General features: G+C 39.5%; 1 protein-coding gene, 1 long non-coding RNA gene and 2 pseudogenes across 2 annotated transcripts; all 4 read right to left on the reverse strand.

Annotated features, from left to right (window-relative positions):
• Window positions 1–14,851: 14,851 nt before the first annotated feature.
• On the reverse strand, window positions 14,852–16,249 carry LOC124414430 (annotated as a pseudogene).
• Window positions 16,250–44,824: 28,575 nt separating this feature from the next.
• LOC124414856 lies at window positions 44,825–45,482 on the reverse strand. Its single transcript, XR_006930081.1, has 3 exons — window positions 45,381–45,482; window positions 45,176–45,256; window positions 44,825–44,904 (listed from the first exon to the last, which is right to left on the reverse strand). It is a non-coding gene; the product is annotated as an uncharacterized LOC124414856 (long non-coding RNA).
• Window positions 45,483–58,017: 12,535 nt separating this feature from the next.
• On the reverse strand, window positions 58,018–58,870 carry LOC124414431. The gene is made up of 2 exons (XM_046895376.1): window positions 58,783–58,870; window positions 58,018–58,559 (listed from the first exon to the last, which is right to left on the reverse strand). The coding sequence occupies exons 1-2, from the start codon at window positions 58,868–58,870 to the stop codon at window positions 58,018–58,020; spliced, it is 630 nt and encodes a 209-aa protein (XP_046751332.1).
• A 1,792-nt stretch (window positions 58,871–60,662) lies between these two features.
• On the reverse strand, window positions 60,663–65,483 carry LOC124414432 (annotated as a pseudogene).
• Between the last annotated feature and the right edge of the window lie 6,606 nt (window positions 65,484–72,089).

Below are 72,089 nucleotides of genomic sequence, written 5' to 3' on the forward strand. Positions count from 1 at the left end.
TGCCATTCTCATCAGAAGTCCAAAGTCATTCAGGTTCTATTTCGTGAAAAAGACAATTTAACTACGAATTGAGTTTTTGAAACCTAAGAAAGTGCTATTTCGAACACCAACGAGCAAAGATGAAATTTTGCCAAGTTGTGTTTCAGGTCAGCGATGAGGTTGGAGCGGACTCGGTCAAGGATAGCGTCTAAAGTCAACCAACAGCTGAGGTAGTGTACAGTAAGAGCCTCGAGATCTGCGGTGTCGGGTAACTATCGTTCTTGGAACGCAAAACATGATTATATCAGAGTACAGCTCCGTCAAAGATGGGCTCAAATGCTAAAGCGTGGTTGAACTTGGTGTCATAGAATTATATGAACTATTCCAATATACGAGTTAATTTTTTATTTTGTCAAGGTACAAATAGTTCCAAATAATAATAATAATAATATTCACAAAATACAGTTATAGAGGTAAATCTTTCATTAATAATTTGTTCTCGATGATCGTAAATCATATTGATATAATTAAAGAATAGAATTTCCATCGTTTTTTTTCTTGACGATATTGGTTTTACAGCTTAGATCCACAGCTTGTACCAGTAGCCTCATGGAAGCTTGCCCATACTATCTGGGAATACAATAGGCTTGTCGCAAGCTCACAATCAGTACAATTTCCTTCTACCGTAACGTATAGACCAAATGCGTTTTCACGTAATGTTAGGTTTTTGATATTTGATTTTAGACGTCTCGTAAACTTTTCTGAGCTCCCGAAAACTTTTTGTACCTGTTGTTAACTCGCTTGGAATTTTAGTTAGCCTTTTAGAAACCTATTATATATTTTGTAAGCCTTTCGTAAGCCTTTTTAGAACTTTCGTGAACTTCTGAAAACGTTTTATATATTTTGTCAACCTTTTTGAAAACTTTTGAAAACATTCTTTTTACAACTTTTGGAAATTGTCGGAGATGAATCCAGAAGCGACGGATGCTGTTTAATAAATAATTCCTGCTTTGCGCAGTTCTTCGATAATGGACATTATTTCGTTGTTGTGACTCGGATTTCCCGCCGCCTGAGATGCTAGGAGTAGACGAAGACGCTCCACTAACTCGTTTGGATCGTTCCAGAAAACGTATTCCGTTTGAACACCTTGTCGAGTGATCACAGCTTGCGGAAGTAAACCTTCACCCTTTCGCTGGGGTGGTGAGAAATTATCCAACAATTCGGCAACGAGATCCTTAAATTTGTAACTGTTATCGCTTCGAATAGCTCCATCAGATGAGTAATACTTTTTATGTGCGTTCGTTTTGAGGATTATGTTTCCATAATTGTCCCGATCTCCGTCGCTCAAATACGACCTGTCCGGTTTCTTTCCGAACAAAAGTTTCAGCAAACCCTTAGTTTTTGGGTAGAGTGTATCACCAATACGAATGTGATCACTCTCAAAAATCATCAACGAATCATCAACCATTAGTCCGTTTGAGAGATTGCGTACACCGTACACGTTGTCCAATTCACTTTCCCTCGTCTCATCTCTCACCATTCCAAAATACTCATTCTCCGTTTCATCAACAGGTGTTTCTACGATTGTTTCATCTCCTGCCGAAGCAAAGGAATCGTCTATTACTGAGACCGTTTCAGTTTTCGTTTCATTTTTCATCTGCTTAATTTCTTCTTTAATTTCTTTCAGTTCTTGTTTCACAGGTTTCGTCTCTTTTGTAACATTCACCAGTTCTCGCAACGGAGTCACTACAGGTTTGAAAACGTCCCTCAATCTCTGAGCCGTAGATTCCTTGCCCGACTTGAGCAATCTGTGTTTTCGACGGATCGCTGTACTCGCTTGAGCGATCTGATGTAGGAGTTCTTTTTGCCTTGAAATTTCGGAGCTCTGCATGTTAACGCAATTGAGTCTGCAACGCTACTGCGTCTCGCCTTTTGAAAACGCAAGATTTTATTACTTTTCCAGACTGATGAAAGCATCGAATCCTTTATCGTGTTTGGTTGAGCTCATTGCTTTTACCGATCACTAGAAACCCGTACTTACATTCGAACATGCGTAGCACACATCTTCAAACTGTGTGCGAGTAAGACACATTGGTGCTCACACGATCTTTGTATACACGTCTCTAGTGTTACAAACGTGAATATCACAGTTTTGTCTGATATAAAAAGGTATGAAAAGTTTTCAAAAGTTTACAAAAGTTCGCGATAGGCTTACAAAAGTTATAAAAAAGAGTTTTATACCGTTCTCAGGAGGTTGAAAAAGCTTCAAAAAGGCTTAAAAAGTTTAAAAAGTTTTCAGAACCTCACAAAAGTTCTGAAAAGGTTGCCGGAAGGTTGGTAAAAGCTATAAAAAGTTTTCAAAAGTTCACAAAACTTTCAAAAATGATTACCAAAGGTTTACAAAAGGTTTAATAGGTTTCCAAAACGCTGACAAGAGTTTCAAGAGGGTTAACAAAAGGTGTAACAAGATTTCAGAAGTTTACAAAAATTTCAAAAAGGTTCACGAATGGCTTACAAAAGTTGTGAAAAATGTTTTCAAGTTTCAAATTGTTTTCAAAAGGTTAAAAAAGCTTCAAAAAAGGCTTAAAAAAGGTATAAAAAGTTTTCAGAAGGCGACAAAAGTTCCAAAAAGGTTCACGAAAGGTTTACTAAAGGTGTAATAGGTTTCCAAAAGGCTGACAAAAATTCCAAGAGGATTAACAAAGGGTATGACAAGTTTTCAGAAGTCTACAAAAGTTCAAAAAAGGTTCACGAAAGGCTTGCGAAAGTTTTATCTTATACACTACATATAGATATACAATCCTATTTTTCACCGAAATTACTATGTTTAGTTCATATGCAGTTCTTGTAGCCCCACGGCAGCGTATCGTTTGTGTTTCGAAATACGATACGCTTATCGTCGTTCCAGCTCAGTGCTACTTTTTTCTGTTCAATGGTATAGACCTGATGCTTCTGACTCTGTATCAGACTCTGATGTTGGACTAAATTTTCGTGTTCCAAAGCAGACTTCAAGTTATCATCGAAAGTTATAGATTTTAACAGGGATCCTTTGACACCCTTGGCTCGTTTTTCATCCTTATCCTCCCCCATCACTCTAAATGAATACAACTTCGCTCTCGAGCCAATAAATTCCGCCATTATTTTTCCGTTACACTCATCTTTCATCAAACCCAGAACTTTTTTGTTAACCAACGGTATTCCGTAGACGTTGTCAGGTGGATAATCGGAGGTATCAAATTTATCCAAGTCCTGTTTGATGCATTCGTAAGTGTTGGGGACGGTGAAGTGATATATCAAACTATTCGCGTCAGTGTACATTAATTTTGCCTAATGTCCAAATTTCGTTTTAATATACTTGTAGTGAAAATCGTAGGTCTTCTCAAGATCTAGAATGGAGAAGCCTGCATACAATGGTTTGTTGAGTTTGACTGTCGTTCTACACAATTCAACTATTATCATATCTTTATCAAAGATTGTACAACTGTGGAAATTTGGTTTGGCCATAGTAGCTCTAGCACCGTATCTTCCATCCCATTTCGTCATCAGTCTGACATTTCTATACTTCCTAACATTTTCCATTGTCTTACCGAAAACTGCGTTGTTCATCAGTTTATGCAAGTTTTTTTTCAAATTCGGTGTTTGATTTTTTGCGTAAGTCTGTATTTAAGTCTATGTACTCTTTGAGCCACGGTGTTTGTCTGAACTTTAGAACTCTATGAATTATAGCTAGTTTCAAACCTGATTCTAAGCATTCTTTCAAGACGCGGTAATGAACAACGTAGTTTTGCTTGGAAAGTAGCGTGGTCGTCAATTTCGGCTGCTTACTTTCTGAGATGGGAGGTATGTAGTGTTCCGGACACAGTGGTAAATCTTCTTGCATGTCATGCAGTTCCTCAGGATATTCCAAATCTACCTCGAATATGTAGTCACACTCTGTCTCGTCTGTGATGGCAAAAACATCGAATTGTCTGAAATCTAATATCCATTCGGAAGAACTGCATGGCAGAGCAAAGCTCATAGCCGCACCGTACAAGTTGTTAACGTCGAAGTACATGAGATAAGATTCTTCGAGCGTTGGATCGAAAGCAGCTCCCATGTGTGTTTATTGTTAGCCTTTGCATACCGATTACAGCATTGGGACACACCACCTCGAATACCTTTTTCTATAAACATAAGCATATCGATGTCAGTGAGAAGCTTGAATTCGATACCGGTACATTTCAACATTGCGTCAAATGAAAGACCGGGCGCTGTAAAATAATGTAACGGGTCCAGGTTGTACGTTGCATAACAATTTTGTCAAAAGTTTTTCAAAAACGTCAACCAACAGAAAAACATCAGTTTGCAAATATAAGTCCGAATATTCCCCCAACGTCTTAAGGTCAAAAGCTTGCCAAACTTCACACGCGTGTGCGTAATCGTTATCCGAAATATCTTGGTTGTTTAATTTTGAATAAAATCTCTCTTTAGGTGGTAACTTTACGTCCTCGAGCTTCTCCCAACCATCCATGTACTCGTACGGAAAAACACCTTTTCTGGTTAATAATTCGAATTTTTTAGAGTTGGTGCAAAATTTATGAGTAATTGCTTTTTTGATTATCATTCAAATACGTTGCCAATTTTTCGAGGCTGCTGGGCATGAAACGGAACGGATCTATGAATCTGAACTTTATATCTGTCCCCTTGACATGTTTTGTGAATGAAATGTACTTTTCTTTGTTCACGGATAGAAGCTGAATAGTACCCTGGAAAGTTGTGGTCAATGCTTTAATCAGAAATTCGGTTTCCACTACCAAGAGATGAATTACGGGCTTATCAGACTTATTCTGACTCAAGTGAATCGGTACTTTATCACTTTTTCCCCACCATCATGGTCTAAACCATAAACATTGATGGAAAGTCCGTTGAGTTTTTCAAATTTTGCAATGGTATTTTTGTCTAGAGACATAGGAAAGTTTATACCATCATACCTGAGCTGAAATGTGGGTACAAGCTGGTTACATTGGGATTGTTGTTGTTGGCTGGGAACAGACCTGCGGTGACCGACCAAAGAAAGCAATACGAGTCGTTATTTCGGATGTTTACCACAGCCTTCTTATCTCTGATGTGCTTCGGTAACGGGGTGTAGGTATACAGACCACCTCGAAGTCGCGTATACTTGTTAATGTTGACGGCAAGATTGATAATTTCAAGTAACGACCAGCTTGAATCCTTTTCCTGGAAATCTTCCACCTTTGTTAACAAGCGGTTTGTTACATTTTATATGAACCATTCGTTAATATCCGTTGTCTGAAGGATGATTTCGTTTCTCGTATTGAAGAATTTGTTCTCTTCTACTGTGTGATCATCCTTTTTTACTTCGAACTTACAAGCCAGGATAGCGTTTATTTTTAGGCTCCCCGTTTTCCGCAACGCATTTTTCAGTCTTGTCACAGCAAGTAATTTTGCGTCTTCTAGAAACCTCTCCACGTCTTTATGTTTTGTGAGCTTGCGACAAGCCTATTGTATTCCCAGATAGTATGGGCAAGCTTCCATGAGGCTACTGGTACAAGCTGTGGATCTAAGCTGTAAAACCAATATCGTCAAGAAAAAAAACGATGGAAATTCTATTCTTTAATTATATCAATATGATTTACGATCATCGAGAACAAATTATTAATGAAAGATTTACCTCTATAACTGTATTTTGTGAATATTATTATTATTATTATTTGGAACTATTTGTACCTTGACAAAATAAAAAATTAACTCGTATATTGGAATAGTTCATATAATTCTATGACACCAAGTTCAACCACGCTTTAGCATTTGAGCCCATCTTTGACGGAGCTGTACTCTGATATAATCATGTTTTGCGTTCCAAGAACGATAGTTACCCGACACCGCAGATCTCGAGGCTCTTACTGTACACTACCTCAGCTGTTGGTTGACTTTAGACGCTATCCTTGACCGAGTCCGCTCCAACCTCATCGCTGACCTGAAACACAACTTGGCAAAATTTCATCTTTGCTCGTTGGTGTTCGAAATAGCACTTTCTTAGGTTTCAAAAACTCAATTCGTAGTTAAATTGTCTTTTTCACGAAATAGAACCTGAATGACTTTGGACTTCTGATGAGAATGGCACGCAGTTAATAACGCACCGGATCTTGGACTCAAACAGAACGTCACGTGGTTCGATATCGTGGGAACGGAATGTCACGTGGTTCACCCCAGCCATTCTCAGAATTATTAATTGTCGAATGTTACGTGGTTGATATCATACTGGTCCTTGGACCACACAAGCAGTTTTCGAGAAAAGAATGTCACGTAATTGATATCGGGTTAACGAAAACAATTCTCGGAACTGTTAATTGCGGAATGTAGGGTGTCAAATATCACACCGCAAGCCGCTGAAAGTTAACCGGAACATTCCTGAGATGGGCACGTTGGGAACAGAAGGGTTTACGTCTCCGCTAAACCTCGACCGTCGGTAGGGGGGGGGGAATAACAGCGAGACCGATGGTAAAGCCGCGTGATTTTGACCTTCCGTCGATGAAACAGTCGGTAAAGCAGCAAGATTTTGACCCTCGGCTGATAACACTGTCGGTAAGGTTGAACCTTCGGTCGATAAATAGGTAGCGCCATTTTGATCGACGGTCGGTACAGTAGACTGTGAGAGCGCACGAGCACAAAAATCAGCCAATCCGAGCGGGCTTTAGCGAGTGAGGGAATATCAGCAGCTAGTCTATATATAATATCTATATATCTATGTGGACACACAGTTCGTGTCTATATGAAATATCTATATATCTATATAAATACGAACTGTACCTTTACTACAAGAACAAGTCAGCACCCTTGGGTTGAAGAAGCAACAATTCAAATAATTTAACGATGTGTGAGATGCTTCAAACATAGTTATAGTGAATTCATGTTTATTGTAATATTGAACTGTTTTGGGATTAATATAGTCTTATTTTTGAATGGATTTTTCATACTTCTCTTACCCACTTATTTCGTCGTATACATGTATGAAACAGAAAGAAACAATGTAGCGACATAAAGAAATCGATTTACAGTACAAAATATAAGCTACCTGAAAATATAAAAAATCGTAATATTGAAAAATTCATAACTCTTTTTACAGAACTAATCCGCTAACGAAACTTGTGCGAAAAGTTAGTATCTTTGAAGAACTATTCGAGAAAAAATTGGTGAAAGAAAAAAAAAATACGCAATTCCCGAAAATCGGGGTTGAATTTTTTCGGATTATTTTACATTACGTTGAATAACTCCGGCGATTTTGTGTCGATCTTCCTAAACTTATGATTTTCTGAAAGAAGATAAAAATACGCACATTTTGAAAAAAAAGTCACTCAAATCCGTTAATTCGTTCAAAAGTTATAGCACTTTAAAAAAAACAGTAAATTTACGGAATCCGTAAATACGAGTTTTTGACAAAAAATGGTAATAGCTGTGCAGAGAGATGAAATTTTTCTGAAGCAAAATGCCCAAATACGGGTCCCCTTAAATTACCCAAAGAATCATATAAATTATTTACAAGTCGTTTGAATTTTTTGTCCTGACCTTGCTGGGTGGTTTGAAATGAAACCAGCCATAGTGCTTTTGCTAACCGGATTCGCACCGGCATTGTCACCAATCTTGGCCATAAGGATTTGGAGGCCTTTCTGAGTGACGCGCAGCGGATTACCGTCGAAAAAATTGAAGCTGGTACAGCGTGATGAGGGAAATGTGAAGGTCAACATCATACTGACGTGTAAATTTGAAAACGTGAAGCACGAGGGGGTTGCCGCGGAAGTCAAAAGCTTCAATACAACCAACGCACAGTGGGACAGAATCGCAAATCTCTGGCCAAAAGGTCAAAAATGAAGTTTTATTTTCGGGGTTTTGAAGTGGGGGGTCAGGTAGAGTAATAGTCGGAGCGTCAGATTCCAGTCTTGGGAGGGGTTCATCCCTTATACCTGCTATTGTATTCCAGTTCTAAAGTGACCCTCGCTCGAGCTAGACGCATCGCGCTCCGAGTGCAATTCTCAGTGTTATATTTAGAACGTGCTGAAGGCCACAATAACCAACGGAAAAAATATCCAAAAAATGGATTCGAAAAGGGAAGGTGAGGACAATATCATCATGAAATTCTCATTTCATAATATTGATGCATGTGATATCAAAAAAAGAATGATTCTTGCTAAAATTACCGTAAAATTGCAACGAAAAATCGTAAACACTCAGAGAAAACTTGACTTGTCCGGCATTGTCCAGCGGTTTTTTTTATTTTAACTTGTAGCTGGATGTATTGTTTAGTGAAAATAAAAATAAAAAGTTGCGCCTTTTTGCGCCACCGCTGTTGGTGCAATTTTTTGTATTGAAAAGTGCATTTTTCTCAATTTCGAAAAAGGCAATCTGAAGTATACAGAAATGGTTTCGACAAAAATTGTGTAGTTTCGAAATATCTACCCAGGGGTGTACTCACATTATGGGTCCGTTGCCCCAGGTACCCCTCCCCTTCTCCCTCCCCCCAAAACATTAGCTTGTTCCTCTGTTCTGAATGATTAATGACAATTGATGAACAATATTGCGAATCAAATAATAGCAAATGAGGTTGAATATGTAATGGCCTATTTATATGTACTGTGACGCTAAATTCTGTTACCCTCTGACGAGGACTTACCGTTAACACTTTGGCGCGATTCTTCAATTATTCGATACGATACTTAGGATACGAAACTCGTTGGGCGCCAGACGCTTCAGCGTCAATTTTTAGGGAAAAAGAAAAGATACGATACGATAATAATAACTAGAGAACCCGTTGTATGGCTGGCTAGGCTCAGGTACTCACACGAACTGGTAGAGTGGCGGTATCCAAAGGCAGTTACAACAGTTACGGAAATAAGGAAAATAAAGAAATCAAGAAATAAGCTCGAATCAAGTAAATTAACAAGTCAATCAGTCGTATATTATTGATCAGTTCACAAGCGGTAGATTAGTCAAATTGGTTACAGGAAGTTAACAAAAGACATTTAGTCAATGAGAGTAGTTTACAAGATTTTCGATAAAAGAAGCTAAGCGGTAATCCGCACAAAAATAATAGTTAACAAAAGAAATTAGTCGTAGGTCGAGAGAAGCGATATAATGCAAAAAGTCTACTTCAACTAGACGTCACTGGGCGACGTGATCTTACCCAAATTTCGAAAGCGGCACTACGAGAATTGTTAATTTGTTAAATTAAAGCAAGAGTGAAACTTTAGCGAAAATCGGTAGTTGACGGAATTGACGGTAGCTTAGAACGATAGTGACAAGAAAATAATATTTAAATTACGACAAACGGTAATTAGCGAGAAAGATTGACAGTGATATACGATTCACAAAGGTCGCTAGCTTATACGGAAGAATTATTCACGGCAAGCGAGTCGATAATTACAACAGTCTAAATTACGATATTAAATTAACAAGGAAATTCGAAATTACGATAACGAGAGAAAATACAAAAGTTATACGAGATTGAGAGGTTTAGAGAAGGGATTGCAGAGTAAAAATAATACACTGAATACCCCTGGTTACAATAAGCAACTTAAGATAACACAGAAATACGATATTCGGGAAACAAGAAAATATTACAAGGTAATAAGAAATGTAAATCAATATAAGCGATAGAAAAGAAAGGTGCGGTAGTATTTAGCGGCTTAATCTACGCTCAGCTGTACTCCAAGTAGCTCGATATACGATACGAAATTTCATGCACAAAGCAAATAATATAAAAATAGGCGATACGATACAAAGCGATAGGCAATACTAGTAAGAAAAGTAAAGATAGCGATAGCGATAGACAGTAGAAATTACACAAGCGTTTCTAGCATAAAATTACGAGAAGCAAATAAAATCAGAGATACAAAAGATATGCATTAAGCAAAGAAATTCAGAAATACAAAAGATATTCGGTAGTTACGAGGTCGCTCACGATAGTTTTCGGAAATTAATTACAAAACGAAATCATGCAGTCGCACGGCGGCTTACGGCACCTCAATGTCCGTGGACCATGATTCACAAAGAAACTGGCATCATTCGATGCAACCAAAACGATAATTAAGATACGATAAGAGAAACAGAAATTAGAGCAACTTCGTAACGGTACGATACATAGGCGAAAGCCTTACCTTAGTCGGCGACGAGATTAGGCACTGATTTTATTTTAAATCAAACTTAAAGAAAAGCGAAAAAGGAAGGAAGTGATTTTACAGGAAGGAGTGAAGCTAAAAGATCAAAACGGTAGTGGGTGCGAAAAAGGTAACGATAGCGATAGCGGTAGAGGAATAAGCGATAGTGGTAGAATATCAGAGGAAGGTTGAGGATTTCTAACTAAACGAGAGCGAGGTGGTAGCGAAGCTGTCTCCTGGCGGGTTAAGCGTAGAATAGGCAGAGTTCGGAGTCCGGATCAGCGATCTCGCCGGTGTCGTCAGGTGATTCTTCTTCCCCTTCGGTGGTCATTCAATCCCCACCATAATTGGGTCATCCCTCTGGCAAATATCGGCTACGCGTTATCGACGATTACCGCTAGATGAGCGTAGTTGACATCACACGTACTTTTCTTCGGCTGCTGCGTCGTACTGTCCAGGTTGCCTGTCATTGGGGGTTCCCTTCACGAGCACAGGTACGTAGGCTACCTCCGGAAGGTTACCGGATGGAGTGCAACTCCACATTGTTTGCCTCCACCGGCTTCGTCGTCTTGGCAGTGGCCAACTGCCGACGATATATCACGAAGACCATGCAGTCACACGGCGGCTTACAGCACCTCATCGTCCGTGGACCATGACTCACAATGATTGTAGCCCTTACTGACAGGGAGGCTGCGTCGATCCTCAGGACGAGGGCTTTATCAACCTTGGACGTAGTGTTCTGGGTTCGGTCCGGCTCCTGGCCGGTAAGTCGGTGAACGACAGGCTGCGGTTTGCCCTTAATGTCGAACTTACGGCATCCGAAAAAGTAGGCTTTCAAAGTTGTACGGGAGATTCATGTTTACGGAACGGTAGTTGAATTTGTTGGTAGCTGGAACCGTAGTTTTCGGTAGTTGTCGATCCCTCGGTGAATCAAAGAAACGTGTTAACCCCTTGATGATCGTGGTTGCGGTACCTGTTTAGCTTGCGCCGAAGCGCGGGATTACAAAATTTATACAGAAAATATTAGTAACTAGTATTCTTCGCCTATATCGTATCGAGCTTGCTTGGAGTACCCCGCCAGGGACGCGTTTTCGGTAGTTTCCTTTAGATTTTTAGTCTTGTAACGAGCCATTCTGAAATGCCACGTTACAGTACACTTCGATTTTTCAGAATCTTCTGCCGATGCAAATGGTCCTGCACCTGCGGTACCTGGTTCGACCAGGAAGGATGCAGCGTATGAGGAAATTGAGAAGGCCATCTCCGCAAAATTACAACGTCCTTTTACGCTATCGGATGATCTAAAACTTACCATACGCAGATTGTTGCCAAGATTCAATGAGAATTGGAAGTAACAAGTGAGGGTAGCTCAAGCTCTTTTCCAGTTGAGTTTACTGACTGCGACTCCAGCGATTCGTCCGACGAAGACTACTGAAGTTCCAGATTGCTGAGTAGATTAACTAACGAATGAATATTATAATTTTCTGATATTGCCCTATATTCACTTGAAAATGTAATAGCATTCTATTTCGTGTATAAAAATCAATATAATTTAAATATTTTCGTAATCATTATGTATTATCATAATTTTAAGATTTCTATAGCAACCTACTTTCAAGTGAATTATTGTCATTTTGGTCTGAATAAAATATTTTTCTGTACAAGTCTTTCATATTGAGTCACCATTTTGTTTTTTCAAATTTTGACTTCAGATACGTAAACAGCGACCCCGAAAACCACCGAGTGCAGACTTTCACCCGAATTACATCTGTTTTTCAGTAAATTTTTGGTCGTATGGCTCCGCCATTTTGTTTTCTCAAATTTTGACTTCAGATTCGTTATCAGCGACCCCGAAAACCCCCGAGTGCAGACTTTCATCCGAATTACATCTGTTTTGAACTTTTGGCCAGAGATTTTGGATTCTGTCCCACTGTGCAACGTGACGAGCCTCCCCTCCAGTGATATAGACGGTTGGTTTGCGGAGACAAAGAACAAACTGCTCGTTAAGGTTGAAGATTTCGAACAGCGTGATTCCGGCTGGAGTATGATTGAGATTCCTGCGCATAATCGGTGTAATTTGAATTTAAACGAGTCGCATACAATTCCAATAGTTTTCCACAATTCGTCCGGTTACGATTCACATTTTTTGATTAAATCCCCAGCTTTAACTTTTCCCGGAGCTGTTACACTGCTAGCCATAAATAAGGAAAAATATATATCCTTCACGAAGCAGGTTGATGGGACGATGACACATTTGAGATTCATCCATTCGTTTCGATTCATGGCTAGCAGTATTGATAAACTTTCTTCGTATTTAGGCGATGTCGATAAACATATAACACGTAAATATTACAATAATCCCGCGCAGTTCAGCTTGTTGACCCGCAGGGGCGTATTTCCTTACGAATACGTCGATTGTTGGGAGAAACTCGACGAAACTCAATTACCTGAAAATAATCATTTCTACTTACACCTCTGCAATTCGAATATCACAGACGCCGATTATGAGCACGCTAAAAATGTTTGGGAAGAATTCCGTTTAGAGTCTTTGGGGGCCTATTCCGATTTATATTTGGAGACGGATGTTCTTTTACTTGCTGATATTTTCTAAAATTTTCGGGCTAGCTGTTTTAGAACATACGACTTAGATCCGTTGCACTACTACACGGTGCCGGGGCTTGCTTCTGACGCGATGCTTGAACACACAAAGGTGAATTTACAACTTTTCGATGACCCCGAAATGGCTTTATTTATTGAAACAGGCATTCGAGGTGGCGTAGCGCAATGTTCTAATCGACACGCTCGCGCCAATAACAGATTTATGGGCAAAGATTTTGATCCGAATAAGGTGGAATCGTATCTTATGTATTTCGATGTGAACAATCTTTACGGTGCGGCTATGAGTGCACATTTACCAATCGACTCGTTCGAGTGGGAGCATGATCCTATCGATATAACAACCCATCCGGACGATTCGCCGATCGGTTACATCCTGGAGGTGGACTTGGACTATCCTACAGAGCTCCACGAGGAACACAAAGACCTACCTCTGTCCTGAGCATTTCACGCCGCCAGGTAGTAAAATCCCTAAACTCGCCACCACCCTTCTCCCCAAAACGAAGTATATACTACACTATAGAAATTTAAAGCAATGTCTGAGTTTAGGTTTGAAATTAGTCAAAGTGTATAGAGTTTTAAAGTTCGCACAATCTCCATGGCTCGAGCCTTACATCACGCTCAACACCAACATGCGCAAACAGTCCAGAAACGAATTTGAGTAAAACTTTTACAAATTGATGAATAACGCTGTGTTTGGTCAGACTATGGAGAATGTGCAAAATCACACGGTTGTCAAATTAGTCACAAAATGGGAGGGAAGAGTTGGTGCGAGAGCGTTTATCGCTAGGGCAAACTTTCATAGTTGCACCGTATTCGAGACTGATATGGTTATTATAGAAATGAATCGTGTCAAAGTTTACTTTAATAAACCAATTTATATCGGTGCGGCGATTTTAGACCTTTCGAAAATTATTCTGTGCGATTTTTATTACAATTATATAAAACCGAATTTTCCCGACAAAAAAGCTAAATTGTTGTACACCGACACAGCAGCCTTATTTACCAATTTAATTTACCCAACATCCACGATATCGTCAAACGTGATGTTGACTCAATGTTTGACACCTCGGACTACCCTCCCGACAATGTGTACGGTATTCCGCTCAAGAACAAGAAACGTCTGGGCATAATGAAGGACGAGAACAACGGGAAAATTATGACAGAGTACATTGGGTTGCGCGCAAAGCTGTACACATTCACAACGATGGGCGAGGATGAGGAAAAACACGTCAATGATACGAAAGTAAGCAAACGCGCAAAGGGTGTCAAGAATTCAACGCTGAACACCATCACGTTTGACGATTATAAGCGCTGCCTGTTAGCTTACAAGGAATTGACTCGATCGCAATGTCTAATTTGTAGCAAAAAACATGAAGTAAGCACTATCGTACAAAAGAAATTGGCTCTGAGTTGGCAAGATGACAAGCGACAATTGATACCTGGGCAGACAGACACCTTACCTTGGGGGTTTGCCGCTGCCCCATAAAAACTAATTATAGGATTAGCTGTACGTATAAAACTGCCACGAATACTTACGTTTGACACCTTGGACGATCCTTTGTCAAATCATTTATGCAAATGTGAAAAAAAAATTCCAGAAACAAAGAAAAGTTTTCAGAAAATGAAAAAAAGTTTTCTAAAAACAAAATTCCCATTTGATTAACACGTAAAATAAGTTTTCCGGAAATGAAAAAAAGTTTACCGAAAATGAAAAAAAGTTTTCCAGAAGTGAAAAAAAGTTTCCGAAAATAATAATGTGTACTAACCGTGAGAAAAAAAAAAATCTTGTATCATTATCATTGCTACGGATAGCTGTATGTATAAAACCGTCGCGAATATTTACGTTCGACACCTCGGGCGATCCGTTGTCAAATTATTTATTCAAAAATGAAACAAAAATTTCCAGAAACGAAGAAAAGTCTTCAGAAGATTAAAAAATGTTTTCCAAAATCAAAATCCCCATTTGATTAACACGTAAAGAAAGTTTTCCGGAATCGGAAAAAAAGTTTGCGAAAATAAAAATGTGTATTGACCGTAAGGAAAAAAATATCTCGTATGATTATTGCTATGGATATGATATATAAGTGCACATGAAAAAGAATTGTGGAGATATTTTGTATAACTGTATGTTTTATTGTTATTCTGAAAAATACATAGAAATTATGTTACATGTCTGTTTCATTTATCCAACTATTGTGTGAATTGTCAAATCCCAACCACTTCACATAGAGCTGATTCCCACGTTTGCGTAATACTTTCTCCACCAGGTAGCCATCGGGATATTTTACTTTGCTGAGTTCTTCCTCGTAGAAGCCTACTTCGATGGAATGATCTTGATAATCGGTAAGTTTGTACGTCGGAGGATTGGTATTTTTCACCTCGCTCACGGTGAATATTTCAGTCGTCCAGTTGTGCTTATAGCCTTTTTCGAATACATTTTTGTACTTGCTGATCCGGACTCGATCGCCAACTTTAAATTTCCGCTTCCGATTACTCCGCTTGATTTGGCGGGGCTTGTAAACGCTTCGATATAGTTGTTTTTCGTTGACTGTGCTGACATCCACCGGCTTCATTCGAATCGTGCGATGCTTGGTGTTGTTGTATGATTTCATTAGATCGCTCAAAATGTCAATCCACTTGTGAGATCCTCGGAGAGTAAACCGCTTCCACATTTTATTTTTTAACGTTCGATTAAATCGCTCACATATAGACGCCTTTAAATTGCTGAATGTCGGATACATGTTGATATTGTGCTGCTTCGTGAGAGTCATGAATTCGCTGTTGTAAAATTCTCTGCCCTGATCGACGTGTAGATGCTTTGGTATGCGATTCTGTGTTAGTATGGATTTCATCGCGGTAGTCACATCTTTTCCACTATTGGACTTTATCGGCACTGCCCACGCGTACTTGGAAAATATGTCGATGATTGTGAGCAGGTATTTGTAGCCCTTGTTGTGCGAGCTATATGCCGGTCATGTCAACGAGATCTGCTTGCCAGGTCTCGTCGAGTCCGCGTACATCTACGAATCGGCGCGGATAATTGCGTCGAGCAGGTCTGTGAAGTTCAGCCGCTATCGTCGCCTTCGTTGTTTCTTGCTCTTTACCGCTCCATTTTTCAAATTTTCTTCCATCCGCTTTTGATCCTCAATCGAAACTGATACCTTGCTGGTTTGCTCCAGTAACGTTACTCGTGCATGAAGCTTCTGAACGATCTCCAATAATCCAATTACGTAATCGTGATTACTCCTGTTACGCGCGCGCACCGGTTTAAGGATCTCATCGATTCTCGTTATGCGCTCTTCGTACGATTCTCTTAAACTATTTAGAACTTTCAGGGAAACAGCATCGTTGGGCTGCTGAGAATCGGCTATGTTACACAATCGTTTACCGTCCAAATCGTACTGATTGTCGGGAGTGATTTTAAATCCGAAGCCTGGAGGTCCACGAATAAATTTTTCACCCCCACCACGGCCCAACTGTCGTCCAAATATATCTATGCTCATCGCTAGGTGGTCACTGAAGGAATGACGAATGTATGCCTATCTACCGCTAATAAATTATCCCAGCTTCCCGCAGCTCTTCAATAATGGCGACTATTTCATTGGAATGGCTGGTATTTCCCGCAGTCTGCAACGCCATAAGTAGTCGAAGATGATCTACAATTTCATTTGGATCATCCCAGTAGACGTAATCCACTTCTTGCCTCTCCTTTCGCGCAATCTTATATTCGGGTAAGCCTTCACCGGATTTTTTCGGCGAGCCAAGATGTTGTGCGATGAAATTTCTATACTTCGCACTTTTTGGATTATCGCGAAGACTCCCATCGGCTTGGTATCGTTTCCGATATGCATTTCTCATCCTTACAATTTTTATGGAATTATCCTTGTCCGTATCATTCACAACCGTGGCATCGGGCGATTTTTTAAACAATAATTCGAGTAACCCTGGCGTACTCTGGTAACTTTCATCTCCCACGTTTGATCAGATTATCGACGAAACTAATTTGTGAATCACCAATCATCATACTGTTTACCAACTTTTAAACGCCATATGCGGTATCTAAATCCTTCTTTTTACTTGTGCTGAACATTTTCAAATATCGCGCCAGGGTATTCACTGTTTTTCTCACCGGTGTGCTTGTAGTGGAAATTTCACCAAATTTCAGTGTTTTATCGTGTGCATCCTTGAAATCCTCCTCATCATCCATATCCTCATCCTCATCCTCGCTATCCTCGGTACTCGCATCATCTTTTTCTTCTTTTTTCATCGCCATATCAGTCGATTCTGTTTTAATTTCTCCTTTAATATGCTGCTGCTGCTGCTGCTGCTTCAAAGTATCCACCAATTCTTGCAACGGTGTTACGAGGGGCTTGAACACCTCCCCCATAACCTGGTCGGTCGTGTCTTTGTCCAACTTGATCATCTTGTGCTTCCGACGTATGACATCGCTTGCTTTCGATATTTCACTCAACGTATCGCTATGCTTACGAATCTTGACACTCTCCATGTTGCTGACTTGATCGTCACAATTGAACTGTGCGAGTTTGCGTTAGTTTATGCTTATAAAGCAGTCAAACCCCTTCCTGTATCTTCCCTCGTTGATTTCACTATCCTTGTCAATTACGACAAAACTGTATTTACCTTCATTCCAGCATGCCGAGCATAAGTCCTTAAATTGATGATATATCATGTCGGTGTACACGTGATCGTTTTAGATATGTTTCAGATTCATTTCATCTTGTCGAAATAGCACCAATATGTTTGCATTGTCACGCACCAGGTGTTTCGGAATACGTGGATACGTTTGACTAAGATAAAAGCTATCGACGTCGCGATGCCTGCCCATGCTGAAGTAAGCTCTGATATTATCCTGCTTCTCACACGCCACATCGTCAAAAATCATAACAGAGTTAGGGTGGGCCTCTTCTGGTTTGACAACCTGATCGTTCTCACCAGACGGAAAATAGCCCACACCCTGCACGGATTCTAGTAACTTTTCCAAAAATTGATATTTTGGCTGAATGAGGGATTTTGAATAAACGTAGACATTTTCGAATCTCAATCCGTTGCCATGGGTGATAAGAGAGAAGAGAGCGTTCGTTTTACCACAATTCGATCGGCCGCAAAAAATTGCCCTGACGGTATTTGGTAGTAATTTTCCATGACGTTTCTCTTTCCTCTTCCTCCCCCGACGAACCATTTTGTCGAAATATTGCAACAGGTAGTTTGTCAGTCAGATCTTGAAATCTCATGATGCTCGGTTAACGCGACAACGAGAACTAAGATGACCGCATATAAATTCATCCTTTTATAGAACTCGCGTTAGTTGCTGTTCGACTATAAAGACGTGCACACGTAAGAGACGCGGTGGTGGTTTGCTAAACAAAATCATCAATCATCTCCCAGTCGAATTGCACGTGCCTGGGTATCAGTACTGCGGACCCGGAACAAAATTGGTCAAGAGGTTGGCACGCGGTGATCCGGGTATCAATCCATTGGACGCTGCATGTAAAGATCACGACATTGCATATGCAAGGAATCGAGATATAGCTGCGAGAAATCTGGCCGACAAAGTGCTTGCCGAAAAGGCGTGGAATCGTGTTTTAGCCAAGGACGCTAGTGTGGGTGAAAAAGCTGTCGCGTGGGGAGTCACCAACACCATGAAAGCTAAATCTAAACTCGGTATGGGTTTAGCAAGGAAGCTGTCGAAACTTGGAGCCGGTGCGAAGTCACAGAAAAAAACCTCAACGGGTGGGAAGACTAAACAGCAGAAGAGGGCAATAAATCTTAGATCTATCATTAGGGCAGCAAAGGCCTTCATGCGACCAGGTCATAAAGCTGTCGAGTCGGCGTTGGCCGGAGCCCGTGCGGCTGCGCGTGAGGCAGGGAAGAATGTTCGTGTGCCCCGTGTTATACCTATGCCCGAAAAAATTGGCAGCATCCTACCCCTCCTCATTCCAATTTTGGCTGGTCTAAGCGCAACGGGAGCTCTAGCAGGTGGTGCTGCAGGCATAGCTCAAGCAGTCAACGAGGCTAGCGCCAACAAACATCAGTTGAGTGAGACCAAACGACACAATGCAACAATGGAGGCGATTGCGTTGGGCAAGGGATTATACCTGAGACCATACCGCAGTAGCATGGGTCTGTACTTAGAACCGGCAAAAAACTAATAAAGCTACTACGCCGAGCACTCACCAACGTTTATTCACACAAATATGCTCAAGATATGAGAATTCCACATTTTCGCGGCGTTTTCATGCGGAATGGTCTACCATCATCAGGACCGAAGAAGCGAGAATCCGCAATTATTAATATTGATGATAAGAACGACCCCGGGACACATTGTGTTGCATATAAGAAAAACGGTGATCACGTTTTGTATTTCGATAGTTTGGGTGATTTTCAACCACCTAGGGATTTGATGAACTATCTCGGTGTTGGTAGCATAAAATACAATCATAAGAGGTATCAGGAATATGATACTGTGATTTGTGGTCACTTGTGCCTCAAATTTTTTATCGGGCAGCTATAAAAAGAGCGGTGTCACATTGGCGAGCTTTAGTAATGACGGAATCATTGTCGTTAACACTGTCGGGCACCTCATCCCTGCTGGAGGCTCAATATTTTCCCCCAATCGAGTTATCGTCGACGAAAAACTATGTTCTCAGACTCGTTGAGTTCATGACATTCAATTCAATACCCAATATTCAAGAGAAGTTTAATAAATTTTACCTGGAGCGAGCGGACAACAGCCGAGCAGTCATTACGATACCCACAGGCAGCTACGAAATTGAAGATATTCAAAGTTTTCTGCACAAGGAACTGCCTGCCAACATCTCCCTTAGTCTGCAGGCCAACAACAACGAGCTTAATAGTGAAGTTACGTGCAATCAAGTAGTAGACTTCAAACCCAAGGATTCCATTGGCCGATTATTGGGGTTTGAAGCGGTTGAGTTAGCACGGGGCGTTACGCATAAGTCCGAATTACCGGTAGCCATACTGAAAGTTGATACCATACGCGTTGAGTGCAACATAACCACCGGGGCGTACATAAACGGGCGTCGAGCTCACACGATTCACGAATTTTTCCCCACCGTCCCATCTGGATATAAGATTGTTGAAGTTCTCGTCAACATCATTTACCTCCCAATCGCCGTACAGTCGATACAGAATATACAGCTACGGATAGTCGATTAAGACGACGAGTTGGTTAATTTTCGCGGAGAGACGATAACTGTACGCTTATATGTAAAATCGGTGGAATAATGGGGATTGTATTTGAGACGAAAAAGTCAGGCAAAAGTTATAAAAGCAAGGCGTCATGGCCAAATATCATCAGTCGTCCAGCACCATTGACGAAGCTGACATCTCCGCTGAAGCTGACACCTCTGAACGTTCGGTTTCTCCAGAGTCTAGGTCTTCGATTACGTGGAAATTTTGGAAAATAAAAATTCGTGTTCGCTGCATCCTGTGCATGTTACCATGGAGGAAATAATAAGAATACAGAAACCCGTGATATTCGACGAATCGATCACACACTCTGAGGTTCACGCTCATCAGCCATTTGCATCATCGACCTTTGGGAATAACGATGAAATTCGAATGTCCGTTCAAAATCAGAACGAGTGCGTGCTACTGGAAAAAAGCTCCCTGCACATTCACGGGAAAGTTACAAAAGAAGATTATTCCATGGTGGCCGCTACAAAATTGGTCAACATGGCTGTTTGCCATATGTTTGAGGAAATTCGTTACGAGTTGAACGGTGTGGAAATTGATCGAAATAAAAATGTGGGCATCACCAGCATCATGAAGGGATACTCATCTCTCACCCCAGGACAACAGCATGGCTTGGAGAACGACGGTTGGCTGAGCGTTGCCGATATCAACCTGGCCGATGATGCTGGAAATTTTGATGTCGTTATACCGCTGCGTTATCTGCTGGGATTCGCCGAGGATTATTGCCCAGTCGTCGTTAATGCTAAACATGAGTTGATTCTCACACGCACTAACACCGATTTAAATACTGTACTTCAGACAAACACTACTGAGAAGTTTAAAATTCCCCTAAAAATGTCGAATGGCTGCTGCCCCACATCAAACTAGCCGACAAGCCGAAAATCCAGCTACTTAACTACATCGCCACGGACTCGGCCATTCCCATGAGTTTTCGTTCTTGGGAAACGTACGTGTATCCGATGCTGCCGTCAACGACGCGGAATGTCTGGGCGGTCAAGACATCGACGCAGCTGGAGAAGCCTAGATACGTCAGAATGGGATTCCAAACTGCAAGGAAAAACGAGGCATTGAAAAATGCTAGCGAATCGATCATTGTAGAATAAGATATGTTAAACTCTTTCTTAACTCACAGTGTTACCCCTATGGGAATTCAAATCTAGATATTTTCAATAATCAATACGCCATTCTGTACGATATGTATGTCCAGTTTCAAACATCCTACTACGACAAGGAAGAATTTATAAAACGCGCACCCCTGATCGTCATCGATTGCTCAAAACAAAATGAATCGTTGAAAACCGGACCGGTGGATATCCGGCTGGAATTTGAAGCAAGCGTAGAATTTTCTCGAAACACCCCAGCCTACTGTATGATCTTGCACGCTCGGGTCGTTGAGTACAGTCCGATTAGTGGCACGGTGAAGAAATTAGTATAAGCCAATTTTTAGAGTAATATGTTAAATGTAAGAATGTAGAAAATAATATGTATAAGGTTAATTTTTTCAATTATTAATAATATGATCAATTATTATATAGAAGCTGCAAAACTAAATGCAATTGAGGATAAATAAAAACATCTGTTCAGTGTATCCAATTGTTATTTTGAAACTTGACTTGCTCCTCCCACCATCGTCCCGTAACCGACATCTGGCATTTTTGAATAATTTTTGAAGAATCTTTTATGTGTGACAGATTTATTTCAACAGCTGCATCCGGCATTCATGATAAAATTCAGTATGTACAGATTTATTTACATTACCACCCACTGCATTTATTATCGGCATGAGCTGAAAGGCTGCATTTCCAGGAATTTTTCTCAAGTGGTCTAGCGTTATCTAACTTGGAGCTTCCCGCCGCCGAACAGGACCCAACAGGATTTTGCCGCCGCCCCCCCCCCCCCCCGTGGGCTCCTCGCGCGCCCCTCGTTGACCCCCCCCCCCCGCGGATCCTTCGCGCGCCATCCGCGGACCCCTCCCCCCCCCTTCCGCGCGCCAGAGCAGCCGGCCCGGCCGGCCCGTAGGAATAGGGGGAACCCTTGTCTTGGTTGTTCTGCATTTTGAATTTGTTTTCTATTTTCCAGCATTTTCCTATTTAACTAGCATGTAGAATGATTTTTTTCGAGCCCTTTTTAATGTTCTTGCTTATTCATTTAGATATTTATATTTTTTCACGTACTCAAAATTTCACCACAGGCCGACGGATTGAGATGATAAAGAGGAAGTGACAAGACAGGGGGAAGGTGGAAGAGACGGAGGACGGGGGGGGGGGGCGAGGCGGTAGGACATGATAAGCGTCGGTGAGGGTTTGTACTTTTCATGAGCAGATGATCGGCGTAAGTAGCATCGCATTAGGTAAAATGATTCGATGTTATGCAATTAATGTATACGCCCAATTGGATACTGGAAATATTCATCGTGAACGACTTGAAAAATACCAATCCACCGCCATACAAACTTACCGATTATCAAGGTCGTCCCATCGAAGGAGGATTCAAGAGGAGGAGGAGGATGCAAGGAATTTTTTTCCATCCGGTTAATACACATGTTTATTTTTGGAAACTTTTTTTTCATTTCTGGAAAACCTCTTTTTATAGTAGGAAAACTTGTTTTAAGCGTTAATCAAATGGGGATTTTGTTTACTGAAAACTTTTCTTATTTTCCGGAAAACTTTTTTTCATTTTCTGAAAACTTTTTTTCGTTTTCTGAAAACTTTTTTTCATTTCTGGAAAACTTTTTTTCATTTTTGAATAAATGATTTGACAAAGGATCGTCCAAGGTGTCAAATGTAAATATTCGCAGCAGTTTTATACATCCAGCTAATCCTATAATTAGTTTTTATGGGGCAGCGGCAAACCCCCAGGGTACGGTGTCGCTCTACCCAGGTATCAATTGTCGCTTGTCATCTTGCCAACTCAAAGCCAATTTCTTCTATACGATAGTGCTCACTTGATGTTTTTTGCTATGAATTAGACATTGCGATCGAGTCAATCTGTTGTAAGCCAACAGACAGCGCTTATAATCGTCAAATGTGATGGTGTTCGGCGTTGAATTTTTGACACCTTTTGCCCGTTTGCTCACTTTGGTACCATTGACGTGTTTTTTTTTTCATCTTAGCCCATCGTTGCGAATGTGTACAGCTTTGCGCGCAACCCCAATGAACTCTGCCATAATTTTCCCGTTGTTCTCGTCCTTCATCATGCCCAGACGTTTCTTGTTCTTGAGCGTTGAAATTTTTGAACTTTAAATTTAAATCTTAAGATCTTGGAAATTCCATGCGCACTTTATTTTGCATAATACAATCCTGCCGATGGTAGTCGTAGGCATGTTTCACACCAAAGTAACAGAGCCATCTATCGGATAAAAACAGTTGCCCATTATGATGAGACAATTGTTTGCCAACCAATCGTGAAAGATCTTTGATTCACGCAAAGTGGAATCTTGGTATGAATTTGGAGTTTCTCCGGGAGTTTGCTCGCGCAGCAAATCGTACGCCTCCCCCATCTGCTCGACGAGTCCCACGTATGCTTCGGCGGCCATGACTTTGACGTTGGTGACGATATTATTCATCATATATTTTTCCACAAATGAAATTCATAATATTTACCTTCATTTCACAAGAACGGATGAAAGTGAATTCTATAATAATCTTATTACATATAACATTTCAATTCTATGTATGCGCTAGGATGTAATTGCAATTAATTCTATTTTTTCCAGATATGTAAATAATTTTCGAAAAGTGGCTTCGAGCGGCACAGAGATGAATTCTGAACCCTGGACTCTTGACCGGGTGATTTATGTTTATGGGACCTGACGAAAAGGGCTGTTTCGAGAAAAGTCACATGTGCAACATGTCAAGTAGGGAAAAAATCGCTTGAGGAAAGGCGGGCAGTGCTGATCCATGTTACGAAGTTTTACGACGTTCGACGGAAAAAACCTTCCGAGAAGAGTCTTTCGAGTGAAATACAGTTACATATTCCCGCGCTGCATTTTTGGACACGCATCTCGTGATGTGTTAGCTCATCAGCGATTGGTTGGTTTACATACGGTCGAACAAAGCGTCATGTCCCCACCACCTGATATGAATTCGAATAGGGGTTTCGAAATTTTCTTCCAGTCGAAAATCTTCCCTGTACGAAAAGTGTTTGGTGAAGCGAGCGGTGAAAAAAGTGATCATTCGAAGACTTCAAACAGCTAACATTGTGAGTACTTTATCGAAATAACGAATAATGATGTTTTCTCTGCCAAGTTCATATGTTTGCATAATTAATTTTCTTTCTCCTGGTATTATTATACCGTTGATCAATATACAAATAATTTTTTATTACTTTTCCAATTTCCTCTTTGGAAGCTCTTTTCTACAATTTATAGAGCCACGCCAGTTCTCTTACGATACTGTGAATGTTAATTTTTTTTAATTTCACAAATTTCTGTATTCGTCATTGCTGTTTCAATACTAATTTGGGGGAAAAATTTTTTAAAATCATATTCAAAAGATAACTGGTTTAAAAAGAGGATTGTCGGACTCCCCACCCCCTTCACCACCGTCACCTTTCAAACGGATGCGAGGGGGGCACAGTTTTGATGATCAGGAGACTGATGATGTGATGCAGAAACAATTATTATCAATGAGCAACGTTTTCATAATAAAGAGGATGATGTAGATAGTGACGCGGATACTATTTTCATCGGTGAAGCTGATTATTTTGACAATTTGGCACAAGAGCAGCAGCTTGAATCGGGGGGTGAAGAGGTCATGGGGAATGCCGGGGTGTGGGAGGTTGTGGTAGCTGACGAAGGGGGGGGATGGGGTTGAGGAAGAGGAGGTGTAGGAAGAGTGGGTGGTGAAGGAGGGGGTGGAGGAAGAGTGGGCGGTGGAAGTGTAGATGGAGGAGGGGGTGGGCGAAAACTATGAGGCCATCTACGTGCACCCCGTCATAATTCGCAACGATGTTGATCGAGCCCGTGAACAGTTGGGGCGCTTGGACAGGGTTGACGATGAGGGATATTTTTCAGAGGATTGGTGTATAGCACTACATTCAAATAAAATTCTAGCTTCTTCCACCCTTTTTCTATGTCCATCGTTTTAATAAGTGAAAACTTCTCTTGGGTTTCAGATTTATCAAGTATATTATAAGTCATGCCGCCCCACTTTCTCCGAGACCTTGGATACGTCACAGACTCGGAAAGTGGTTGGTCGACTGATGAATGGACTGAAGATGAGGAGGAGGTTGAGGCTGTTGCAGAGGTTGGGGACGAAATAACAATCGGATTTTCTGAAGCGGCATCAGAGTTCTCGCTGGAGGAGCTTCGGGAACTCGTTGAAGATGCGCGGCCAAACAGCCAATATTACATAAATTATTATAATCATCCGCCTACACAAATTATTGTAGAAAAATGGGAAAATGAGACTGTCGCCATAATGATAGATATAGAAAATGATGCTGATGATGATGATCATAGCGATCATGATAATGATGATGATTTTACGGATTATTTCGGGGAGTAAAACCATATATTACACAAAAGTACACAATTATTTATCATAAATTTTTCGACAAATGAAATTCATAATATTTACATTTATTTCTCATGAACGGATGAAAGTTATGAAGATATGTGTATGATTGTAATAAATTCTATAATAATCTTATGACATATAACATTTTAATTCTATGTATGCGCTGGGATGTAATTGCAATCAGTTCTATTTTTTCTAAATATGTAAATAATTTTATTGAATACTGCATTTCAATTATATGTATCAGCGAGGATGTAATCATTGTAAGTTCTATTGGTATTTTCAAACATATTGCCTACATTTTTTAGGCAGACGATTGCATTCCAAACAGTCTTTAACCAGAGGGTTTGGACCATCCACTATATCGCCATCGGGTCCGGGTATATAATGCAGGGTACATCTGCGGCAACTGTAGATGCTGGCATCCATTTTCATATTCTCAGGCAGCTTATCCCACACATCATTGATGGAATTTGATGCGAACACGTAGACGAATTCTTTCGGTAAAAAAGCGATATCCTCAGACCTCATTGCTCTTAAACCAGCCAATTCCTCGTACAGGTGGAGTGATTTCTCGAGAGAGCCGGTACACTCCTTCAAATACCAACTTCTCAGCCGCTGCACGTTCTCAAAGGCACAGTTGTATCCCGGGATGTATTCAGGGTTGTCATCATACCAAATCGATCCTTCTTCCGCGTATTTACAAATATCGTCCGATGGGAAGTATCCGTGGTTTAGGTCGTGCAAGGGTGCCACTTCCATATATTTCAGTTTTACCAGTGTAGGGGGTTCGATGTGCAAATCTTCCATAATAATAACTGGCGTTGTACTACCGAGAATCTCCGTCAACCATGCTTTCTTCTCTGCTCCTTTGATGTGTACGTAACACGCATTTCTCACAATTTTTCTCAGAATCTTCGGTACTTCATCGTGAGATTTGTTGCCGGCATTCCATGGTATCCCGTGATGATTGCGCGTTAACCAGGCGTTAGTAGCTCTATATCCGATTGGTAGGCTGGTTAAATCACAGGGTGGTTCAATGAGGATGTGCTCCAAACCCGAACCGTTTATATAGATGGCTGCGACTTCTTTGGGCACAAGCTGGTTGCTTTGACCGATGAAACATTGCACGTCCAGGATCATCTCCATGTTGCAGAGGGATGCTAAGCTTGATTTTTCTCAAATATCCGTAGAAGACTGACTATTTGTTCCCCGCACACCAGCTTTCATCCCCTCGCATTTGATGTAAGTGGCGGGGATGATGTAAATTATTTATGGCACGTAACTGCACGAAAATTCAAACTTGTTGAACTCTCCTCCAAAGTATTTCAACTGTAGACGATTTGCCCCAGCCATATCACACATTTCGGTCATCTGCTTCGAATCTTCTTGCAGAACTTTCGCGATTCTTGGAGGTAGGAAGACGTTGTATTCCCCCTCAATCTCGGCTAGAACACGTACCCTAAATTTCGTTTTGACCAGTCGTAGTCCGGTGACGTTATATATCTCTCCAATTTCGAATTTCGACATCTTCTTGGTCGGCAGATTCTCCAGGCGGCTGGCGTGGTTGATTTTTCCCAAATCCATAGCGTTTTCGATGAGAGTTTTTTTTTACAAGTACGAACAGTTCACGACGAGAAGACGATGAGAACAGAGTGACTATCGAAATGAATCCGTATTTTATATACCATCCATCCCCACCCCGATTCTTCCATCAAACAAGACTCGACCTGCATATCGTGGGGAAATTTTTTATGCACCGCCCCCGCTCTCCATCCTCCCGTAACCGACATCTGGCATTTTTCAATAATTTTTGAAGAATCTTTTATGTGTGACAGATTTATCTCAACAGCTGCATCCTGAATTTATGATAAAATTTTGTATGGGCAGGTTTATTTACATTACCATCCACTGCGTTAATTATCGGCATGACCCGAAAGGCCGCATTTCCAGGAATTTTCTCAAGTGGTCTAGCGTTGTCTAACTTAGAGCTTCCCGCCGTCAAACAAGACCCGACAGGCCCCCCCCCCCTCCCGTCGAGGACTCACCACACGCCTAACGCGGACACCCTCCCGCGGACCCCTCGCGCACCCTTCGTGGACTCCTCCCCCCCCCCCCCCCCCCCGCGCGCCGCTGCAGCTGGCCTGGCCAGCCCGTAGGAATGGGGGGAACCCCCCCTTGATACACCGCCATTGTGTTCCAGAACTCTTATATATTACCTACTAAGGAAGCCAAATGATAGGTCTACTATAATACGCAGATCTAAACCATACGCGAGAACAGTCAACGACGAAAACAAACAGAAGACAACACATGCAATTCTAAAGGAAACACCGACCTAAAACATAAACACAACTCCGGAAACAAAACGAATATTCATGATTCAAAATTACCAGGAGCATTCGATTTAAACTAGACTCGAGCTTCTAGAATCATTATTGAGATTGGACTATTCGAATGCTGAAGAGAAAGAGAACGTCTACAATTTAATCCGTACAAACGCAAATATTTTTCACTTACCAGGCGACAACCTAGGATGCACTAATGTGATTAGACATAAGATAACTACGACTGATCAACGGCTAATTACTACAAAATAATACCACTATTCCCCAATCCACAAAGTAGAAATTCAGAAACAGGTAGGAGAACTGCTAGGTTCAAATATAATTCAAGCTTCATCATCCTCATACAGCTCTCCGTTGTCGATAGGGCCGAAGAAACCGGACTCAAATAAAAATAAATGTTAACGCATGGTTAATAATTATAGGACATTGAACGAAGAGACGTTGGAAGCCGCATATCCATTACTTAATATCACGAACCGATTTTCCCAATATCCAATCTAACTTACAATTTGATCTCCAGATACTATATTTCAATTTTTCCAGGATGAACCTCGCGCACCATGCAGAAAACCCAATAATAAATTTTGACGATCAGTTCTTTCCGGCCTCACGGGTCCTGAAAATAATACACCTTAATAGCATTGTCGTAGTAAAGTGCAATGGAATCACGCCAGATTGGGTAAAGAAAGTAATCCGCCGTATGATTTTGAATAAAAATATGTCCTCTGGAAAGTATAATTACAACCTGCGCGTAAATTATAACATCGACAACGCATATAAGATCGTTCATGATCTCGATACTGAGACCCTCGCGAACACCATTGTATTAATCATAAACGCGGAGGACAAAAAGTTCTTAATAATAATTGACAACAAAAACCAGGGTAAGGTAAAACAATACCTTGAGATCGCGGAATTAGGAATCGAGATCCCTAACGATGATGATGACGTTCTGATAAATTAAAAACAAAAGTCGGGCATGCTTCTACAACACACAAAGCATAAACTCCGTGATCCCACTAATTAAATTAGCATAAAACTTAGTTGTCTATATGGAATACGTAAGAATCAACCAAGAAGTAAAATAGGTAGTGAAAATTACAACCCCTTGTACAAAAACGACCCAGAACGTTAACAAACGAAGTTGGAAGGAAGAAGTGAACGAACATATAGTAATGTAATAGTCCAAGGATACGTTAAAATCAGTCTGTCCAACTAGACAGCAAAGATAAACTGAAACTCAAATACAATTATACTTCGATCCAGAACCCCATGCAACACACATGAAATACACAGCGAAAGATCTTGAACGACTGCGGGATCACATCATGTTTCCAGCAGAAAAAACCGGAATACTAAACGACATGGCAAGACGAATGACAGGACCGTCAGTAGCAAATTAAAAATGATCTTTCATGCAATTCCTAACCGAAGAAGCGATGCAAGATATAGCGAAAAAGACATAGACAAAAATGTGGAGCTGGTTCGTAAGCTTTGGCACTCAAGTTTATTCTCGACACGATAATCCACGGATACGCTCTTAAGAACGCCTACGGATGCAGCTTTCACCTACTTGGTGCTATATGGAAATCCTTAACGAACCCACTTTGACACCCAGCCAGACAAAATCAGAAGGACTACCCAAACCCTCGAGTACCAACCGACAAACGAGAAGGGCCACAGCAACAACCTAAGCCTTTGAATTTGTCTTGGACTCAAACGCCACCAAGATCGAAACAATGCACTGGAATACCTGAAATACACATGGTCATGTCAATTAAACACGAGTACAGCATCTAACGACCGTCAGGACGAATGATCGAGTAAGAGGCTCGCCATTCTTGCATAAGGGAGAAGGTGTAACATCCGATCGGAACGTCCGTATGTTTTATTGCTCATAACTATTTCCTGACATTTGTACCAAATGACCAAACTCGAAATGTGAGAATTCTGTAACTAAATCATTCAAGAAAACTGCCTAACCATTTCAATATCCCTAGATGAAGATATAACAACAAATGTATTTAAACACGAGTCCAAAAACCGTATGACAGGATCCTCACATTAAAGGAGACTATGGTATTATTATTTTATTATTACAATTCACTCGTACTATTATATTCAAATACTATACAACACTTCGTTGTAAACACGGAGTTTCGAGCCACATTAACCCTTTGAGGGGCACATTTATGAAACAAATTTTTAAAATCATGGATGGTCTAAGGGTTTTTGGGGCCGCTGATCACGATGCTGACGTCAGAATTAGAAAATTCAAGATGGCCGACCCAAAATGGCGACTTTTTTAGGTCAAGTTCGTGGTTTTTCGTTCAATTGGCACGAAATTTGGTACAGAGGGTTTTTTGGGGTCGCTGATTACGATTCTGATGTTTGATGTATAACATAAACTTTTTTCTTCGAAATTGGATTTTAGAAAATTCGATAATTTTTTTTGAAAATTTGAGCCTGCCGAAAAATCTGAAAAAATTCTATAAGCTGGTAATGGACCTGGAGAATAAATTAAAACAAATTTCAAAGCTTTTCGACACTTCGTTTGAGAACAGCTGAATTTACGCTGAAAAAAACGATTTTTTTGCGTTTGAATTATGTATAATTGATTATAAATAAACAAATATCCACTTTTTTCCTCAAGTATCTTTTCGCTCGAACCTTCAAGATACTAGAAACGACTTAGAAGTATAAAGGTATTGGAAAATAGAACGGCAATAATGAAAAAACTGCAGGAAAAAAGGTGGTACAAAGGTGTACCGATGCCCCTCAACGGGTTAAAGGCAACCTACGTTACACCCCACAGCTCGGGAGTTAGATACGACTGTAATTTAAACGACATCTAAGCATGTAATACAAAATCGATAGCTATACTGTAATAAACTATAAAGGCCAAGGACTTTGAAACCTCCAAAAATATGAATACAAATTATCCAGCATGAATTATAGGATCCTTTCCAAAATGCCGTATTGTAGGCAACGCGCCCAAAGGTTTGGAGGTAACGTAGACCTCTACTGTAGAACCGTACAGAACGCCACCTGAGGAGTATATCAGTAACGCAATAACGAAATCACTGAAGGTGAACTAACTCACAGGATGATTCTGTAAGGCGGAAGAATCAAATGGCTATCTAGAAAAGTAATGATAACTAGATTATCATTAAAGCACCAAACCCTTTGAACCGAAACATTCACATTCTTCCTGGAGATAAAACATAGCAATGATAAAATTATCAACTCTTTACAAAGCCTTATAAGATTTCCGAGAAGCCGACCCAGAGTGTATACGTGGCAACACCGTATGACTAGCAACCGGAAACTAAAGCCAATCCTCGAACGCTTGTGAGCCAATCTATCTCAACTAAAGAATACTACCGCAAAAGGGAATTACACGAAACATGTATGCAATCATATCCTGAAAATTATAACTACCTAAGATGTGAATATTATTTGTACAAGCTGAAGCCCGTTCAGATTAAACAACTAAATGTAACCGCAGCAACGCGACCTGAGTAGTCGGAGTTTGATATCAAATAGAACTATAATAATATTCCAGAAATAATTATCATTGTACTTCGATAAAAACACGTAGAATATTATAATCTCAAAATAATAACGAAGGGTCAATGCCCTTATATCGCAGCTTACGATTCAACGAGTCAACAACCTATTATTTTCCATCACAATATTCTGTAGTTCACTAGAATATTCTGGAAGCATAACTACGCTTGTAATATAACGCCCCGTAGCCTCGAGAACGCTGACGCTGTATCAAAACCAACATAATGGTGTAGGTAAGGCTTTCATGGATTTGTAATGCAGAATTACACACAGAGATAAACAGTGTATTATACTATTTATTAAAAATCGAATTAAGGTGCATATAAAGACCCGTTTTACACCTCGAAAACGCGGGGATGCAAAACTCCTATACCGCTCAGAGTGAAACTTGGGCAGTTAATGCCTTATTTCGGCAAAAAATGGAGCGTCTTTTCACTTTTTCAAAATTCTGAAAAAAATTTACAGATTAGTTACCACTCACAGAAATTGGCCAAATTTTCACAGTTACACTGAATTGATCGAATTATCCGGTATGATGCCACTCGGCGGTGATGAAACACAAATTTTGAGCCCACTCCCATGAGATTTGATGGTGATCGTAATCTGGTTTTCGATTACGAAGAACACCGAAATCTCATTTTGGCGACATTTGTTACCGACCTTTCATGCATGCCGGTAATTTCTTACCGACACTACACGCATACATTACTGGCATGCGCGTAATATCGGAAATGTCGCCAAAATGAGATTTCGGTGTACTTCGTAATCGAAAACCAGATCAGCTGCCATTTCGTCATTTCACAATCCAATCTCATGGGACTGGGCTCAAAATGTACTTTTCATCACCGCCGAGTGGCATCATATCGGATAGGTCGATCCATTCAGTGCAACTGTGAAAATTTGGCCAATTTTTGTGAGTGGTAACCAATCTGTAAAATTTATTTCAAAATTTTGAAAAAGTAAAAAGACGCTCCACTTTTTGCCAAAATAAGGCATTAACTGCCCAAGTTTCACTCTGATCGCTTGAGCGGTATAGGAGTTTTGCATTCCCGCGTTTTCGAGGTGTACAACGGGTCTTTATATGCACCTTAAGTACGAATTCAATACAAAGTGAGAGTTTTGATCAAAGTTTTGAGTGTTTTGAGTGTTTCGAGTGTTAGATCTATGTATTCGCTATGTGCCGATGGTTAGAGGGGGCAAGTGAAACACTCGAAGCGTGCGGTGTGGCGAACAAATGAAACTTATCCGGACACCTAACGTAGAAGTGCATATCGGAAAACAATTGAAATGAGCCATACGACTTGTTGAGTAATTAATTGCAAAAATACAAGTAAAAACAGTACAGCTAAATTTTATAAGTTTCCTAAACTAAGGTATAAAATTAATGAAAAAGTGAAATGGATCGCTGCTGTCAGGAAAGTAAAGGACGTAATATAACCTTGCTTAAATTCGAACGGTAGTAGGCCGGTTATACCATGTATTAATATTGATAATAAAATTAAATGTCATTTTGTTCGTAACCGTAGTGGACAACCTTGGACGCCAAAAGCAACAGATACGATATGCAGTGCCCATTTTAAGGGGAGAAACCAGTTTACGAGGCCGAAATTTTGGTGTTTTACGTGAATTTTTTTAACATGGAAGGATTAATCAGAATTTATTCAAACTTGGATGATATTTTATTCGTGTTTTAAAGTACACTTTGTAATTTTTTTAAGTCATTTCCCCCGGAAATAGTGGATTTAGAAGCTGCTGTCCATGGACGATCGCCATCCGAGGTTTTTGCTGGTGGGCATTCCTGAAGTCACAATTTTTATCTGTAAGCATTAAAATTTTTTTTTTACGTTAACAACATATTTTCCAAGAATATGAACCTAATTGTGATCAAAAAAGTTAAAAATTGAAAAATTTTTGAGGTGTTTGAAGACAATGGCATGATTTTGTACCATGTTTTTTTCACCTTTTTTGCATGAAAAAAAATATTTTTAATAATAATATCATCCCAGAGTTAGGTTCATATTCTTAGGAAATATGTTGTTAGCACAAAAAAAAAAAAAATGCAATGATCACAGATAAAAATTGTGCCCTCAGGAATGCCCACCAGCAAAATCGGATGGCGATCGTCCATGGACAGCAGCTTCTAGCTCCGCTATTTCCAGCCGAAATGACTTGAAAAAATTACAAAGTGTACTTCAAAACATGAATAAAATATCCTCCAAGTTTAAACAAATTATGATTATTCTTTCTCTGTTAAAAAAATGCACAAAAAACACCAAGATTTCGGCTTTCTAAACTGGTTTCCCCCCAATAATAATGCAAAGGCAGAAGCAAAGAGGATTAGGTAGAGTGGAAGGTTCGCGTAGCCGCCGCCGTGAGCGTCATCTAGCGAGTTGGGGGACACAACACCCGTAGTTGATGGGCGAAGCAAAAGGGGGAAGCGCGTCCATTCGACTAACGTGTGGTGTGAACTTTGGTGATTACAGTGTGCTGCATAAAAACCGGTAAAAACGTATTAACTCTACCAAAAATGGTACACGAATGCGGAATACAGGGCTGCAAGAAAAGCTCCCGTATGCACCCACGTCACACATATTTTCGTATTCTGCGATATCCGAAAATGTAAGTATTCAACGACGAATAACATAACCCAGTCCAGTTCACTTGATCACGCTTTGTTTTGCAATACAGCAGTATGTACTGTCTCAGTAATCTCTTTTGTGTTCATTACAGACGTGCAAAATGGCTATCATTTGCTGGTGTTGAAAAAGCTGGATCAGAGTTTCGTATTTGCATAGATCACTTTGATCCTAAGTGTATATGCAAACGGTATCAACGCTGTTTACTGACTGGAAGCAGCGTTCCCACTATTAAGCCCACCTTGATACCAATGGGCTCATCCACGCTGCAGAAAATATATTTAAAACCATACTTGCTTGGGAACACCATTACAAGGCAATTATACGAAGCATAATGCACACAAGTAACATCACCATGGTGGTGGAACGAATACTCGTAGAGACGTGCACTCCTTTACATTTATGCAGCGCAAAAAGCAGTAGAGCTTTTATGCTACTTTTCATACGAGTCAGATGTCATTGGGAAGCTAGATTCTTGCGGTGGGAATTAAAAGAAGAAAGTAAAATACAAACTGCAGCTCAGGACGAGCAAAGAGATGAAAAAATTAGAAAATTTGGGACGAAAAAAAAAATAGGAATAAATAGAGGTTAACAAAAAGAAAAGGTTGATACTGTAAATATTGTAATTACCAAAACTGTAAATATTGTAAATACCAAAACTGTAAATAGTGTAAATAGTATAGATATTGAAACGGACTTACGTTTCGAAATAAAATGTGAACTAATACACGAATTACTATGATTTTACATTTGTGTTTGTATTTTTCACTCGTATAAATATCTAAGATCGCAATATTCGAATTTAAATCTACCGCTACTGTGAAATTGGAGAGTGGGGGGTCACTAACTCGTCCCCCGACTTACCAGAGGCGCATCGAAACTGGCTACGAAATTATACATGGGCGCCTTATGGGACCTTCCACTCTACCTAATCCTCTTTAGGCAGAAAAAGAATTAAGCCCAAGCTATGTTCCAACGATATTTCTTGCTGCAGACAATTAAAGATATATAAATCCAGTAACTGCAATTAAAAGGTGAATTTAGAACTGTTTATTTTGCATCATGAAATATTATAGTGTTAATTAAGTATTTACTGAATTGAATACAAAATTAAAATATATTGTTTTTTTTACAGACATGGACGTTACGTGAGGCGAATTATGGATAAAAATACATTTTAAAAACATATGGTTCTTTCACGAGAATCAAAAGTTTGTGTTGAAGAAGAACTGTCAAGTTGTGGTGTACAAATGGAACCAATTGACTGTGAAAAAACATATTGTGACAAAGAATGCGAAGCCTTTTTACTCATCAATTCTAACAAATCATCAGAGACATTAATCTGCAATAGATTTGTGTGTATGTTCATCCACAATGACCTGTAAAGCAGAAATCCAAACAGACATATTTGATATTTCTAGCCCTGTCAAGATTTGTAATCATAAACAATTCAAAGATGTTGAGTGCAACACTGCACAAATGACTTTTAAAGATAAATTGGTTGGACCAGACGTAAAAACTGAAGAGGCAACATCACGGCATTTTGCTGAAATTGAATCTGTTAAAAACGATCAACAACTTTTAGATCTTACTGGTGAAACATTTGCAAACTTTTAATTCTTACTAGACAGATTAAAAGTAACTGAAGCAGACAATACGCAAATTTCTAAAGAAAATAGCCTTTTTAAATTTTATTAAAAAATTAAAACAGGAATGACTTTTTCAGCTATAAGTGTCTTTTTTTGTAAGCATAGATCAACGATTTCAAAAATTTTCTATTCTACCTTGCGATACTTGGCTCGATCAACAGTAGATCTTGTATTTTGGCCAGATAGAATTGACGTTCAACGCACCATGCCGGAAGGTTTCCGTACAGACTATAGCAACACCAGAGTCATTATAAATTTTACAGAGTTTCAAGTTGAAATGTCTCCTCGCGTTGATGATCGCGTTTTCACTTATTCGCACTATAAAAAAGGTTTCACAGCCAAACTGCTTGTTGGCATAACCCCAGGTGGATTCATAATTAGTTATAAGTCCAAAGTGGCTGGTGGCAGAAAGAGTGATTCGCAAATAACTGTAGAATCTGGTATAATTGATTTACTAGAAGATCGAGACATGATATTAGCTGACAAAGGCTTTCCGCAAATTCAAAATGCAATTGATGAGCGTGGCTCTTCAGTTTTACTTATCATGCCACCGTTTTTAGAAAAGAAGACAGAATTTACTGAAGAAGAAAGTAAGGAGACGTACACAGTAGCTAAGTGTCGTATTCATGTTGAAAGAATAAAGCAAAGACTAAAAACATATCTAATTTTGAATAAAATAACACATAATTTATTTGAGTGTATAGATGACACAGTACACGTTATTTGCGTTTTAGTGAATGTACAACCACCTATTATGAAAGAAAAATCATAATTTTCACTACTTTCTGTTATACCACCATTCGTAATTGATAAAATAATAATTGTAACTATTTTTCTTGTCATTTGAATTGTTCATGTGAATAAATATCTATTTTCATAATGTGTGACTTTATATATTTATTAAAATATTTACTACCAACTTGTACTTGGTATAAAGCGAAAACAAATATTTTATAAAATAAACTGATTTTAGTATCTAATAATTATAAATAATCACAGTAACAGTTACAACCTATAACGTAAACATATTGAAAAATGTATTGGAACACTAATACATAAATAGATTGTAATATTATTATCACAGATATTAATGTTATTGCAAGTAACACAACTTAGAAATTAAAGTATCGTAAACCGCACATACAGTTTGAGTAATATTGCACTATTTAGACTAAGATAAGTTATCACAGTAAAAAAATCTTTGAAGATCCAAGCTAACGAACAAATAAATTTTGACAATTTGCAAATTTTTAATTTCAACAATGTGAAACAAAAATTGAAACATTTCAGATTTTCTATCCCATCGAAGTTATACTGAAATACGTAGGCTACAATAAATTGTTGAGACCTAAGTGATGTTTTGAGACCCAAGCCTTCGAACAAATGACAAGTTTTATAATAATACATGACCAGATATGTTTTGTTACAGAAATATCACAGTTTCGATGACAATACTGGACTGCATAGATTGAAATGAATTGATCAAGAGTACCAAGATTTATTTTCATAAGTTTTCTAACAATTTCAAATTATAATAATACAATGAGAAAACTCATTTACTTTCCGCATAATCCAGTATTTATGTGTAGGTTTTTTGTTATATTATCATGCAATCTACAACAGCTTCGGTGAAACCACTTTAGTACGATTATTACTTATATCTTGTCCATTAAAATTACGAACTTGAAGTTTTGTTGATGTTGCTGATTCTTTTTCAATTGATTCATGCAAAGCCGGAAAATAGTGTTGAAAATAAAACGTTTCGCATTTCAACAGTGCTTTCTGTAAAAATGCGTTATTACGATGAACTACAATAGTACAGCTCTAAACTGGAGAATACACATATAAATCACATTGAGCCATTCCACAAACATACATTTGAATTTGGCATTGCGTGTAAATAATTGCACTACTTTTTAACTGTGGATTATTATTTTCTAACTCCAGATAATTTACATTGCACTTGTTTAACGTTTTATCAACAATAGGCAGATTTTTGCAACTTAATGGACACTTTATCTCTACTATTCCATTTGGATGAGAGTCTTTAAATACAAACCCGTCCAGACTTGCACACAGCCAAGGCTTTTTTTGTCAAAAAATTATTCCTACTTGTTGAACAATTACACCATATTCTTGTTCGTACTGTTTGCGAGCTACTGATTCCATTTTTTTCCATACTTAGTTGCAGCAGTACTTATATTTTGAGGAAAAAGCACTTCATCAATGAGTTTTTGAATCGGCTTAGATTGTCTAGATTTTATACTGTGGGCACTTTTACTTGCTGAAACTCGCAGCCGTCGAGCTTTGAACCATTCACAGCTATCAGAATGTTTTATTGTATTATAACATAATTCAATGTTTTGCTGCTTCGTCAAAACAATTGATTTTTCGTAGAATTCTTGTTGTTCTTTCTGTACAGTTAGAAAAGTATCTTGGATAGCGGAGTCATCCTACAGTGAAAATAGAGTTTCTAAACATTTTTCACAGTTTTCTTTCTCAAGTATTGTATCTACTTGTTCCAACATACAATCCATTAAATTACGTATCTCTCTTTCATTTTCATTGCTGCAACCCTTTTTTCTCTCAGCTGCTGCTAACAGAATTGTTCTTAACGCTGATGGAGCTTTTAATTCTAAAACATCCACTCCATGGGGCTGAACATCTAATAATACATTATCTCGTGGAAACATCTCATAAAAGTATCTTCCTTTTGAGTATTTTTTTAGCAAATTGCTGAGCAGTTGGCGCACCCCATTCTTGCTCATAATTAGTCTTTGTTCGACTTTCTTCATTATTTATGAAGTAGATCAGCGCTGCAACATGTTTGCACAATTTGCTTTTATTGTAACAGCAATCACAGGAAACACTTAATGCTTCTCGAAGGTCATTTATCTATTGAAAAAAATATTTATCCATTCATTTTTGTACAATGTCTATCAATTAAGCTGAAATTGAAAAAAAATTGAACATACAAATAGTTTAGTGCTGTAACGTGTTTTTAACACTGACGTTTGTCTAATTACTCGTGCCTCAATTAAAGAGCTTTTCTCAGCTTCTCCTAACTCTTGGACATCTCTAACATGACCAGATTCCACTAAGTTTTGGCCTTTTGGTTCTGCTTCAGGATGAAAATTAATGCTATGGGTTATTTTTCCAAATCCGGTTTTTATAATAATCTTCATGGCTAAAATTGTTGGTAGTTAAAACCACCAAAAACTGCTTTTAGATGAAAATCGTATAGATATTGTTACTCAGTACAGATGTGTGTCGAACGATGTTAATACTTTGCAATATACATTTTTTTCGCACAAACGACAAACTTTTTTCTGATCTAATTGTAATCGCATGTTAAAAAATGTGCCGTAGCACCAGTATGCCTTCAGTCAATGTTTACTTTTCAAGATCCTAACCTTGAAACCGATACTAAACATGACGAAAGTACATTTGTTTTATGCTTACTTACCTTGGCTTTTGTGAAATGTGAAATCTTGTGCACTGTACTTGTATTTTCAAATGTCCGATCAAACCGATTTTCAATTGTTTTGAATCATTAATATTTACTAGCTGCTCATATTCCTTCGCTCGCTAAAGCTCGCTCGGATTGGCTGATTTTTGTGCTTGTGCGCTCGCTGCGCTCGCTTACTCGATGTCAGTGACACCTAATGATACGAAATTTATGAGTTACCTCACACCCATACTACTTGAGGATTGTTCGATGGGTAATGAATGTTGATCAATACACACCACTAACTTACATAATGAAATAGCAGCCGAAGTTTTTAGCGCACACATCTCCACATAGGGCAGTGACAGCTGATTTGCGAAGCGCTTTTACCCACAAAGGAGAATACTGTGACACTGTGACTTTGTCTATCTCATAACTTGAAAACAACATTGTGATTATGCGTTCGGGTTTTTTTTCTAGATTTCATTATGGTTCGTAAAATTCGATCAATTTCTTTACCGATCTCAGCTTGTCCTCTCTCTGAACGAACCACAACTTTCACGTTTATCAATACTGTTATGCTCTACGTTATCGACGATACACCGCAGACCAGAGTCTGTCAAATTTAAGGTAATTGAGTTGACCGACATAAGACTATACCAGTCGGACTTGATATATTACCATCTAATCATATATGTATGTATGCATCGGTATTACAATCACATAACATATAAATAAACATGATACACCTTTTATATTGAATATCTATAAATGTTTTGTTTTTCGTATTTCATTAACTACGCGATCTCAACGAAGTACTTACGGCAAATTATGTCACTGTAAACGTAATTATGGTGCAGCATTTTAGTGGGATACGCTCGACTATTAAAAAGAACCGTAAGAAAAATCATGTATGAGTGATAATGGATTTTTTTTTTTGGATTTATTTCAAAATGAGTTCTGGAATGTCAGCGACTGCTAAAATGGCATCCTATTCGTCACCTGAAAAAGAAATCGTGATGATTTCGATGATAGATTTTCTTCTAACTTTTCCATATAATGTTTCCAATAATCAATGCACTAAGAACAGTTCTACTTTAAAATTTTATACAAAATGTTGTACTCTTACAGAATTCTGAAATAGCAATGCAGGCAGCTAATTGTTAGTGACCTGAACGAAGCAAAGGATGCTCAACAATTTGTAAATTCAACTACTCATCTGTATGCACTCTTTCTGCACTGAAAAATGTCACGTAGTTGTCACACTTGTTGTAAGAAATGTACAGTTCTTCTTTGAAGTGAGAACTTCATCAATTGTAAATTTGATCTCGAACATGCATATCAATTTGTTAGTGCAACACAATACGTTTTCAATAATTAGATCTTAATCGACTGAATAAATATCTCCACTGTCATAGATACAATGTTAGAAACTATAATACATATTCTACATCTGAAACACGACAATGGCATGCTACACACACATGTAGGTACAGCGTATCGTGATTTTATAAGAATGAATTTCGTCAAGAAACACGACTGGACCATCAGCAAAGTAAGAAATGCTAGTCAACTATTTGAAAGTGTGCAATGCCAGATACTCACCAACTTTATAATCATTGGCCTGCTCGGCATTCGTGTTTTTTTTTTTTTTTGTTATCCTCAACTTGATCTGAGACATGCATATTGGCTTGTTAATATAAACATAACATTTTCAATAATCCAAATTCATCCGACTGAATTAATATCTCTACTTCTTAATAGCCTACTATGACAATTATAGAAAATCTAACACATCTAATACATTCAATGTAATGCTACACACACATGTAAGTACAGAATATCGTGATTTTATGAAAATGAATTTATTCAAGAAACACGACTGGACCATCAGCAAAATAAAAAATATCTCTGGTTCAGTACCAGAAAAGAAAAAAGCGGAACCCTTATAGGATGACTTCATTGTCTGTCCGTCCACCCGGTCGTCTGTCAGAGTCACGAGTCAAAACCTATAGGGTACTTCCCACTAACCTGTAATAATGAAATTCCAAGAGGAGCAAGGTCTCACTTCGCTACTTGAGGTAAAAATGATTGGACATTGTTTTCATCAAATTTTTTATCTCACGAAATCGCCATTTTTCCACTGGTCACCTCAGAACCAAGAAACTGTTATAAATACACCTCCACAACATTAATTGATTTCTTTTTTCACCTCATACAATAATAATTTCAATCATGATTGAGTTATCAGAGATAATTAAATTCTTTGAGTTAACATATGTGTAGTATTGTAAGGAAGCTCATTTTTTACTTTTGAACGGAGTAGTAGCCATCCAAAAAAGCGGCAAGCTTGCGGGCCTTGTCCCGCTGCCTAAAATATACACGCCTTTGCTGAGCCTTTTCCCTGGCACCGGCGCGTGTTCCCCTGTACTTAGGTCTCCCTACACAAAGTGTGAAAAACCGTTTCAAAAACATCCGTGAACCTGGTCTTCGATACGAATGATTAATATTGATCACATCTTTTTATTTAGTAAAGACCCAACTGAAATGATATTAGACCCGTACCGTTTTGGATATTTATCACAAACTTACATGTTACTGTCTAAACTCAAAGATGGACACCTAAATTCTCTGATATTTGTCAGAATAAGTTTATATTACTTATAATAACTTCTTGAAATCGAGATGTCTTATGCTTTAATGGCGACATTTCCGAAAATTCTGAGAAATCTCGAGAAGAAGAAAGCCAGATTTTGATACCTCTACGCAAAATGTAACGCTGTCACTCAGACTGGTCTAAAAATTACAACAAATGCAGTGTCAACAAATATTATCAAAATATTGTGCCATTACAGCTGTGCCACTCAATTAAATACACATTTATTCAAACGTGTCCATAAACACATAACTCACACTCTCCATGTGTGACGGATAAGAACTGATAAACTATTCGCAACTAACTGAAAAGTGTTGACGCCTAGCGTAAAAAAACAAACACGTGAAATGTTTGAAAATCACTATACTATTATAACATTTGAATATGTGAATATTAATTAACAGTACTGGAGAAAATTAATTTATGCCCGCAAGAGACCATATTGACGGCCAGCTTGAAAAATAATTGCATAAGATGCATAAACACCACTATACTATCATACCATAATTGTTCGTAAAATTTAACGTTATAATAAAAATAACTTCCGCCTGCCTGACTCCGACGATGTCCTGGAGTCTGTCGCATCGGACTGATCCATGGTAGTGTTACGTGCCAGCCGGTATCCACGGGGGCACCCTCTCTGTATCCTACATTACCGATGTGCAGTTACCAGGAGAGCTTTAGGAGCTCTTACCCGTAGTTCTTAGACTAATACCGACATGCACAATTATAATCATAACGTGCAATATTCTTATATCGATAGTTCTCTACGCTATATCAACCGTTATTTCATCAGCTAAACTTATATACATATATGGTACTTATATTTTTCTCACATTTGACCGTTATATTTTTCAACATTAGCTTTCAAATAAATCCCTTAATTTACGATCGCAGCTCCAATGCTTCAAAGTAATAAACACTTGCAATAATTCAGGGCAATAAATACTTGCAATAACTCAAAGTAATAAACACCTGCAATAATTCAAGTCAATAATCACTTGCAATTATCACTTAATAAAGATAGTCGAGTAGACTAAACAGAGGAAACGTGGGAAGAGAAATCATGAATAGCTCTCAGATAAAGAAGCCTTATTCTTAGAATTAGGAATAGCGCCCTTATTTAATGATCACGCGGCCAATTAGCGTATCGCCGCTTGCTTTCTAAACCAACCACCTCACGCTAATTCCCCGCCAAGATCCTACGCACTAATCAGAAACTTTACCCCCATACTAATTAATATCCTCATCCAATCATCCTAGACCCGGGAGAAACTGTAACCCTTTCGAACTCCTCCTACTATTTCCACCTCTTTTCTCAACCCTAATTCAAATTAGATCAGAATAAATCCAGACACCAGAGAGAACAGTTTTACACGTCATAGAAAGCAGAACAATTTTAGAACAGAGTTTAATCCAGAAATCATAGAAAAGTTTAGACTCAGTGAATAAAGTCAAACTCAGAACTTCGAAGATTTAATAACAGTTGTGATTGTGATAAGCAAAACACTAGTTTATAAACCATTGTAAATTCGACAACTGAGAAGTTGACGGAGATTGTTGATTATTAATAAATGTTTATTCTAAATTAAAGTGTTGTGTAAAGAGAATTATTTCAATCACGCATAGTGATGGTTGGCACGAGCCTAATTACCTTACAAACTCTCAGAATTAATTGAGCCGAACGAGAAGAGCTGAGGAGCTGATCAGCAGATTCCCGAACATCAACTACGTAAGTCAAGAGATTAACCAAAATCACGCAGTGAATCATAATCGACTCGTGGCGTTCCTCTCAGAACGTAACAGTAGCTTCGGTGGAGTCTGTAATGTGATGGATCAAATTGTCAATTATAAAATCAGCAATGAAATGGAGTCACGATACTTCTTTATTATATTATTATTCGTCAAATGACATACAATAAACCAAATGACCGTAAAGTTTACACTGTGTATAAAAATTCAGAGTATAATAAACTATATCTAGCTTGAAAAACAATCGCATAACACGCATGAAAACCACTACACTTTTATAAACTCTACGTATACGTAAAAGTTCACATTAAAACAAAAACAACTTACGCCTGGCTGGCCTTGATGGTCTCCTAAAGTCCGATGCGTCGGACTCGTACCTGGTGTTGGGCGTCCAGGTTTCATTGGAGTCTGTAATATAATAAATGAAATTGTAAATTATGAGATCAACGTTGAAATGGGAGCATGATTTTCCTTTATTCGATAAATAATAAACACTATTTACTATATAAAATATACCACAAATTATAGACCATATGTATACGTGAATATTAACCTAATAAAAGAAATAACTCACGCCCGCCTAACCCCGACGGTCTACTCCCATCCGACGCGTCGGTCCAGTACGTTGTTGTGTTGGATGGCCAAGTGTTAACGAAGTCTGTAATGCGATGAATAAAATTCTCAATTATAAGATCGACGATAAAGTGAAAGCATTATTTGTCTTTACTATATTCTTCATCAAATTATATACAATAGACCCGATGACCGTACATCTTACACTTTTTATTAAAATTCAAAGTAAAAGAAAGTGTATGCACACCCAGCTTGGAAAATAATGGCATAACATGCATGAAAACCGCCACACTATTATAGGCCATTAGTATACGTGAATATTTATCTATAAAAAAGAAAAATAACTCGAGGCTGCCTGAACCCGCCGGTGTTCTGGCACCCGACGCGTCGGATGTTGATGCGTTGGGTGGCCAAGTGTTCACAAAGTCTGTAATGCGATGAATAAAATTCTCAATTATAAGATCGACGATACAGTGAAAGCATGATTTGTCTTTACTATATTCTTCATTAAATTATATACAATAGACCCAATGACCGTACATCTTGCACTTTTTATCAAAACTCAAAGTAAAAGGAAATATATGCACACCCAGCTTGAAAAATAATGGCGTAAGATGCATGAACACCACTACACTATTATACGACATTAGTATACGTAAATATTAATATATAAAAAAAAAAATAACTCACGCCCGCCTGACCCCGACGGTCTACTGCCATCCGACGCGTCGGACTGGTGCAGGAAACTCGGTGGCCACGTTTCAATCAAGTCTGTAATGCAATGAATACAATTGTTAATCATAAGATCAGCGACGAAATTGGGACACGATTCTTCTTCGTTATATTATTCGTCAATTATTCGTCAAATGATGTAAAATAAATCGGATGACCGTGAGTTTCACACTATGCATATAATTCAAAGTATAAGAAACTATATTGACGTCCAGCTTAAAAAACAATCGCGTAAGATGCTTAAACACCACTACACTATTATACGGTATCAGTATACGTGAATATTAACATAAGAAAACAAATAACTCACACCCGCCGGATCCCAACGATCTCCCGAAGACCGACGCGTCGGACGCGTAACTGGGGTTGGGCTGCCATACAACAACAGACTCTGTAACAAATCAAATGGAATTTCCAATGATGAGATGATCAATAAAATCCCAGCGCAATTGTTTTTTACTATTTTGTGATGGGTACTTAGTACCGAAATAAAAAATGAGGTATTAAGAACTCACGATGTATAGGTTCCGCAGGGCCAGGAACGGACGTACCGGGTGGAGTCAACTGTCGTCCGTATTCATTATAATAATCTAATAATATAGACAGAGAATGAAGGGCTTGGAAAATTATTAAATACGTTATTCCGAATACGAACAGTATTCCTAATAAACACTACATTCGTGTACATGATGCATAATGAATCTGCCCGTGTTGTTTGTTTCTGTACAATCCTACGAAACACGTGCATACGTGCATATAAGTATATTGTTTTGTCTTGTGAAACTGAATTTCTTCGAGAACAACTACAGAAGAATCAGCAAAGTACGAACAGTTTCGTGACCCAAAACTCTGCTAGTTTTTCTCAAATTCAACGACTCTATTCACATGTATTTCTACGTGTGCTTCCTCAATACTCACCAGCCGCAATAATTTTACCGTCGTCACTCATTTTTTTTTTTTTTTTTGGTTATCGAAATTCGAAACTCAATCTGAAACATGTATACCATTTTGATGTTATAAAACAAAACATCTCCAATAAAAAAATGAAGTGAACCGAATAAACATCTCCACTGTCTTACCGCATATGTTGTTCGATGGGTCTCTCGATATTGACTGAAACTGGAACCAACTTTTTCCGAAGGACATAGTACGACGATATACGGATCGTGTACCGTAGTTCACATACACAATGATATATTACGTGTCTGTGAGACACACGCACAAAGATGTACCGTCCTAACACCTTTTTTCCTTCCTTAGAATAGAGGATTTCAGAGAAGCGTGATATTTGGGTATTTGCGCACAAGGCCAACCTCGATGTTTTGAAAATCGACATCAGTACCAACCTCAAGTAAAGGAATATTAATATTCAGCTAACTAATGTTTGGTTAATGAGTAATTGAATTCAATTAATCACAGATGATTATAGAGATTAAAAACAGAAAAAAAAAATAAACGTCCACCAAGACTCATCTAACTATACCAACTTATTTCGAAGAACATGATATACTAATATACGGATCATCGGTTATATATCACGTACACAATTAATAATTACACATCTATGAGACACAGAAACACGCAAAAACATACATCGTGAAAACACCTTTTTTCCTTTCTGAGAAAAGAAGATTTTGATGGAACGTAATGTTTTGAAAGTCGACGATAGTACTTACCTGAAGTACGAAAATCTCGACAAACGACAATTGATTTTTAGAAAATGAGTAACTGAATTCACTTCAGCACGGATGAGCCTTCCACATGAGCTACAGTACCCAGTCTTGTCGAGGCTTCTCATTCTAAAAGAAGTAAGCATCCCCCAAAACTAAAACCGAATCCAACTATATCGGAAAAACATACTCTACCAATATACGATAACATAACGTGTTGAACACACAATGAACCATTACGCGTCTATAATACAGAAACAAACGCAAAGATATCACCGGTAAAACACGCATGCTTCCTTTCTTGAGAAGACAAGATTTTACTGGAACGTCATGTTTTGAAAAACAACGACAATGCAAACCTTAAGTACGAAAATGTCGTTAGCCGACTATTTTATTTTTGTTGAATGAGTAATTGAATTTAGTTCAACATGGATGAGATACTGTTCTCATGAGAATATTTTTTGATGACGACAGATGAAAATTATACAATCAATTAAAACTGATTACAATAACTCAATCACTGAATAGAATACAGATCAAGATTGACTACTTCTTAATCATACTCGGTTTTCGTCTTCTCATTTTACTCCGCAATTTAAACTTGGCTAAGTATGCATAGGAAAGTAAAGTTAAAGTAAAATATGAATAAGGGAGGTATATACATATAGGTTTTGAAATTTTCTGGGCAGTCGATTAGATTCACCACTGTACGTGTGGTCTAGTGCATACCACATGCGCATCAATTTTCATAATGCAGATTGTCCGCATTTTCATTTGAACATGTTGTGTACATTTAATATTCCACGTCTATTTAATACCTCCTGATACCCCTACCCGTTCCTGAGGAAATGGGTCTTAACAAACGGAAAGACAGGGAAACAGACGAACAACAAAGTGAGGCTATGAGGATCCCATTTTTTCCTTTTGAAGAATGGAATCTTAAAAAGCAAAACAAAGACTCATATTCCATGGCTAGAAAATTAATATTAGCCACTGTATTGTATATTTAATTTCATTCCACATGAAATGCCATTACATAATTATACCATTTACCTGACGACGTATATTATACTATATATTATCGCTTCACACTACAGACTCGTCTCAAAAAGTTGACTGTCAATAAATTATCGCCCTTTTCTTATCGTACTACGAAAAGATACCACAGAATATTTGATCGTAATTCATTTCATTGCATTCTTTTATAATCCTGCATAGTGATTATCCCCGGTTACTCACCTAAAAATGACCAAGAAAGAAAAACAGGATCCACATCATTACTTTATGGACATTATTGAGCATTACTACATCACTTATTTCTTCACTTCTGCACTATAAACTTAATTCAGAACTTCTTTTTCTGGTACTGTACCTGAAAATAAAAAAGCAGGATGACTTCATTGTCAGTCCATCCGCCCGTTCGTCTATCAGACTCATAACTCAAAACCTATAGGGTACTTCTCACTGACCTATAATCATAAAATTTCAAGAGAGACAGAGTCTCACAGCACAACCAAAGGTGAAAGTGATTGTACATTGTTTTGATTAACTTTTTAATTTTATAATTCCACAGGGATTCTGGCGCTTATCCTACTCGTCACCTGAGAACCGAGAAAACGGTATAAATACACCGTCACAACACTAATTGACTTTATTTTTCACTAAATAAAATAATAATAATTTGAATCACAATTGAGCTATCAGAGATAATTCAATTAATCCAGTTATCATAAAGCCTGTATGCTTTTATGTAAAATCTAATTTTTTACTTTTTGCCGGAGGAACAGCCGTCTAAAAGCGATACATTTGTAAATGTTTTGTTTTTCGTATTTCATCAGCTACGCGATCTTAACAAAGTACAGTCGATCTGATGGACTTGTAGTACCAAACTCAACCTACGTTCGGCGTTTTGAAATTATTCTGTCAAAACAGGCGAGGAAAAAATGAAAATTGAATTTCTAAATTCACTGTTCGATTATCATTACATTGTACGTTGGCTACGATAACATCGCAAATGAAAATACGTATGTAAGCTTTGAATTAACAAATACTCGAAAATGTGATATGTTAACGTTACGTTTCTAGCAGATACTGGGATATTTCTTTACCAATTCTTATCGAAGCATTACGTTATTGTAGCCAATCAACGTCTACAACTAAATATAACTGCTATCTCATATTCTGAAAATTTTAATTACTATTCTAGACTTTTCTCCGCTGATATTTGGAGTGCTCAGGAATTACATGAGGCAACAATTATTCCGTATAACATCCACACTGACGTTATAAAGTACCAATTAGATTTGACCTATTACCGTTCAATCTTATCTGTATGTACGTATCATCAGTATTACAATCGCATAATATTTAAATACGCATAATGCACTTTTTATATTGAGCATCTATGAATATTTTCTACTTCGTATTTCCGTTTTCGTTAGTAATCCATTTTACATTTGTATCAACCACGCGATCGAGATAAAATACAGCCGGATTGATTTTTGGTAACAAACTTGACCTGCATTATGTGGCAAACAATTATTCTATCAAAGTGAGCGAGTACAAAATAAAGATCAAATCACTACATACAATTTTGCGCTATCATTACGTTGTACATTGGGTAGGACAACATAATAGATCTAAATATGTATGTAAGTTTTGAATTAACGAATATTCTAAAAATTGATGTGTTGACTGAATGTATTCCGCAGACGCAAAAAAAATCCAAGTTATTTTCAGAACGTCAACTTATCGTCGCAGTTGAACTTGAAAGTACATATACCTTTACACTATCTTGATCTACTACCGATTGACATCCATATGCGGCTTTCTAAAGCAACTACGGAGATACCCATTTATTTTGGTCGATCTACCTCGTTTGACTTTGTGTAGTACCTACACGCGACCTTTACGTTTCCTCAATCGTCACCTGTAAGTCAAAAGGTTAGTTATCCCGCAAACGTTACCAATATCCTTTACTATGTTCCGCGTAATAATTTTCATCTCAAATGCACTTTGCACTACTCATATACATAAATTTACCCGGATGCAGCAATAGTCACCTCACCAACCTCCATGGTGCCGTGCGCCGTTGTTCTCGCACCCTCAGCCTGACGAACCATGTGCCGGTACATGACCTTCCGGGCCAGCAACGGAATTATCCATTGATTTTGTTAACAAAGAATCAAACGTTCCAGAATTTCGTAATATATTTTGTGGTATCCCCATGTCACCTTAACATTTTTTCACCCATTACCTGTAAAACACGACGTTATGATCGTTATAGTGCAGACTTTAAAAGATTTTTTATACGCTCCATGCAGTGATTTTCATTACGAATGCGCTTTGGACGCATCGTATGCGATAATCTTCTTGTACACAGCGATGTTTTACCTGATGAATCTCGACCTCCGAGACTCGCGATAGATTTTTTCCGCATGCAAGTCATTCACCTGATAAATCTTCAATTGTAGAAATAGCGCTCCACGGCTCCTACGCTCGAAATCGTCCACCTAATGGATCTCATCCTTCATGACTCGTGCTTCATTGTCCTCGCATCGCTTACGACCCATCCAGTCTTCACATTCAGATTTTTCTTTCATTTACTTATTTTATCTAAAACATACGTGTTAATTGATCAATACAATAAACTTGAAATATAACTAAATTGACTGAAATAATATTCATAGTATCTTACTGAGAATAATCGCGAAGAAGTTTTAATATCTACCAATACAGATATCTCGACTTTGGGGACTCGCGCTCCGTTGTTCCAGTACTGTAGATTCGCTAGGCACTCCATAGTTGCCGCCATCCAGGCCCTTCACTTAGTGAATCTTCAATTTCAGGGATAGCGATCCGTGTCGTCCACTTGGTAAAATTCGACCTCTGAGACGCACGCTCCGTTGTCTCCGCACCCTCATCGTGTCAGACCATATGACGGTATGCGACCTCGTGAGACGATCGTACATCAACCTTCCATATTATCTGTAAAAACATTTTTTATAGACGTTTATATCGTGTAACATCTCATGCCGTTCTATGTTGGTCTATGTCGGTCTATGTCAGTCTATGTCGTTCTATGTTGTATGTCATATTATGTTATGCTATGCTATGTTCATCGTGATCTAACCCCTGCACACTATAAAATTCAACTTTCAGTACCCACTCACTCCTAACATTCAAACTTTGCTTTCGTCATTTGATTTTATCTGAGACGGACATGCATGTGTGTTGATACAACCAGGGGCGGATTTGATACCTTGGCTGCCCTAGGCCTACAGAAGATTGCCACCCCCCTACTCCCTGCAAAGCGCGAAAAATTAAATGAGGTATAAGAATTAAACGGAAATAAAAAACCACGAAAGTCTGTAAATGATCAAATTTAATGAATCAGTGTCAATTAATCAAAATATACTGTTGGAATGACACAATTTTAATTGATGTCCAAAAACTATTTAGTTGCTGGTATTGGACCGTATATTTAGTAATTGTAACAATTTTTTTCATCAGTGTATTACGATAGGTACACTCGCGTGCAAGCACGTACCCAGACACTTCCAATAATAATAAACTTGAAATATAACTAAATTGATTGAAATAATATTCATAGTATCTTACCGAGAATAATTGCGAGGAAATTTCAATGTCTACCAATACAGATATCTCGACCTCGGGGACTCGCGCTCCGTTGTTCCAGTGCTGTAGATTCCTTAGCCACTCCATAGTTGCCGCCATCCAGGCCCTTCACTTAGTGAATCTTCAATTGCAGAAATACTGATCCGGGTCGTCTACTTAGTAAAACTCGACCTCCGGGACGCACGCTCCCTTGTCTCCGCACCCTCATCGTGCCCGACCATAAGACGGTATGAGACCTCGTGAAACTATCGTACTTCAACCTTTCATATTATCTGTAAAAAACATTTTTTATAGACGTTTATATCGTTTAACATTTGTGACGTATTACGTGGAGAATCTGGAACTACATGAACCAAGCCTCGTAACTCCTGCACAATATAAAATTCAACTTTCAGGACCCACTCACTCCTAACATTCAAACTTTGCTTTCATCATTTGATTTTATCTGACACGGATATGCATGTGTGTTGATACAACCAGGGGCGAATTTGATACCTTGGCTGCCCTAAGCCTACAGAAGATTGCCATCCCCCTACTCCCTGCAAAGCGCGAAAAATTGAATGAGGTATAAGAATTAAACGGTAATGAAAAACCACGAAAGTCTGTAAATGATCAAATTTAATGAATCAGTGTCAATTAATCAAAATTTACTGTTGGAATGACACAATTTTAATTGATGTCCAAAAACTATTTAGTTGCTGGTATTCGACCGTATATTTAGTAATTTCAACAATTTTTTTCATTAGTGTATTTTAACATTTTAGCAATTGGAAAAAAACAAAAAATTTCACCTAATTTTGCCGCCCTAGGCCCCGGTCTACTCGGCCTGTAGTGTGAATCCGCCCCTGGTTACAACACACTTGCAGTATAACAGAGTTAATTAAAAGAATATTCAGACTATCTTACCGTAAGTAATTGGCAGAAGTTAAGGTGTTGGTGACTATAACGTGAGTAATTGGCAAAAGGTGTTGCTGACTACCCAGACGGATACCAGCGATATTCGAGGACCATGATACAATATAATAACAAATAGATCTCCGATAATATATCACATATACAACAAATTATTACACCTCTAGACGATTGGCACACTCGGGTGTAAGGACGTACGCAGACACTGACAATAATGATATCGAAAGCGAGATGTACTTTAATGCGAACGAATAACGCACTGTTAATTTCAATTGATATTCAATAATTCCTGTAAATACATGAGTCTAAGCATAGACCATGCGGCGAGCCGTTGGTAACGTGACTGATAACAACGTAGCCCTCGCTGTCCTGCGTCAACAGCACGCTCATGCATACTCACACAGTACACCCTGACACGCGCCCTCGCATCAGACATCAAAATTCTTCGGCCTGTTGAAGTGAGATTTAATCTCGGAAAGCGGCGTAATTTTATACCAGCAGCCACGCTTTTTATAACCTGCTCTTCACGACGCGTGTGAAATTAGTTATCGGCATCTCGTACAATGAATGTGGATGGTGCGGTTTGTTGAACGTCCTCCTTAATAATTATGATCATAGATGACTAAATGCTTGTTGTATTACTTGTTTGATAACTAACATTACACTATACGTTGGATAGGATAACATCGAGGGTCCCAATATATACGGAAATTTGAAATTAACGAATACTAAAAATTTTAAGGTGTTGACTTGACGTTTTTCGCGAATATTAGGAAAGTTCTCTTTGAGTTCTTCTCGAATTCTTTCCAAAGCTTCACGTTTTCATAGCCAATCAACGTCTAAATTAAACATAACTACTATCTTATATTCAAAGGGTTTCAATTGTTATTCTAGACTTTTTTGGCTGATATTTGAAGTGCTCGCGCATTACATAAAGCAACGAATGATCTATGTGACACTCATACCGACGTAATAAAGTATCAGTTAAATTTAACCTATTACCGTTCGATATTATTTGTATGTACGCATGATCAGTATGACAATGGCATAATATGCACATAATGCACTTCTTATATTGAGGATCAATGTATCTTTTGTTTGTGAGATTTCTATCATCCTATCAAAATACGTGAATTCAAAATGAATACTAAATCACTACCTTAACTTTTCTCGATATCATTATACACTATACATTATACATCCTATGATAACAACTACATATTACTATTTCCTTATTTTCTAGACACTGAAATTATGACTCCAAACTTTTGTCGGTTAATATTTGTAGCGCTTACATCACCATGTAAGGTGGTAGCAGCTGATTGTTATAGCGCTTATTCCCCGTCAGTGGTGTAACGAAAGTGGTGTATACACGAACGCAATTGCGAATGCGAATATTTGTCATCAATAGTCACGAATGCATATGCAAATGCGATTGTAGCTATACATTTTCAAATCGTGGACCATTTCTCTATGGCTAGAATGAACAATTGGTAGACTTACAGATATACAATTTAAGTCGCACGCGCACATTAGCGCCGTTTGTATCTCAGTTTCTAATTCGCCAAACCAATCGAAATGAAGACTTTTGGTAATTGATTTGTTTTTATTTTGGTTATGTAACGACGAATTGATAACAGAGTTTGTTTGATTATTGGACGACAAATTCATAATACGAATAAATTAAGTTCAGGTTCGGAGTGTAATTCAAACATACGAACTTTTATAATTGAAAATCATTATTAAACGAATCCTTTTGATCCTCCTTCACATAATTTTTGCAATTTCCGTAATTAAAACAGAAAACGTTTCCGACAGTCACATTCACAAAATATTTCCACAATTTTTGAAAATGCGAATGTGAGTATGAAGAAGTATGCAAATGTAAATATTCGTAACATCACTAACTCACATAAAGGGGTAGCAGCTGAAGTTTTTAGCGCACACATCTCCACACAGGGCAGTGACAGTTGATTTTCGAAGCGCTTTTACCCACAAATGAGTATAGCTGCTAATTTTTATAGTGTATTCTGAATTCGAACAAAAATATCCCAGTAGACTGAAAATATCACAACTTTTGAAATCAATGTCACCATTCTTGAATGTATGACTGTGTCAAAAAAAAATCATAATTGAAACGTCCATGAAGTGTCGACGTCATGTTTGATAATAGATAGACCTACTGGGACATCATATTAGATTGAATTTCCCTATCGGTATATACCAACCTACTCTGAGAGAGCATTAACAATTTGTGATCGAACTCTGATCGAACATGAAAACTTACGCAACTATTGACAAACAACAATTGTAGCCAAAAATTTTTATGGCACGCATCAGCTGCTGCATTCATAATGACACAGTGACATTCTGAAAACTGACATTGAACACACTCGGCTCTCCCATTAGTGTCCAGCAGGGATAAAAGGTAATTTTCACGAAAATCAAAATTCTCCACCTTCGATCTCGATACACACCAAATAATTTTCTATCCGCTTCTTTAATTACAGCAAAGCACTCGCTTGAATCTAACATCTTGCCAAGAACTAATAAACAGGCAAAAAAAACTTTTAGTTGAGTGCTCTATCATAGCTTGCGATAATTGTATGATGAGTGGAAAAAATGATACACGCATAAAGCTGAGAAAGGAGCGCTATTTGGGGCGGCACTAGTAGGAGATCAGCTGTAATAACATATTTTTTTTACTGCCAATATAAGTATTACAATGATCACAGAATCAATTGTTCACCAGTATGAATCAGTCATTTGATTTACAAGGCACCTAAAATTTCCTTCTTAACGATATTTCTCGTACACGATTTGACGTCACCTGAATTTTGATTATAAATGATAACAGATTTTTCTGTTAGTAACACTTCGAGGTTGATCTTAGACTTGACTCTAGACAGAGCAGCATACAACTGACCATGGCTGAAGACTGGATTTGGTAAATATACTCCAACTTTATCAAAAGATTGTCCTTGTGACTTATTGATAGTCATTGCACAACCTAACCTAACAGGAAACTGTCTTCTCACCATCTTGAACGGAACCTCCTCTTTGGATGGTGATAAATCTATGCGCGTTATTAATACTATTTCTCCAGCAAAAGTTCCACCGATGATCTCAGTACAAATGAGATGCTGATTCAGCTTTTTGACAACCAGTCTAGTGCTATTACATAATCCTTGTGATAAATTAAGATTACGCAAATGAATCACAATACTTCCGACTTTTAACGATAACTTATGTGGTGGAAGACCATTTGGCGTCAATGAATTCATGAACTCAATCGGAAGATCATTCGCAATATCTGTATTGTCTGCATCCTCACCTGAATCTACGCTCAGATAATCAACGCTGGAACCTTTGATTTTTGACAATATTCCATTATTAATAGCAATAACGTCGGTATCTGTCGGAGCCAGAATAACTTTACTAAAAGTTGATGAATCTTGTGGATCAATACTTTCCCCAAATATTTCTTGCACAATATTCCCTTTCGACAGTATGTCAGTCGGAATGGTAACAACCTTATTGTTAAATTCAAATGAATTGGAAAATACTTCATCACCAATTTTCAAAAGCCATTGCTTGAAATCCGTTTGTCCATCACACACGCGAATGTTAACTTTCAATGACATATATACAAAATGACACCATAAACTGCTTCTTTTAACGCACGCTTCTATAATTTGTGTTCTGCTACCATGTCGTACGACAGGTAAAGTTTGCCGAAAATTACCGGAAACTACGACTACTTTACCCCCGAATGGTTCATTGCAGCAGCATACGTCTCTTAACATACGATCAACGGCTTCTAATGCATACTTTGATGCCATTGTTATTTCGTCCCAAATTATAACTTTTGCATCACAAATATATAGACCATGTTTGGAATTAGGTTTCATATTACACGTTGATTGTTCATTCAAAAGAAATGATAATTTAAACGTTGAGTGAGCCGTCCTGCCCCCTTTTAATAAGTTTGCTGCAATTTCAGTCCATGCCACAGGCAATACTATTGCATTCTCACTATTCAACGTAGAAATGATCGTGTTGTGTAAGTAACTCTTTCCGCTGCCACCGAGACCGTCCAAATAAATACACGTATCAGAAGATAGACCACGAACTGCCGCCAAAACCGCATTGAATACGACACCTTGATTTTGGTTAAACTATTCACGGAAACTTTGACTGCCTGTTTCAACGCGATCACGCTATCAGTATTCTCATCATTACTGTTATGACACACTATAGAAAAATTTTCTTCAATAGCGGGTAGATTAAAAATGTTTAATGTATATCCATGGAATATCAGTATTTCATTTATCACTTTCAAAGCCTTCTGTTCGTTTTGTTTGTTATACTCGTTATGATTGACAAAATCAGATTTGTACTTTTCAAATAATTGGCGAGCATTGATCGGCATGCCAAACACACATATGTACGTAAATAACCGACACATTTCGGTCGGAAATTTCAAACTTGACGCTTCAGAAAGACATTTGTCCCATTCTTCGTCATCAGTAACTAATTTGCGCGCAACTGCCGCTTCAAAATAAGTTGGATAAATTTTACTACCATATGTGCGCATATCTTGAAATGATTGAGCACCACGAACGTGTAATAACAACACTCTAAGATAATAACGCTCAGTTTCCTTTGGACTCACAAAGTATATTCTACCCAAAACAGGTTTTACAAATTTCTTTCGTTTCGACCACTTTGTATATTTTTTTTCGAAAACGTAATAATTTGGAATTTCACAATACAAATATTGACGTGCTTCGACATCAGTGGTGTTTAAAGTGAACCATGCAAGCAACGTAGATTCCTTATTTTTATCCATAGCTACTTTTTCTTTACCCTCTTCAAAATATACCACTTGTTCGTCTTCTACATGAACTGCTAATCTGTATATAGCATGGGACTGTTCATTCATCGGATATTCGTACAGACGATGCATTGCTTCAGGTGGACAAACATATCGCGTCGATATATATTCATCCACCTTATTGTACATGATGTTATGATCTTCTTGCACGTTCTCCATTCCAACAATCGCACAATCATGACCTTTATGGCAGTATTTGAATGAATATTTTATACACTGCACCGTCGAACATATCTCGACGTTGATGTGACTATTAAATTTCAATAACAAATATGCGTTATACGGCACAACGTCCTTATTGTTAGCAGTTTTGCGTGTCCCATCTTTCTTTACATCAAAAACAATAAGGTTTCCGTCATCTCGCCTACGATAAAAGGGATAACCCTTCGAATGATAATTTGTTTCCAACACATAATCTTTCGGAAATCGTTTCGTACGTCTGTTTGTCTTCAGATCCATGCAAGGTGAAACGACATTTTGTTGACCACAATGGCCGTGAATCATACATTGTTTAACGATGTCGTGTAGTAACGGATATCTTACCTTATCGGGTATCTCGGCCGAAACAATTTTGTCAACGTCATCTGCATCACGAATTTTGCTGTCTTCCTCTAGCCAAAACAACATATGAACATGTGGTCATCCTCGTTTTTGAAATTCGATAACATAAACATAAGCAGCAGTTTGACCAGGCCTTAGATTTTCAACGATTTCCTCCCATTTAGGTTTACAGGTCATAGTAATGAATAAATCGGGTTTGCCATATTTTTGCAATATTGCCATTGCATCGATGAAACTTTGCTGCAAAGCTCGTGGACTCCCACTAAACGAAGACGGTAATATAACCATTTTCCCTATCCTTGCATTATCCCGTCCGGCTTTGTTGTGTAGATAATCAATTACTCCTTTATACATTTCTGCTCGTAATTGACTTTGTTGATTTCTTATGAAATACAAACGATGACTTTCAACTTTCGTCCACATATCGACAATATATTGCTGGCATAAACTCCCCATACTCAGACATGGATTAAATCAGCCTCTGTAGCTCAACAGAAAGCTGTAATATTGCAACGCTGTTATATCACGTTTTCCTCCCGTTTGCTTCATCTTCAGCGTCCATCCGGACTGACCGGATGGAAAGATGAGAGGATATGTCATAGGGTCAACATGTTGACTCATAGATGATATACTTATAGGATCCTCACTTTTAGAATATACACATATGTCTCTTTGTAACGGAGGATCGCCATCTTCAGCAACGAACACCACTGCCACTTCATTGCATGTTGGTATGTTGAAACGATTTTTATCAACTGTTTCATCTTTCTTCAACCACATTCTAACTTCACGGGCTGGACAATCGGTTGCATTGGCCAACAATTTGTCGTTTTCTTCCACCTCGTACATCATATTGAACGCCTTCGCATATGGATTGACCCTACGTATAACGTTATCCAATACGCTCAATACCTCTGCTAAGCAGCCGCTATTGCCGGGATATTGCATACGTACTCTAGTAGCGATCTCGTTATCAACAATATATAGTTGTCCATATTTACGGGATTCATTGACATCTGGATGTAGCGCATATGTATTATGATAGGTTTGTCCACATACGGAATATAAATCGACCTCGAACTTTGAAGGCATCTAATTTGGCACCAAAACTTGCAAATGGCAAGGAATTGTTATAAGTTCTCGAATTCTTCCTGACATTTCTACTATACGCATCATTACCGTTGATCAATGCTTGAATCTCTTTCGGATAAGAGCTATCTTCGAAAATACGTACTTTACCTTTGTGACAGCAAGTACTATACTTCTTATCACCGGGCAATTCAGAAATGAAATGTTTAGCATGACAAAACTGACACAAATGATTCATTTCCCCAAATCATGTAATTCTACTTTATCTTCTATAAAATCTGGACTATCAATCCAATCCAATGACAACCTTCCTATGGAAACCACGGAAGGATCAGTTCTCCTTCTTTTTATCGCAGGTGACACCAAACCTTTTGTCCTATTACATTTTCTTTTCCTCACACTTTCCTCCCGAACAGACTCTTTCGTATTTGCCAAATTTTTCTTGGTTTGCCTTCTTTTTTTCTGACGTATTGCATCGGCCTTGAGTCTTTTAGCTCTTCGCTCCTCAGATTCTTTCGCGCGACAATTTTTCATTCTATCTGCATCGCTGTTACGGACCACGGAGTCCTTCGTATTTTCCACATTTTTTTTGGTTTCCTTTCTTTGCTTCTGACGTATCGCATCGGTCTTAAGCCTGTTGGCTCGTTGCTCCGCAGATTCTTTTGCACGACTTGCTTTTTTTCTACCTGCATTTTTGTGGCGTGATGCAGCCGCCCGTATGTCATCAACCTTTCCTCGAAATTCTGTGATTTTCTTCGAATTTGGTTCAGTATATTTGAAATCAACTCCAGTATTGGCATTGAGGGGTCGATTCTCATGTTGCTGCTCTTTGTTGTACATGAGAACGTTTTTTTTAGATAAACCTTTTTGTGGCATTGATTTACTTGCTTTGATATTTACGTCATCGACTCCTTTCACAACTAGAGATTCATTATATTTGAGGTTACTTGTATGAATGGAAAGTGTATCAAATGATTCGAATTAAACATGTTAAATAAATGTTGTCTCATCCTTGATATATCATACTGTACCTCACAAGGATTAACACCAAAAACAATAGACGGTGCAAAAGCTATGGACAACACACCGTAATCCCAGTAATTACTTTGTTGCTGTACTTTTTCAAACACAACATGTATATTGTTAAAAGGTATCAATTTGCTTAAAAATATGTTATGATCATCGTGCAATACTCCATTGTTAGCGCTATCATATACGTGTAATACTTCGGTATCGTAGTAAACACAAATCCAATATCCCAAATGCCTAGGCCCATGAAACAATATTTGCAGGCATGCTTCATTCTGCGAAACACTTCGAATTGATCTGGGTATTTGTACCAATAAAGAACTTTACATACGATGAGACGATTGTTGCTCTAGTAGATCGCTAAATTTGTTCATATGCGTATCCAACAACATACCTGATTGACCAGTTCTCTGCAAGACCGCGAAATCATCCGGGGATAATTCTACATACCTGCGACGATTCATGGTAGTATTATTTTTTATTTTTTCCTCTTTTCCACTCAACTTCACGCTCGCTCACAAATCAGCAACAATTCTCCAATTATACTTTTGACACCGATGTAATTGATTTTATCACGTCACACTCACAAACTCGAACGATTAAATCCATTATGAACGTATACGACGTAACGGTCTGGTAATCGAACATAAACTGAAGATTACATACAATGACGGGAGCACAACATAAATACACGACGTCCATGTGCCCGTCAATACGCCTATAGAATTCAATCAATGTAGAGGTGGTTCGAGTTTTCATCTACGACGAATACCCAAACAAACATTTCCAACTCTATCATGACACAATAATATATATGGGATATGCCGTGAATATTTCCATATATATACAAAATAGCCGTGCACCTGACGCACTGAGGGAGACAACCAGATTTACCTACAAGTCCACGTACCTCAATCGCAAATTTTATACGCAATTTCCATAAAGCACTCACGCTCGAGGGTGTGTTCCCCATAGATGTGAAAATTCACCAGGTAGATGACCTAGAGCACAGGAATTCCAGAATGTTGGCCCTGGAAATCAGAAGTCACCAGATGTTCGACCTGGAGCGCAGGAACTACGGTGCGCTTATCCTGCAACTAAAAATTCACCAGGTCAAGGACCCGGAGCGCGGGAACTACGGTGCAGGGGTTCTGGAAATCGGAATTCACCAGGTAATAGGCCTGGAGCGCAGAAACCACGGTGTGCCAGTCCTGGAAATCGGAATTCACCAGGTAATGGACCTGGAGCGCAGGGACCACGGTGCGCCGGCCCTAAAACTTGAAATTCACCAGGTAATGGACCTGGAGCGCAGGAACCACGGTGCGCTGTCCTGGAAATCGGAATTCACCAGGTAATGGACTTGGAGCGCAGGAAACACGGTACGCTGGTCCTAGAACTCGGAATTCACCAGATAATGGACCTGGAGTGCAGAAACCACGGTGCGCCGTCCTGGAAATCGGAATTCACCAGGAAATGGACCTGGAGCGCAGGAACTACGGTGCACCGGTCCTGGAAGTCAAAATTCACCAGGTGAAGGACCTCAAACGCAAGAACCACCGGGCGCTTCTCCTAAAAGTCAAAATTCACCAGGTAAAGGACCTGGAGCGCGGGAACTACGGTACGCTGATCTTGGAAGTCGGAATTCACCAGGTAATTAACCTGGAGCACAGGAACTACGGTGCGCTTATCCTGAACTTCAAAATTCACCAGGTCAAGGACCTGGAGCGCAGGAACCACGAAGCGGTGGTCCTGGAAATCGGAATTCACCAGGTAATGAACCTGGAGCGCAGGGACCACGGTGCGCCGGTCCTAAAACTTGGAATTCACAAGGTAATAGACCTGGAACGCAGGAACCACGGAGCGCTGGTCCTGGAAGTCAAATTTCACCAGGTAATGGACCTGGAGCGCAGACAGGAAAGTCGGAATTCACCAGGTAGAAGACCCGGAGCACGGAAATTTACCCCACAAGTCAAAAATCACCAGGTCGACGATTTGGAGCGCAGAAACTAAGATGCGCTCCTCCTGGGAGGTGGAGGACCTGGTGCTCGAATTCCGTGGAGCACGATTTTCGTACGTCCGCTCTACCGCGCGTTCAGTTCTGGACTGAGGAATTCTGCCGATTGATTTTCGTCGGCTGGGAGTATACGACGTCATGAAAGAAAAAAATTCCGGTCGTCACTTTCGGGACCGACGAACAGACGAAATTTTCTGCCTTCGAACTTTAATATATAGATTACCTACGCGATCTTGACAAAATACAGTCGATCTGATGAATTTTTATTTACATACTCAAGCTACATTCGACGTTTCGAAATTATTCTCTCAAAACATGCGAGTACAAATGAAGATTGTATCTCTGAATTTACTTTTCGACTATCATTACATCGTACATTGGCTACGATAACATCGCTGATTGAAATACATATGTAAGTTTTGAATTAACGAATACTTAAAGATTTGATGTGTTTACGTAACGTTTCTCGCAGATACCGAGATGAATTTTTTGGAATTATTGTTGAAGCATTACGTTACCATAGCCAATCAACGTCTACAACTGAAAATAACTGCTATCTTATATTCTAAAAGTTTGAATTACTACTCTAGACTTCTCTCCGCTGATTTTTGGTGCGCTCCGCTGGTGAAGTAGCTGATTTTTATGCTCGTGCGCTCGCTTACTCGTTGACAGTGTTTCACTTGATTATATGATTTTTACCAGATATCTTACGCCCTCGCTACTTGAGGATTTTTCAATGGGTAATAAACGATAATCAATATATTATCACAACATGTGTGCAAATACACAATTCAAGAAATACTCATGCCAATGTGGTGTATCCAGGATCATCAACCCCGTTTTTTTTATCACCTTTTCAAAGTGCGGTCGGTAACTCAGTTGAGTAAACTTGTATACATGACAGTAACCAAATTGTGTTCTTCATTATTCAACAAAATATTAAATCTCTAAATCTCTCTAAGTGTACGGATCTCTAAATGTACTGATAGTGATTAACAAATTATACGGAATAATAATAAAAATATATATATATCAACGATGAACTTTCTTCGTAAAGTCATTGATTTAAACATCCTTTCGCATTGCAATAACTCTTAACAAAATTCAATAATTATATAAAAAAGAAATGAATGTTATTTACCTGATAATAAGGTACTGAATGAATGTGATCTACATACGATGTTTCTGAATTCTGACATTATTATTATTCATTGTAAATATTTCTAAACGATTAATATTTTTTTTTGTTTTTTACATTTATTTCAATAATAATTCCGTAATATCAGCAACTGCCAATATGGTATTCCATTCGTCAGCTAAAGAAGAAAACGTAATAATTTCGATAATAGATTTTCTTCTGACATTTCAATATAATGTTTCTGAAAATTGATGTACTGAAAGTAGTTTAACTTTAAAATCTCATACAAAACGTTATACTTTTACGGAATTCTGAAATAGCAATGCAAGCAGCTAATTGTTAGTAACCTGAACAAAGCAAAGGATGCTCAACAATTTGTAAATTCAGCTACTCATCTGTATTCATTCTTTCTGCACGGAAATATGTCACGTAAATGTTACACCTGTTGTATGATATGTACAGTTCTTTTTTGAAGTCGGAACTTCATCAATTGTAAATTTTATCTCGAACATGCATTTCAATTTGTTAATGCAACACATTACGTTTTCAATAATTAGATCTTAACCGACTGAATACATATCTCCACTGTCATAGTTACAATGTTATAAAATATAATACATATTCTGTAGCTGAAGCAGGACACTTGTATACATGACGCGAACACAATCTGCAATCAAATTAGTTTTATAACATGCTACACACACATGTAAGTACAGTGTATCCTAATTTAATGAAGATGAATTTTTTCAAGAATCAGGACTGGACCATCCGCGGAGTAAAAAATTCTAGTCGAGTATTTGAATGTGTACAATGCCAGCTACTCACCAACTTTATGATTGACCTCCTGTTCGGCATTAATAATTTTTTTTTTTGTTATTCTGAATTTGATCTGAAACATGCATATTGGCTTGTTAATATAAACATAACATTTTCAATAATCCAAATTCATCCGACTGAATTATTACCTCTACTTCTTAATTATGATAATTGTACAAAATCCAATACACTCTATGTAATGCTACACCCCCATGTAAGTCCAGTGTAACGTGATTTTATAAAAATGAATTTTTTCAAGAAACACAACTGGACCATCAGCAGAGTAAAAAATTCTAGTCGAGTATTTAAATGTGTACAATGTCAGCAACTCACCAACTTTAGTGTTATGAGCCTGCTCGGCTTTCCTTTTTTTTATTGTGATTCTCAACTTTATCTGAAACATGCAAATTGGCTTGTTAATATGAACATAACTATGACAATTGTAAAAAATCTCATACATCTAATACATTCCATGTAATGCTTCACCCGTATGTAAGTCCAGTGTATCGTGATTTTATAAAAATGAATTTTTTCTAGAAACACGACTGGACCATTATCGAAGTGAAAAATTGTAGTTGAGTATTCGAATTTGAATTTGAAATCGGTATTTACCAGGTCAAGGACCTGGAGAACGGAAACCACGGAGCGCTTCTCGTGATTGTCGAAATTCACCAGGTGACGTACCTGGTGCGCAGAACCATGGAGCTGGTCCTGGAAGTCAAAATTTACCAGCTAATGGACCTGGAGCGCAGGAACTACGGTGCACTGGTCCTGGAAGTCAAAATGCACCAGGTCAAGGACCTGAAACGCAAGAACTACGGGGCGCTTCTCCTAAAAGTCAAAATTCACCAGGTGAAGGACCCGGAGCGCAGGAACTACAGTGCGCTGATCCTGGAAGTCTGAATTCACCAGGTAATCAACCTGGAGCACAGGAACTACGGTGCGCTCATCTTGAAATTCAAAATTCACCAGGTCAAGGACCTGGAGCACAGAAACCGCCGCGCGCTCTTCGTGGAAGTCGAAATATACCAGGTCAAGGACCTGGAACGCAGGATCCACGGAAAGCTGGTCCTGGAGGTCAACATTCACCAGGTAACGGACCTGGTGCGCAGAACCACGGAGCGCTGGTCCTGGAAGTCAAAATTCACCAGGTAATGGACCTGGAGCGCAGGAACCACGGAGCGGTGGTCCTGAAAGTCGGAATTCAACAGGTCAAAGACCTGGAGCACGGAAATTTCTCCCGCAAGTCAAAAATCACCAGGTCGACGATTTGGAGCGCAGAAACTAAGATGCGCTCCTCCTGGGAGGTGGAGGACCTGGTGCTCGAATTCCGTGGAGCATGATTTTCGTACGTCCGCTCTACCGCGCGTTTAGTTCTGGACTGAGGAATTCTGCCGATTCATTTTCGTCGACTGGGAGTATACGACGTTATGAAAGAAAAAAATTCCGGTGACGTCACTTCCCGGACAGACGAACAGATGAAATTTTCCGCCTTTGAACTTTAATATATAGATTCCTCAGTGAAGTGGTTTTCAAACTGCAAAGATCTCTGAGCGCACAACTATTTATAATTTCAGTAGGCCGGGCTTTGTTTAGACCAAATGCTCATACAATACGCTAACCCATCGCTCCTTAAGTGTATGAAATTTTACTATGACCCACTAACGTAAACTCCACGGCGGCTAGTATCGAGGCACCCGTAGACGGGCTAAAAATTAAACCAAAGCCATGCCGACCTAGGCATCAGTCCTCTACCCAATACAGACTACATGTCAGCACCGGAGGATCTATCACGAGACCACAAAATCAGAATATGTCACACAAATACACGGCGTACAGTACAAGCGCTAGCATCCTATCCCTCGTAGCATTATCTATCTGCGATTTTCGGTTGCAAGAGAGTACGTTAGTTTTACGCGAACGATGACAAACATGCAATAATATTCCCTCAGCATCCTTTCGCTGCCTCGCAGATATATCAAATGCTGACCCTTTCAGGTGTAGGGGGTGAAGCGGGAACCGGCCTGTTCACTGTAACAACCTATGAATGATGTTACATCGAAATGAGACGGTGTTTGCAAACTGTAGACCAAACCGTTGACAATGATAGATATCTTGCGACCTATAACAGTTAAAGAGGTCAGAACTCGAGTGGAAGGGATCAGGGGCAACTCTGCAGCAGGCCCCAATGGGGTGCGAAAGGCACAGCTCACGAAACTGGAGCTAATAGAAATCCTCACGATACACTTCAATTCATTAGTGGTCAAGGGAGTATTCCCAGAGTTGTGGAAAGTGAATCGTATATCACTAATCTCAAACAACGGCAAAGACAAGAAAGACGTCAGAAACTGCCAACCCATCACGATAGGTTCGATGGTGGGCCGCATTTTCTCGAGTATGATTGACCTGAAGCTCGGAACATTTGTGACCCAGATAGTGAGGCAAAAGGGCTTCACGAGCGGGGATAGGTGTAGGCAGAACATCACCATTCTCACAGAAACTATTGATGAATATTGTTATGACTGTGGTTGATAAAGCCAAGGCATTCGACACCCTGCCTCACAGTGCGTTCCGTAAGGGTCTAAGGAACAAGAGAGTACCGCAAGAACTAGTTTATCTTCTGACGGACATGTATTCAGAGTGCACGACGTCGATAAAGGCATACGGTGACAAAACGGTAGTCGTTGAGCTACAGAGAGGTGTCAAGCAGGGCGACCCTCTATCACCCCTGCTCTTTAACCTCGCAATAAAGGAATATATAAGGCAAATTACAATGAAGCGAGAAAGGTTGGCAATGGTTAACCAAACACTGTCTGCTCTAGCCTTTGCAGACGACATAGTGCTAGTGGCAAAAGATGGGTCGAAAGCACAAGCCAGATTCATAAGATTATCCAGGTGATGAAGAATGTCGGAGGCCTGAGCCTCAAACCCTGGCGAAAGTTTACAACTCCCCCAAGCTTATGCACGAACTTATGTATAGTCGGAGCACCCGCTAAAAGAACTCTCAAAATGTTGGACGGATGGGATTGGACAATAAGAGAAGGAGATACTTTACCTAATGACATCCACTGCCTTGGGTTTTTTCCATATGCCAAAGAAGGACGGGGGTCTAGGGCTGCTCAGATTTGAGCAAGCAGTAAGCTTCGCTATACTCAGAGGAGCAGTCAAAATGAGTGAATCAGTAGGTCTGATAGTGTGGCACGCACTACGACAAAATAATGGCAGATCCAAGAGAATCGCCGGTAACTTGAAACTAGATTGGCCAACTCAGGTTGAATCAATTGAACACGCCAAGATGAAGGCCACGAAAACTGAATCGAAGAACTGGGAGGAGAAAGTATCCCAGGGCCATGGCGTGGCCAAATTCCGGAATGAGGTAGGCAACAAGTGGCTGTCAAACCCGGCGCTCCTAAATTCTTCGCGCCATCTCAGCGCGATAAGATGACGGACTAACATTTTTGGGACCCGAGTTGTGCTCGCACGAGCAAATGAAACCATCGACACGATTTGCAGGAGGTGTCGACGAAAGCCCGATTTCCTATGGCATATTCTAGGAAAGTGCATATATACGAAGAGTGCGAGGATACGACGACACAACGAGATGAAGGCGTTCGTAAGCAGCCAGATCGCGAAACACACAGTTTCCGAAGAGCCCATGGTGCATTAATAATGTGGTGCACGTCATTGATGTGACGCTGCGGTATGAAAACCACCAATACCTGGACAAGTATATCGAAGTAGCGGAACTCATTAGCAATCGCACTAACAAGACGGTAAGTATGGTTGCACCGATTGTCGTGGGTAGCAAAGACACAATGCCGCAAGCGACGTTGATGGCTCTTGAAGCACTGGGACTCGAGACTAAGAACTCTCTGAATATATCTATCATGGCATTGAGATCGTCTATAGAGATAGCAGACGCCTTTTTATGGATGCATGCATAGATCAACACAGGAGTGGATGACCGAGATTCCCACTGTCCCTATCTACTATCCGGTAAAACCACTGCCAAGAGAACGCGCTAGAAAAAAGTTGCGGGAAAAGAAGACCCTGTTGAACTTGACTCTAGTCTGGCCCTGTGAGAAGACATAAGAGGTGGAGCATAAGTGGAAGGTGGCAGCATCGCCAGTGAAATACCACCACCTTAATCGTCTCTTTACTTACTCGGTTGGGCTAAGCGCGTGCGCCGAGAGTTTTCGTTCCGGCTGTCACGGTGCTCTACAGCCAAGCGTGTAAAAGTCGCGTGAGGTTTCGGCCGATCGTCAGTCATACTCCCGCGTGATCCGGTTCGAGGACACTCGCAGGTGGGGAGTTTGTCTGGGGCGGTACATCTGTCAAAGAATAACGTAGGTGTCCTAAGGCTAGCTGAACGAGGACAGAAACCTCGCGTAGAGCAAAAGGGCGAGAGCTGGCTTGATTTCGATGTTCAGTACGCATAGAGACTGCGAAAGTACGGCCTATCGATCCTTTTGGCTTAAAGAGTTTTCACCAAAAGGTATCAGAAAAGTTACCGCAGGGATAACTGGGTTGTGGTGGCCAAGCGTTCATAGCGACGTCGCTTTCTGATCCTCCGATATCAGCTCTTTCTATCATTGGAGAGCAAAATTCGCCAAGCGTTGGATTGTTCACCCACCAATAGGGAACGTGAGTTGGGTTTAGACCGTCGTGAGCAAGGTTTGTTTTACCATACTGATGACTTGTCGGTACGACAGTGATCCTGCTCAGTACGAGAGGAACCGTAAATTCAGATATTTGGTTCATGCACTCGTTCGAGCAGCCGGAGGTGCGAAGCTCCCATCCATGGAGTTATGTCTGAACGCCTCTGAGGCCGTATCTTCTGTAATCAGAGGAACAACGATATTTCTAGGTGTCTCGTGGGTAGAAAGGCTTGAATCTAAGGGACTTTACTACGTAGCCAGTCCACGGACCGGTCGTCGCACGAGCCCCTTTGCCGGTCGGGGTCTCCGGCCTTCGTCGAGATCTGCCCGCTTGTTGGTCTGGCTTCCGACGGTCGATAATGGGACATCCAGTTCGATGTCGAGATTCAAAATCATCTGTAGACGACTTAGGTACCTGGTAGAGTGTTCTACTCGGTGGAGCAGTTACCACGCTGCGATCTGTTCAGACTCAGCCCTTGGCTTGGGAATTCGTCTTGTCAGTTGGACAAGGCCCTACTTTCGCGTTGGGCGCGGTGCTATTGCACACCACTCGCGCGAAACGCAGGGAGTCCGGTGACGCGACGCGCTGCTTGTCCTGCCGGACGAGTCGCGGGCGTACCGGCGTTTCTTTCAACGGGGACAGTGGCAATGCGAGACCGGTGACTTAAAAGAAAAATCAAGTGCTCGTGCCTAGTCGCGCTCTTAGATCGTGTCGTTGAGACCGCCTGGGTGGCGCTCCGGGCCGGCAACGTGAAGACAGAGGTCCCAGATTGCGACTTGTGATCATTTTTCCGTCTCGGACGCGGAGAAGGCAATGCGTGAGCGGTCGGAGGTGCACCCGTTCAACGCCGTGCCGTTTAATCGCCGAGTCGGCAACCAAGGTAATGCAACTTTGCTATTCGGCGGCCGGCGAAATGCGAACATTTTTGTCCCGGGCGAGGTAAAGACGATGCGTGCCCGCTAGGAAAAGCGACCCTCGGCTGAGCTGCCGAGGCCCGGGGACGACGGACCGCCGCGCCGGCCTAGGACCAATCGACCAAACGCGGCGTGGCGGGGCTTGTCGAAATTATTGTACCGGTCGACCGGCGGGCAATGCGCCGGATGCCCCATGTAGGCCGGAGGCGGCGCTAGGTAAGATGAGCACTGCGAACCGATCGACGGTCGAACGGAGTCGTGGAAATTTCCGTCACGGTCGACAGAAAGGCGATGCGCCGGAACTCGGAGTCGGTCTGTGGCTGAACTTGTGAAAAATCGTTGCCCCGTTCAATTGGTAAGCGATGCGCCGGCTGATGGAGTCGGCCCAAAGCCGGACTTGTGAAAAACTTGCTCTCGTCCCGGTCAACGAAAGGGCAACGGCTTCCGTCGTCGGTCCAAGGTCGGACTTGTAGAAAACCCCTGCCCCGGTCGACCAAAAGGCAATGCGCCTGAACCCGTCGTCGGTCCGATACCGGAAAGCCGATAAGCTTTAGAGAATTTGGCTCAAGGAGTCTTGTCCAGCAGCGACAGAGTCCCGACGCCGAGCAATTTTTTGAATAGCCCACAGAGGTTCCGCGCCGAATGCCTACCGTGTTAACACCACATCGGCGTCGACGTCCTAGCGGCCAGTTTCCTACTAGTCAGAGGAGCGACTCGGGCGTGCCAAGGTCCCAGCAGAAGAATTGAAGTTATTTCGATTTGGAGAAAAGTTAGCCAGATATTCTACATTTTCACAGGATTTTGCCAAGTTATGAGTCAAACCTGAGATTCTCGGGTGGGTTCGACGGACTTGCAGACACTCAGCCAGCCCGCACCAAAAAATCAGAGAAATGTTGGTAAATAGCCAGGAAAACCACGATTTTCCTCGTTTTCTGATCGATCTGACCAAGTTTTGATGTAAATCAGAAATCCTTGAATGCGCTCGTCAGACTTCCGAACACTCGGGTCAGCACAGGAGAAAAATTGAAGATCTCTAGGTTTGGACACGAGATTCCTACATTTTGCGACGGAATTTCTTCAGTTATAAGTCGAACCTGAAATTCTGACGTGGGTCTGACAAACTTGCAGACACTCAGCCAGCCCGCACCAAAAAATTAGAGAAAGTTTGGTTATTAGCCGAGTAAACCACAATTTTCGTCGGTTTTTGACCGATCTCACCAAGTTTCGATCAAAACCAGAACTCCCTAAATGCGCTCGTCAGTCTTTTGACCACTCAGGTCAGCACAGGAGAAAAATTAGAGATCCCCAGATTTGGAGACGAGAGAGCCAAGAATTTGACATTTTGCGACGGAATTTCTTCAGTTCCCCAATAAACACAGGATGGTCAAAACTACGTGTTATACACGAAAAATAGGTATAAATATAGTATGGGTATAAAATATAACTATTCTTTATATACGTTTTATAAATTTACTTCTATAAAACCACTATCTTATACGTTTTTATTGAGTCGACATTCATATTGTAGGTACGTACGACGTATAAGTGCTGTGTTACGTTATGCGTATATTCGAATGAATTACTTGCAATGTGTGATAGACGTATTTGAAACACTATCTTTACACATCGTAACTCAAAAACCCCGCTGAATGTACCATATTCACGTTTAAATTACGCGCATAACAGACGTCTATCGAAATCCAAATCTTACACGGTTCGATCACATCGTGGATACGTACATAAAACGTGTATCTCCAGTCCTTTGTTTACCCCTGACAAGAATGGTTACACGTGCATTCGCATGTATCGACTATTAGATATGATAGACGTATTTTAAACACGACCTTCACACTTCGTCGATAAAAACACTAATTTGAAAGAATGATTTTTACGTTCAAATTACGCCTACATCAGACGTCTATCGAAATCCAAATCTTACACGGTTCGATCACATTGTGGATACGTACATAAAACGTGTATTTCCAGTCCTTTGTTTACCCCTGACAAGAATCGTTACACGTGTATTCGCATGTATCGACAATTAGATACGATAGACGTATTTCAAACACGACCTTTACACTTCGTCGATGAAAACACCAATTTGAATGTACGATTTCTACGTTCAAATTACGCGTATATCAGATATCCATCGGAATTTGAAACTTATGCCGTTCGAGTATACAAGGAACCTCTCTTGAACCGATGGCTCCGAGCTCCTTGGTGACAATCTAGATAGAACACACACGTATAGATAAAGTCTGAATGAGCGTCCATAATACGTATACTATCCGTTATTGACGTATTTTACGAACATTACACGTGATTTAGACGGTCATTTAGACTTCATCTTTTCGTGTGTTCAATCTGGGAGCCAGCGCCAACACATGTAAAAGTTTCCGAGCGTTTGTTCGACACGCTTGCCTTATTGTCAGGTCAAAGTTGTGCATGTGTAACGTCAGCGGTCAGCACGTTGCTCGGCCTGTTGCGTCGCGCCGGTTGCAAGAGACGTTCCCTGTTTACGCAGATACGTGAACGTATAAATGCAGTATCCTGTTTATCCCTTACAAGACTTGGAATATGATAATTGATAACTGTGCATGATGGACGTATCTCAAATACAACCTTCACGCATTATAAGTTTTACCAAAAAACTCCTAAAAGTTGGGTAAAATGAATGAACAATATTAATTTTTCAACAGATATATGGTATTTAGCATATAAGTAAGGACAACTCAAATTACAGGTACTTAAAAATGTAGAGGGCCAAACTATAAAATACTCAGAATGAGAAATAAAAACATTCGAAGAAAAATACAGAATTCTGAGCATTTTAAACGGCTGTATATTTCGACTTTGTCTGTATATACGCGTTTATAAGTGGCATAAA

This window comes from Diprion similis, chromosome 14, assembly GCF_021155765.1.
Source record: "Diprion similis isolate iyDipSimi1 chromosome 14, iyDipSimi1.1, whole genome shotgun sequence".
Taxonomy (NCBI): Eukaryota; Metazoa; Arthropoda; class Insecta; order Hymenoptera; family Diprionidae; genus Diprion; species Diprion similis.

Bases quoted from the DNA above. Each gene is read 5' to 3' on its own strand.
- LOC124414431 (XM_046895376.1), bottom strand. From the start codon at position 58,870: ATGAATCATTTGTGTCAGTTTTGTCATGCTAAACATTTCATTTCTGAA. The intron at 58,560-58,782 runs GTAAAGTACGTA...CGCTACATCCAG, and splicing joins TAGTACTTGCTGTCACAAAG to ATGTCAATGAATCCCGTAAA.